Source organism: Helianthus annuus, chromosome 9 (genome assembly GCF_002127325.2).
Source record: "Helianthus annuus cultivar XRQ/B chromosome 9, HanXRQr2.0-SUNRISE, whole genome shotgun sequence".
NCBI classification, from domain to species: Eukaryota; Viridiplantae; Streptophyta; class Magnoliopsida; order Asterales; family Asteraceae; genus Helianthus; species Helianthus annuus.
The window spans coordinates 58,029,899-58,101,987 of NC_035441.2; the positions used below are offsets into that span (position 1 = coordinate 58,029,899).

Here is a 72,089-nt window from a genome sequence, read left to right on the forward strand (position 1 = left end):
TAGTTTCTCTGTTGATATATATATATATATAGGGTAAGGTTATATATATATATAGGGTAAGGTTATTGTAAAAAAGGTTAAAAGTGTGAGAAATGTGAGAAATATTATGGAGATGACATGTGTCCTAAATCTAAATTAATTCAAAAGGGTAAACAAGTAATTTTATCATTAATTCAGTTAATTAAAAACTTCCCATAACCGCCACCTTAATTATAGGAACTGTATTTTTTTAAAAGATCTATATAAACACCATTCAGCAAGTATATAACACCCTTAAGTAAGAATATAACACCATTCAGTCAGTATATAACACCATTCAGTAAGTATATAACACCATTCAGCAAGTATATAACACCATTCAGTAAGTATATAATGTGACAACCCTCACAATTACAGGTACTGTACAATTAATTAAATTTAATTATGTGCTTAATGATGTGCTTGATTACAACTGACAATTTAAACTGCTTTATGATTTTTATATCATACATACATATGCATCATATTTCATACTGTCACTCCATTTATTACACACAAACATTAGTGAAATACTTGATGCACAAAGCACAGTTAGCACACTGAACGAACGATTCAGAAACATGCTAACAATGCCAACAATAGATAGACAGTGTTTTTGAGGCCCAGTATGAGCCATGGATAAGGTACTACACTAGTATGGAGTGTAGGGAAGTGAGGACCATAAAACTGCGTCACTAGGTGATAGTTATAATGCCGGGAAGTGCCTAAAACACACTTTAAATGCAGAATTCTGCATTTATTTATAAAATTCAGCACTGAAACATACTAGTAAAGTGCAAAAATATGGCAGAATGGTCCCGTATACTTTCCTAAGTGCCGGGGATTAATTGTGTTACAAAAATATATATAAAAGACACTTTAAGGAATAATTAAACACTTTAACGGAACAGTATCTGACTGGATAACCGGACATTACCCGGAACACCAAATTTTTGCCAAACACATTATTTCATTATTTATTGGCTTGTCATGATCCCCGAACACCCTAACACCCACTAAATATCAAATAAATATCATATATAAGAGCATACTTGGAAATCTAACTAGTCTTTACCATTTAGTTGCAAAATGATACCCTTAACCCCCCCCTAACCGATTCGGTCACAAGGACCATCCCCACCATACTCTCATATCTTGTTCCAGATTATATTCATTTGTTTATTGGATTGGTTGCTTGTTGGAGTTATTAAAACATATGAAAGTATCTATTTAAGCATGGCCAAGATCACAACCATACCCCTCATTATCACACTCTCTCCTTCACTCTCTTCCCTCCCTCTCTCGGCGCACACCCAACCGCCAACATCAACACCATTCCACCACCCCATTCATCCATTTTTAAGCTTCCTACAAGTGTAGAAGAAGGATTATAGGAGCTTGCAACTTGTGGAGCTTCAAAGGACCTTGTTTCTTGCTTCTTCATCATCATTTCTCATCATCTTCTTCACTAGATTCTTCCCTAGCCTTGTGCTAGTAGTAAGCTCTTGTTTAACTCCTGTTCATCTTCTAGGATGGTTATGTTCAAAATGTGACAACCCTCACTAAACCAGGTATCCGTACGACTTAATTAATAATTAATTGTTGCTTAATTACTGTGCTTAATTGAAATTACTGATGAACTGCTACTTGATTTCTGATACTTGTACATACCTGCATCATACTTTAATTACCGTCACTACATTATTTACATGCTGAACCTTAGTGACAAACATGATGCACAAAAGCACAGTAGCACTATGAACGGATAACCTATTGAACATGCTGATAAGCCAGCATCAGGCAGATATTGCCTCTAAGGCCTGTATGAGCCAGAAATATTTCACTACACCCATAGTGAGTGTAGGGATACAAGGGTTGTAGAACTGCGTCTCTAGAAATAGGATACAATGACTGGATGTGCCTAAAACGTACACTAAGCATAAAACTCAGCACTTTAATAAGCAATTCAGCTTCTAGCTAGCTAATAAAGTGCCAAAACATGAGAAAAATATTACTAGACACTTTCCAAAGTGTCGGGAATAAGTTGTGTCACTAAAAATGGTATTAACGACACTCTAAAGCTTTGTTAAGCGCTTTAACGGATTACTATCCAACCGAACAACCGGACTATACCCGGAACAAGAGATTATTGCCATTAACATTATCTGTCTTTTTTCTGAGCCAGTTAAGATCCCTGAATACCCTAACACTCGCTATAAAACACAACACACAACTAACCGGGTTAAGCACTTAACTAACTTACTTAACCTAACTAATACCCAACTAATAGTTACAATCCAACCAAACTACCCCCCCCCTTAGAAACCGTCCCCATCTAAGGGGACATACCTTGTACCATTTTAATTATTTTATTTTCATTTGTCTAATATCTAGAAAGCACCTAAAACTTTGGACCATAATCTTGCAATTGTCTATAAGAACATTGGATGGTACACATGAACATTCACATTCCATAACATCACAAACACACTCTCCCTCTCCCCTCTACAACTCTCGGCCGAACCCCCTAACCATCCATCATCTTTTTCGAGTTTGATCATCCCATTCCAAGTCCACACAAGTGTCAAGGATCCCGTATAAGAAGTCTTGGTGCACTCGGAGCTTGAAGGACCTCATTCTCTTGCTTTTATCCACCCTATTTGTGTCTAGATTCTTCCCTAGCCTCGAGCTAGTGGTATGTTGCTTAAATCACCCTCTCGAACTATTTTGAAGTGGTTAATATGATGTGTAACGGTTGAAACTTGTAAACTTACACGATGATGCATTAAAGTTTACTAAAAACACTTAAAAAGATGGTTAAAAGCTTATATGTTGTGTAAATGATGTAGTAATTGAATTGTGTGGTTATTTGGACCCGATGTATGTTGTGGTAGCTCGGATCATCATTTAACCCAGTTTAGTCATGAACATAGATCATGACATAAGGTTGCTTTGAATGAAACAAGGGTTAAAGGGTGAAACTCTACCACACACGAATCATGAACTTGTGTAAAAGCGTTTTTACTTGTAAAATAGTGTTTAAAACTAGTAGATCTACAAGTGGTATTTTCAAAGGACCGAGTATCAAAGAAATCATGTTTTCTAAAAACGGATCTCACACTAACAAGTATGATTTTTAGAACACACAAGTGTGTAAGCACTTGTGTAGCACAAAAGTTTTGACAAAATAACAATTTTTGTAAAATTTACGAGAAGTTGTGAAGACGAAATTTCTTTAAAAGCAAGGTTTTTACGAAACCGGACTAATTTATATAAAGATCTGCTAAAAGTAATGAGATTTACTTCGTATTTTTGAGTAAATCACAAGTTCATGAAATCTTTGCGATTAACATGTTATGAACTAGTTTGATGTGTTGGACATTATTTTGAGTGAATAAGAAAATTGTTGAATTGATTTGTAAAAGAAAATGATACGCTTGAAAGCGTGGCCACCTCCAGTTACAGAGGAAACTCTGGCGAAATTTTTCCAAAAACCTAACACTTAGAATTATTTTCACTATAAGTGTTAGAAATACTTTTCGACATGTTTTCAAAATATAAGTTTCGCCACGACTTTATTTACAAATATCGGAGGTGGGGTTTTCACAAAATTAAACGTGATAAATATATATTTAGTAAATATATTTTTCACAACGTCACTTGTCTATTATTTTGTGAAGTGTATAAATATTATTTTTAGGGTAAAAATAATATTATCGAAATTAACGAATCCAAAATAATACGAACGCTTTCACGACAATCATATAAGTTACACCGGTAATTACTATTACAACTCGATCGTTAAAACGTAACTTACGCAATTTAAAGAAATACTTATAAACGCGTATTTTTGGACAAAGTATTATTTTGGGAGAAAATTCGTGAAGTAAAAATATAATATTTTTGAGAAAAATATTAATATTTTGGAGTTAGAAATAAATATATATTAAGTGAGACTTAATAATATATCACGAACGCACATGTATTAAATCTCCCATCCTTGGGAAGGAGAATAATTACTAAGTATGCACAGAATGTAAACACGAAATAGTTGTCTAACTATTTCCCAAAACCTAAACCTTAAAGCTAAGGCACGGCCATCCGTCTAATAGAGTTAGCACATGTAGGTGGTTGCACAGCTGCTTGACTTGGAGTATTACTTGGTAGAGACGCACCGCTGTGAGTTCATGTCCCCCTTTTCTCTTAACTGTTTTCAGTTTTCTAAACTGCGGGGGTGAAATACATGTTCCTATGATTACGAATATTTCTTACATGGTATGGTTAGCGTAAGGAGGGTTGTTACTTAGATCATGTGAATGGGTAGGCGGAAACTTGAGGTCATTAATCCTCAGGGTAGGACCGAGGGGCAGGAGCGGTAGATCTACTTGGGTGTAGCGAGCCCAACCCCAGGCCCAGCATAACGGACCTCGGGGTGACTTTGTACCCAGCGCATAAGTCTGCTAGGTTTGAGCCTCCCTACTTGCATTTCACACATATCAATGGCCTTGCAAACCATTGGTGATCTCTTTTTCCTTATTTGCTACATACCAGGATTTTTATACAAACAAAAGTTATTTGCTCACTTGCACATGAACTCGCTCAACATTATTGTTGATTTTTCAACTTACATGTATTTCAGGGAATTAAAGGATCTGGCACAGTATGGCACGTTTTCCCGCTGCACTAGTACGAGGTCATCCGGGTTTAGGGAATGTGACTCTTTCCTGGACAAGTCACAGTCCTTAAACTATGTTTATGTTATGTTGATGTTTATGTTTGTCGAACAATGATTATGTCGTTAGGGTGTGTTCCCGTTGATACAATGTTGTTGTTTTTGGATTTTAAAACTTATTTGAATGGATGATCTTGCATGGTTTTTATTCATATAGCTTTGTTATGGTTAAGCTATGGTATTAAGAAGTCACACCAAATTAACCACGCTTCCGCAAAGCCAGGGTGTAACAGCTTGGTATCAGAGCTCTGATCATAGCGAACTAGGATTCCTTCTCGAGTCTAGACTATGATCATTAGGGCTCTCACGAAAACATTTTTACTGCATACCACTTAAGTCCAGATCCAAAACCTTTTTATAAACAAATTTTGAGCACATTTTATTTATTTATTTATTTTTAGGCTCAGTCTTGGAGGCTGAGGCTCGGTCTTGGAGGCCGAGGCTCGATCTAAGAGATCGAGGTAGATGGCTAGTGAGACTAGGGAGAATAGGCTCAGTCTTGGAGGCTGAGGCTCGGTCTTGGAGGCCGAGGCTCGATCTAGGAGGTCGAGGTAGATGATAGAGCAGTCTTAGAGAATGGGAGGAATTTGGCTAGTGGGACTAGGAGTGTCAGTCTAGGAGACTGGGAGGCTAGTGGGACTAGGAGAATTATGTGATTTCTTACTTGGTGACTAATGTGTTTACCTGATTGTATGACTGATTCTTTGTGCATATTTGTGTTTATGTTACAGACATATGGACTCGCCTGGTATTGGCGACTCAGACACCACAGGACCTAGACCTATAGTATCTGATGACCTAGCATCTTCAGAGCACGAGGTGCACACGTCGGACGTTTCTAGCACGGACGAGGACGACTTCCAGCCCTTCGCGCTACCTGACGAGGCTGATGAGCTCGCCGATGGCCCTCTTGTTGAGTACCTACCGTTAGTGGAGATCCCTGCACCCATACCCTTAGCTGTTTACCCTGCCTACGATTTACTTATTGACGCCGAGGCTGATAGCGATATTGATCTGTTTGACGATGATCTCCTAGAGGACGATGAGGAGGGCGAGGCCCTCATAGCCGACGGAGGACTTTTACTACTGGCAGATGCTCCAGCTGCAGAGTCACCTGCACACTCACCTGCTCCAGACTCCTTCGAGTCTGTGGCCTCCGCACCTTCCCACACTCTGAGCGCACAGCACTTTTCACATGGTTCAGATCCTGGCCAGGCATCCTCTGTTGCCCCTATACCTAGCTTTGCTTTCGACCATGATGATGTGGAGGATTCCGATCCTATTTTTCCCCCAGGATTCGACCCGGATCAGGATATAGAGTTTATACCTATGGATCAGCCTATGGAGGATCCAGTCGACCCAGCTGACCCAGTGGATCCCATCGACCCTGAGTTTGACTTTGAGATGGCTTTTGATGATCCCGAGCCTGCCATCGCCCCTGAGCAGGCAGCCGCTCTAGACCCTGTGCTTGAGCATGACCCCGTTCATGTTGGCATGCGTATTGAGCCTGTGATTGCTGACCCACCTGCTGATGATCACCCTGTGGATGCTCCGTTGTTGGAGGGCGATCATGTCATTGCTGCCGATCATGTTGATCACCCACTTATTGCTGATGCACCTGTTCACCCTCTTGCTGCTCCCCCACCTGATCCCATTCCACTAGAGCCCGAGCATGCACTGTTCGCGACCCACATGGATCCACGAGATGAGCATGCACAGCACGGGTGGATTCCTGCTGATGATGAGGTTCCACCTATTCCCCCTCAGATCACTGATGCCCGTCACGTTGATACCTCCTTTTCATTCGCTCAGTTTACACCTCCAGCACGACCTGGAGAGGGTTCCTCGGCCCATCCCTTTGGGCATGTGCCGACATCTGTTCCCTTCATGCCATAGTTTCCACCTGTTTTACCCCCTGTTTCTCCATTTCGTGTGGCACCTTTTGATCCCACCAGTGAGCCGTTACTTTGGTCGTCACCACCTGTTATGCCACCGACCGACCCCTACCATCCCTTCCATGTGGGGCACACTATTGAGGACGTTTTGATGTCTTTCGTTTTTCAGCACGAGGCACACACACAGCGCATTCAGGAGCTGGAGAGAGCTCAGCCGCCGCCGTGTCAGTGCCAGGGTCAGACCCACTCTCCTTTGCAGCCTTCTCGACCTGTACCCCCAGATTATGCTGCACGCCTCTTTGCACTAGAGCAGCAGGTTGCTTCTTTCCTTCGTACTCAGAGAGCCATGGAGGAGGACTGGCTCCAGTTGCGTCGTTTGTTTTACACTCACTTTCCCCCTCCTCCACTGCCATCCATATAGAGCTCATCAGTGCCGTTTGGGTAGACGTTGGTGAGAAGACGACGATTGCTTTTGATTGCACAACATTTTTGAAGACTACTTTCTGATTATGACTTTTGTTGATTTTGTACGTGGGATGTAGTGACACTGATTTGATATAGTTTTTGGACAGGGGTGATGTAGCCCCTAGTCGATTGATGTTGTATGACACTGTGATGTACTGATACACTTACTATGTGGTCTCGATATATGGCAATCGCAGTATTCTCATCATATTTGATGCTTGATTGATTATTTATGTTTTTATGACATGGGATGTTGTGTGAATGATATTTGTGACAAGAGATGATATGTGAATGATATATTGATAACATGAGATGTTATGTACTATTACTATTATTATATACGCACGTTTTACTATGGCCTGACCGACGTAAACACATCTTTAGAAGATGCCGCCGAGACGTCAACAACCGCAGATGCCTACCAATCAGGCAGAACTCCAGCAAATCATTGCTGCTGCCATCGCACAATACGCCGCCTCTCAAGGAGGGACTAGTGGAAGCAACTCAGGCAACACTGGCAACAACAACAACCCACCTCATGGTAATACTAAGTCATTTAGACATACCATGACCTAATTGGATATCTATAGCCAAGATGCTAATGCCGTTCACATGTTATACTGTACGTGCAGGGTGCACCTATAAGCAGTTTCTAGACTGCAAGCCAGTCAACTTTGATGGCACAGGAGGTGCTGTCGCCTTTGTTCGTTGGGCTGAGAAAACTGAATCTATTCTTCGCATGAGCAAATGCGCACTAGATCAGCAAGTCACCTATATCTCTGGGCTATTCTTGGATGGAGCCCTATCTTGGTGGAATTTGCAAGTACGGACACTTGGTGAAGCTGCTGCCTGCGCGCTGACCTGGACCGAACTGAAGGAACTTATGCGCAAAAAGTGCTGTTCCCGCGCTGAAATCCAAAGATTGGAAACAGAGTTCTGGCATTTAAAGATGGAAGGTCCAAAGATCGCAGAATACGTTCAGAGGTTCCATGACTTATCGCATGTGGTACCCTACATGGTCGCTCCTGAGTTCAAGAGAATTGAACGTTTCATTTGGGGATTAGCTCCTCAAATCATAAGCATGGTGACCTCCTCCAAGCCTGCGACTATTACTGAGGCGATTGATTTGAGCGTGGCTCTCACAGAGGAGGCTATTCGCCTGAACAAGTTTGATGAAGCTGAGCCAAAGAAGAAAGAGACTCATGTGGAGTCATCAGGAGGTAATAAGCGGAAGTTTTCGAACTTCAAGCAAGGCACTAGCAGTGTGGTTAAGAAAGGGGAATCAAGCACGCCAGCTCAGGTTACAGCTGGTAGTGGGAAGAAAGGAAAAGGATACATGGGCACCCAGCCCAAGTGTAATACCTGCCAGCGCCACCATTCTGGCCGTTGTGGTTTGAAAGTTTGTGAAGCTTGTGGAAAGACTGGCCACTTGAAGGATTCTTGTTGGGCCATAGCTGGCCAGAGAGGCCAGGGAGGATTCGGAAACAGAAACACCAACCGAGGCAGAAATGGAAATCGCCCACAAGGGAACAATGGAGGTGATGGAAATCGAGTTAACAATGCTAATCAAGCGGGCGTTGTGAATCGTAATCAGAGAAATAATCAAGCTGGTGGAAATGGGCAAAGATCCGGATGCTTCAACTGTGGTGATCTTGGGCACTACAAGAGGAACTGCCCAGAGTTGAACCAAGCCCGTGGAAGGGTTTTCAACATTAAAGCAAGGGAGGCGCGCCAGGATCCCAATGTTGTTACTGGTATGTTCCCTGTAAACCAACACTATGCATCCGTTTTATTTGATACTGGCGCCGATTATAGCTTCGTATTCTTAGATTTTAAGAATATGCTTGGTTTAGTAGGTAGTAAATTAGATATTCCGTACTCGATCGAATTGGCTAATGGAAAGTTGGTAGAAGCCAATGAAGTTATCAGAGGTTGTGTGATCGAATTGGGAGAGCGTGAGTTTGCTCTGGATCTACTACCAGTCCAGTTGGGAAGCTTCGACGTGGTGGTAGGAATGGATTGGTTATCAGGCAACAAGGCTGAGATAGTTTGTCATGAAAAGGTCATTCGTATCCCAACCGAAGATGGTGAAACAATTGTGGTTCATGGAGAGAAGCGTGAGACGCCTTTGAGAATTATCAGCTGCTTGAAAGTGCGAAAGTGTTTGCTGAAGGGATGTGCTGCCTTTCTGGCACACATTGTAGATAAGAAAGCTGAAGAACCGAAGATCGAAGACATCCCTGTCGTGAGGGAATATCCAGAAGTCTTCCCAGAAGACTTGCCTGGATTGCCGCCTCTGAGGCAAGTCGAGTTTCACATCGATTTAGTTCCAGGCGCTGCGCTTGTGGCTAAGGCACCCTATAGACTTGCTCCGTCTGAGATGCAAGAGCTGTCGACACAACTTCAAGAGTTGTTAGACAAGGGATTTATCCGACCAAGCTTCTCGCCTTGGGGAGCTCCAGTTTTGTTTGTCAAGAAGAAGGATGGTAGTTTTCGTATGTGTATTGACTACCGGGAGCTGAACAAGCTGACGATCAAGAATAGATACCCTCTGCCAAGGATTAATGATCTATTCGACCAACTGCAAGGTTCAAGCTTTTACTCTAAGATCGATCTGGATACCATCAGTTAAGGATACAAGAGGAGAGTATCCCGAAGACAGCCTTCAGAACTCGATATGGACACTACGAGTTCCTCGTTATGCCGTTTGGGTTAACAAACGCACCTGCAGTCTTCATGGATTTGATGAATAGAGTTTGCAAGCCGTACTTGGATAAGTTCATGATAGTGTTCATCGATGATATCTTGATTTATTCAAAGACGAAGGCCGAGCACGAACAACATTTAAGGGCCATTCTGGAATTGCTGAAGAAGGAACAACTGTATGCCAAGTTCTCTAAGTGCGAGTTTTGGCTACGAGAAGTCCAGTTCCTTGGACACGTGGTGAATGGAGATGGAATTCATGTTGATCCCACCAAGATCGAAGCGATCAAGAATTGGGAAACGCCAAAGACGCCAACCGAGATTTGACAATTCTTAGGTTTGGCTGGTTATTACCGAAGATTCATTGAGGATTTTTCAAAAATCGCTCAACCATTGACGCTCCTCACGCAAAAAGATAAAAAGTTTGATTGGGGAATCAAACAGGAAGAAACGTTCCAGATATTGAAGGATAAGCTCTGCAACGCGCCAATCTTAGCACTACCTGAAGGTACAGATGATTTTGTGGTATACTGTGACGCCTCACGTCAAGGATTGGGTTGCGTGTTGATGCAACGCCAAAAGGTTATTGCTTACGCGTCACGCCAGCTGAAGGTACATGAAAAGAACTATACCACTCACGATTTGGAACTCGGCGCAGTGATTTTTGCTTTAAAGATCTGGAGACACTACCTTTATGGTACGAAGTGTACAATTTTCACAGATCACAAGAGTCTACAGCACATATTCAACCAGAAGGAGTTGAATATGAGGCAGAGACGATGGATCGAGTTGTTGAACGACTATGACTGCGAGATAAAGTATCATCCAGGGAAGGCAAATGTGGTCGCCGATGCCCTAAGTCGAAAAGAGAGGATCAAGCCCATAAGGGTTAGGGCTTTAGAAATGATAATTCAGACCGATCTTTCCTTGCGCATTCGTGCCGCGCAGGAAGAAGCTCTCAAGGAAGGGAACCTTGAAGAAGAATATCTCCGTGGGATGGAGAAGCTATTGGTACCAAACGAGGAAGGAACGTTATGTTTTGAGAAAAGGATTTGGGTTCCTTTGTTTGGAGGTTTAAGGAAGGTTATTTTCGATGAAGCTCACAAGTCGCGGTACTCTATCCACCCTGGAGCGGATAAGATGTACCAAGATCTTAAGGATTACTACTGGTGGCCTAGGATGAAAGGCGATGTTGCTGTTTATGTGAGCAAGTGTTTAACATGCGGTAAGGTTAAAGCCGAATACCAGAAGCCTTCAGGACTTCTGCAACAACCAGAGATTCCCAAGTGGAAGTGGGAACAAATCTCCATGGATTTATTACGAAGTTGCCAAGAACGCCAAAAGGCCATGACACTATTTGGGTAATAGTGGATCGATTAACGAAGTCAGCGCACTTCTTACCTATCAGAGAGAAGGATAATACGAGCAAGTTGGCCGAAATTTACATGATAGAAATTGTTACACGCCATGGAGTACCTCTCTCGATCATCTCTGATAGAGACGGAAGGTTTGTCTCAAGGATTTGGCAATCCTTCCAGGAAGCTTTTGGCTCGCAATTGAATATGAGCACCGCGTTTCACCCGCAGACCGACGGGCAAAGCGAACGGACGATACAGACTTTGGAAGACATGCTGAGAGCATGTGTTATGGATTTGGGCGGTAGCTGGGATAAGCATTTGCCTTTGGTTGAATTTTCATACAACAACAGCTACCACACCAGTATTGGTGCCGCACCATTTGAAGCCTTATATGGACGCAAGTGCAGATCACCGCTTTGTTGGTCTGACGTAGGTGATAGACAGTTGTTTGGTCCTGACGTGGTCCAGGAAACCACAGATAAGATTGCACAGATCCGAGATCGCATCAGTGCGGCTCGTGACCGTCAGAAAGCCTACGCGGATCGAAAAAGGAAACCTCTGGAGTTTGAGGTAGGAGATATGGTTTTGTTGAAGGTATCACCCTGGAAGGGTGTGGCACGCTTCGGGAAGCGTGGGAACTTGAATCCGCGGTATATTGGCCCGTTCAGAATTCTGGAAAGAATTGGGTCCGTAGCATACAAGTTGGATCTACCTGCCGAACTGAATGGTGTTCACGATACGTTCCACGTATCAAATTTGAGGAAGAGCCCAGCGCAAGATACCGTTGTCATTCCTACCGACGAAATTCATGTTGACGACACGCTCCACTTCGTTGAAGAACCTGTTGAGGTTACGGATTGGAAGGTGAACAAGACCCGCCTGAGCAGTGTCAAGCTCTTCAAGGTTCGTTGGAATGCCAGACATGGTCCTGAATACACCTGGGAATGTGAGGACCGGATGAAAGAGAAATACCCCCACTTATTTCCTAAGAACCCTGCATCTACAAGCAGAACTTAAAATTTCGGGACGAAATTTTTCTAACGGGGGGAGAATGTGACAACCCTCACTAAACCAGGTATCCGTACGACTTAATTAATAATTAATTGCTGCTTAATTACTGTGCTTAATTGAAATTACTGATGAACTGCTACTTGATTTCTGATACTTGTACATACCTGCATCATACTTTAATTACCGTCACTACATTATTTACATGCTGAACCTTAGTGACAAACATGATGCACAAAAGCACAGTAGCACTATGAACGGATAACCTATTGAACATGCTGATAAGCCAGCATCAGGCAGATATTGCCTCTAAGGCCTGTATGAGCCAGAAATATTTCACTACACCCATAGTGAGTGTAGGGATACAAGGGTTGTAGAACTGCGTCTCTAGAAATAGGATACAATGACTGGATGTGCCTAAAACGTACACTAAGCACAAAACTCAGCACTTTAATAAGCAATTCAGCTTCTAGCTAGCTAATAAAGTGCCAAAACATGAGAAAAATAGTACTAGACACTTTCCAAAGTGTCGGGAATAAGTTGTGTCAATTAAAATGGTATTAACGACACTCTAAAGCTTTGTTAAGCGCTTTAACGGATTACTATCCAACCGAACAACCGGACTATACCCGGAACATGAGAATATTGCCATTAACATTATCTGTCTTTTTTCTGAGCCAGTTAAGATCCTTGAATACCCTAACACTCGCTATAAAACACAACACACAACTAACCGGGTTAAGCACTTAACAAACTTACTTAACCTAACTAATACCCAACTAATAGTTACAATCCAACCAAACTACCCCCCCTTTTAGAAACCGTCCCCATCTAAGGGGACATACCTTGTACCATTTTAATTATTTTATTTTCATTTGTCTAATATCTAGAAAGCACCTAAACCTTTGGACCATAATCTTGCAATTGTCTATAAGAACATTGGATGGCACACATGAACATTCACATTCCATAACATCACAAACACACTCTCCCTCTCCCCTCTACAACTCTCGGCCGAACCCCCCTAACCATCCATCATCTTTTTCGAGTTTGATCATCCCATTCCAAGTCCACACAAGTGTCAAGGATCCCGTATAAGAAGTCTTGGTGCACTCGGAGCTTGAAGGACCTCCTTCTCTTGCTTTTATCCACCCTATTTGCGTCTAGATTCTTCCCTAGCCTCGAGCTAGTGGTATGTTGCTTAAATCACCCTCTCGAACTATTTTGAAGTGGTTAATATGATGTGTAACGGTTGAAACTTGTAAACTTACATGATGATGCGTTAAAGTTTACTAAAAACACTTAAAAAGATGGTTAAAAGCTTATATGTTGTGTAAATGATCTAGTAATTGAATTGTGTGGTTATTTGGACCCGATGTATGTTGTGGTAGCTCGGATCATCATTTAACTCAGTTTAGTCATGAACATAGATCATGACATAAGGTTGTTTTGAATGAAACAAGGGTTAAAGGGTGAAACTCTACCACACACGAATCATGAACTTGTGTAAAAGCGTTTTTACTTGTAAAATAGTGTTTAAAACTAGTAGATCTACGGATCTACAAGTGGTATTTTCAAAGGACCGAGTATCAAAGAAATCATGTTTTCTAAAAACGGATCTCACACTAACAAGTATGATTTTTAGAACACACAAGTGTGTAAGCACTTGTGTAGCACAAAAGTTTCGACAAAATAACAATTTTTGTAAAATTTACGAGAAGTTGTGAAGACGAAATTTCTTTAAAAGCAAGGTTTTTACGAAACCGGACTAATTTATATAAAGATCTGCTAAAAGTAATGAGATTTACTTCGTATTTTTGAGTAAATCACAAGTTCATGAAATCTTTGCGATTAACATGTTATGAACTAGTTTGATGTGTTGGACATTATTTTGAGTGAATAAGAAAATTGTTGAATTGATTTGTAAAAGAAAATGATATGCTTGAAAGCGTGGCCACCTCCAGTTACAGAGGAAACTCTGGCGAAATTTTTCCAAAACCTAACACTTAGAATTATTTTCACTATAAGTGTTAGAAATACTTTTCGACATGTTTTCAAAATATAAGTTTCGCCACGACTTTATTTACAAATATCGGAGGTGGGGTTTTCACAAAATTAAACATGATAAATATATATTTTGTAAATATATTTTTCACAACATCACTTGTCTATTATTTTGTGAAGTGTATAAATATTATTTTTAGGGTAAAAATAATATTATCGAAAGTAACGAATCCAAAATAATACGAACGCTTTCACGACAATCATATAAGTTACACCGGTAATTACTATTACCACTCGATCGTTAAAACGTAACTTACGCAATTTAAACAAATACTTTAAACGCGTATTTTTGGACAAAGTATTATTTTGGGAGAAAATTTGTAAAGTAAAAATATAATATTTTTGAGAAAAATATTTATATTTTGGAGTTAGAAATAAATATATATTAAGTGAGACTTAATAATATATCACGAACGCACATGTATTAAATCCCCCATCCTTGGGAAGGAGAATAATTACCAAGTATGCACAGAATGTAAACACGAAATAGTTGTCTAACTATTTCCCAAAACCTAAACCTTAAAGCTAAGGCACAGCCATCCGTCTAATAGAGTTAGCACATGTAGGTCGTTGCACAGCTGCTTGACTTGGAGTATTACTTGGTAGAGACGCACCGCTGTGAGTTCATGTCCCCCTTTTCTCTTAACTGTTTTCAGTTTTCTAAACTGCGGGGGTGAAATACATGTTACTATGATTACGAATATTTCTTACATGTATGGTTAGCGTAAGGAGGGTTGTTACTTAGATCATGTGAATGGGTAGGCGGAAACTTGAGGTCATTAATCCTCAGGGTAGGACCGAGGGGCAGGAGCGGTAGATCTACTTGGGTGTAGCGAGCCCAACCCCAGGCCCAGCATAACGGACCTCGGGGTGACTTTGTACCCAGCGCATAAGTCTGCTAGGTTTGAGCCTTCCTACTTGCATTTCACACATATCAATGGCCTTGCAAACCATTGGTGATCTCTTTTTCCTTATTTGCTACATACCAGGATTTTTATACAAACAAAAGTTATTTGCTCACTTACACATGAACTCGCTCAACATTATTGTTGATTTTTCAACTTACATGTATTTCAGGGAATTAAAGGATCTGGCACGGTATGGCACGTTTTCCCGCTGCACTAGTACGAGGTCATCCGGGTTTAGGGAATGTGACTCTTTCCTGGACAAGTCACAGTCCTTAAACTGTGTTTATGTTATGTTGATGTTTATGTTTGTCGAACAATGATTATGTCGTTAGGGTGTGTTCCCGTTGATACAATGTTGTAGTTTTTGGATTTTAAAACTTATTTGAATAGATGATCTTGCATGGTTTTTATTCATATAACTTTGTTATGGTTAAGCTATGGTATTAAGAAGTCACACCAAATTAACCACGCTTCCGCAAAGCCAGGGTGTGACACAAAACACCAAAGAACAAGAACACTAAGAAGATGAACATAAAACTTTACATGAAACATGAACATAAAAGTTTACTTGAAGACGAAATGTTGATAGTATGATGTTGTAGTGAACATGTTGTTAGTATAATGATGATTCTTGATTGTGTGATGTTAATCACCATATGATCTTGTTAAATAAGGTTTAGGAACATGATTTAACAAGAATAGAAAGTGGTTATGTGATACATAAAATAACCACCTTCTAGTTTGATCATGAACTTGAATAAAAATGATTTTCTTAAAATATAAGTGAACAAGTTGATGGATGATCATGTTGAACCAAACTTTACAAAAGATTTTTGTAAACAAGCCAAGTTCAAGAAACGATCTCTAAAAGATTATGATTTTTACATACACTTACATATTTTTGGAAGTGAAATAAGTGTGAAAGTCTTTTATTTACAAGAAGAGTTCAAGAGTTTTATTTTTGTAAAAATGGTTTACAAGTTGTAAACACTAAATTATTTTAAAAGAATGATTTTTAAAGAAATAAATATGCTTTGGAAGGTAACTAAGCCCACTAAAAGCTTTACCAAGTTACTACGCGTTTTCGAAATGTATCAAGTTCATGATTAGGGTGTAACCCATATATTTTTGCTATTGGTAATGTAAAGATTGATTGTTGATGATTGTTGATTGATTTTGAAAAGAAAACGATATTCTTAATAGCATGGACACCTCCGTTTTTAGGGGAAACTCTGGCGAAATTTTCTAAAAATTTCAAGACTTAGAAAATATTTTTCCAAGCAAATATTACAAGTATATTTTATAACTTGTGTTTCGAATATAAACTTCGCCATAATTTTTGTAACAAAATACAAGTGTCGGAGGTTGACCTTCTTAAATAAAAAGGGATAAATATATATTTAGAACATATATTTTATGCTAAAACGCTTGTGTGATTATTTGGTTATTTTGTGAACTAGTTATATTATTTAGGGCAAAATAATGTAGCTTATCAAAATGCCATCACGTTTTATAATTCCGGAAATACTTTTACGAATATATTTTGGGAAAATATTATTTGGACACAAAGAATGAAAATATATTATTTTTGGGAAAAGTATATATATTTTGGGAATACATGTGTTAGATATATTTTTTTAGTAGAATTTAAAAATATATTATTTTCGGAACCACCAAAATACATGTATAAATACCCCCATCCTTGGGAAGGAAATACACATATAAAATGCTTGAGAAGTATGAACACAAAATAGTTGTCTAACTATTATTCCGAAATCCTAAAAATAAAACCTAAGTTAAAATAATTATTATTATTTTAACAAGAAGTTATGACTTGAAACAATAACAAAGTAACGTAACTCAAACCCAAAATACAAAAGCAAGGCACGGCCCGTTCGTCTAATAGACATTAGTACATTGTAGGGGGTCGTATTTGCTGACGAGACCGGAGATTTGAGTACGATACAGGAGACGCACTTCAGTGAGTTCATGTCCCCCTTTTCTTTTTAACTGTTTTCAGTTTTACAACTTCGGAGGTAAAATACATGTTACAATTATACAGACATTTTTAAACACAGTATGGTTAGCTTAAGGAGGGTTTACTACTTAGATCATGTGAGTGGTGGGTACAACACTTAAGGCCATTAATCCTCGTCGTAGGACCGAGGGACATGAGTGATAGATCTATTTGGGTGTAGCGAGCCCACACCCGTGAGGCCGGGGCGGCCCATAGTGGTGACCGTGTCTTCCAGCCAGAAGCCCGGTACAAATTTGCTAGGTTTGAGTACTTCATGCACCATTTCACACATACCAGTGGCTTTGCAACCCATTGGTGATCTCTTTTTCCTTATTGCTACATACCAGGGATTTTAATACATACACTATTTACAAAGGTTTATACATCTCACATACATATGAACTCGCTCAACTTTTTGTTGATTTTTCAAACTACATGTATTTCAGGAAATTAGTGGATCTGGCGGAGTATGCGTTGTGTCAAGGCTGCGTAGTGAATAAAGATGTCATCCGTGTTGTTGAGTTTAGGAGGTAGATCCCTTTCCTGGACGGGATACACAATTCTAAACTTGGGTTTTTATTTACATACTTTTGGTGAGTCTTTGTGAACTCTGTTAATCTTGTCATGTTTGTAACTTACTTTATGTGTCGACATTTTCAAACAATGATGTTGTGGTATTCTTTTAAACTTAATGAATGGATGAACATCTTGTGTTTTATCATATAGCATTGTTATGATTGTTTCTATGGTATTAAGAAGTCACACCATAATAAATCCACGCTTCCACAAAGGCCAGGGTGTGACAGCTTGGTATCAGAGCCTCGATCATAGCGAACTAGGATTCTTTCTCGAGTCTAGACTATGATCATTAGGGCTCTCACGAAAACATTTTTACATTGTATACACAAAACGTCCAGATCCAGGACACAAACATTTTTACAAAGGGCACAATTACACATTTCAAAATTTATGTATCAGTCTTAGAGACTGAGGGAGTTCAGCCTTAGAGGCTAGGGAGGTTCAGTCTTAGAGACCGAGGGGTTCAATCTTAGAGATTGGGGATATTTAGTCTTAGAGACTGGGAGGTTTGGTCTTAGAGACCAGGGAGTTGGTCTTAGAGACCAGGGGATTAGTCTTAGAGACTGGGAGTGGTCTTAGAGACCAGGAAGTTAGTCTAAGAGGCTAGGGAGTTCAGTCTGAGAGACTGTGAGGGATAGTCTGGGGAAGACTAAGGATGATTACTTGCTTGCATTATTAAGACCTACATGTTTACTTGATTATATGTTGATGTATGTGCATATGTGTGGTTGTGTTACAGACACTATGGCTTCTTCTTCTGATACTGGAGTATCAGATACATTGGACCCCATGGCGATTATATCGGATGATGAGATACCATCCGAGGGAGAGGTTTACACATCAGATACCACGAGCACGGATGATGATGATTTTCAGCCATTCGCTCTGCCCGACTTCGGGGATGAGGTTCAACCCGCTGATGGCATTCTAGCTGGGGATCTACCTCTTGCTGAGATCCCTGCTCCTGCTCCACTTGCCGCATTTCCCGTAGCGTATTTGCCACTCGATGTTGTGTCTGATGACGACATCGATCTTTTCGTTGAGGGTCCCCCTGAGGACGACCATGAGGGTGGGGCCCCGATTGCTGATGATGTCGCCATTCCTATTGCTGAGGCTCCTGTGGAGGAGGCTCCTTCTGATTCACCTGGTCCAGAATCGTCTGAGTCTGTGGCATCCGCTTCCTTACACGACCAGGGCGTGCAGCACTACTCTCCTGGGGCTGACCCAGACATAGCGATGTCAGCTGTACCTGGTTCACCCCACGAGTTTGAGTTTGATCATGACTTCGAGGACGAGTTTGATCCAGTTTTTCCTCCTGATTTTGATCCCGATCACGAGATCGGGTTTATTCCTGTTGACCAGCCCTTGGAGGCACCAGTGGCTCCTATTGATCAGTTTCTTGATATACCTGCCGACTTTGATATGGACTTTGTCGACCCTGAGCCTGTCGTGGCACCAGAGCCTGTTATTGCTCCTGATCCTGTACCGGTGCACGACCCTGTTCTTGTGGATGCACTAGCCCTTGCACCACCTATTGTTGATATTCCTATTGTTGCGCCACCATTGGCGGATGTTCCTATTGCTGATGCACCCGCTCTTGCACCACCTGTTGTCGACCATGCACTATTTGCCACGGATGTCGACCCTCGATACGCCGACACCCACAACGGGTGGATCGACGATGATGATTATCCCCCGTTCGTGCTACCAGTCACTCCTCCTGTAGCACCTGTTTCCGCACCTATTGATGTTCCGTTTTTCCACCCACACATCATTGATGTCCATCGCACCGATCTTCCTGTCACATTCCTCCAGGATATTCCTCCACCTCGTCCTGGGGAGGGTTCATCGAGGCAGCAGCCTGCTCCACCTGTATCATCATCTGTTCCGTTCATGTCCCAGTTCCCTCACACTACACCATCTTTTGTACCTTCGGGCGAGCCGTTTCTATGGTGTACGCCCAATGTTATGCCGTTATCAGACCCGTATCACCTTTTCCATGTCGGATATTCCACAGAGGACATACTTGAATCCCTGCAGCTACAGCAGGATGCTCTGAGTCGTCGAGTCGGGGAGTTAGAGAGGACTCCACGTCCTCCCCCGTGTCACTGTCAGACTCCTTTTGCCGCACCACACGCTCCGCTTCCGCTACCCCCTGATTTGGATGTTCGTTTCCTTACACCTGAGCAGCAGATTGCCTATTTGCTGCGCGTTATTCATGCCCTTGAGGAGGATTGGGTGCACATGCGCTGTTTGCTTTTCTCTTATCTTCCTCCTCCTCCTCCTCCTCCTCCTCCGCCATCAACGTAGCTACATTTTGGTTTGGTGCAGGTAGGATGTTTTGGTGAGAAAGTCGCAATTGGGCCAACATACGAAGACTTTTGGAAGACCACACTTTTGTATATGATTTGTGTCGACTGACTTGTATTTTTGGGGGTGATGTAACCCTATGATCTTATTTTGGATGTATGATGTACTGTAAAACATGTAAAACTATATTGTGGTCGTGATTAATGAAAGCTCAATGGCAACGTTCTCACTACATGCTTTGTTGAATTATTTGCTTTATATTATAACATGGGATGTTATGTGTTATGAGGTCGATGGATATTATTATATATGCATAATTACTATACTTACTATGACCTGACCAATATGATCATCTTTTAGAAGATGCCTCCACGATGAAACGCACACCTGCCTACTACTGAGGCAGAACTCCAGGGACTAATTGCCGCAGCTATAGCACAGTATGCGGCCTCCCAAGCAGAAACAAGCAGGAATACTTCAAACAACAACAACAACAACAACAACAACAACAACCCACCTGATGGTAATGTTAAGTCCCTTGAGTCACATTACGTTACATTTGGATACTTCTTACACATCCACTAATGCTGACTGTTAACAATATTGCCTGTACATGCTGCACCTACAAACAATTCCTTGACTGTAAGCCCCTAAAATTCGATGGCACTGGGGGTGCTGTTGCCTTCGTCAAGTGGGCAGAAAAGACAGATTCTATTCTAAGGATGAGCAAGTGTGCTCCCAGAGACAAGTTACATACATTTCAGAGCTTTTTCGTGATGGTGCCCTATCATGGTGGAATCTGCAAGTGCAAACATTGGGATAGGCGGCGGCATATGCGTTAACATGGAATGAGCTGAATGAGCTCATGAGGAAGAAGTATTGTTCGCGGGCTGAGATACAAAAGCTAGAAATGGAATTCTGGAACCTAAAGACGGAAGGCCCAAAAATCGCTGAGTATGTTTAGAAGTTCCATGATCTTTCCCATGTGGTGCCGTACATGGTCACGCCCGAATTTAAACGCCTTGAGCACTTCATCTAGGGGTTGGCACCACAGATCATGAGCATGGTAACCACGTCCAAGCCTTCAACAATTACTGAAGCCATTGATCTCAGCGTGGCACTTACCGAAGAAGCCATTCGGTTGAACAAGTTTTCAGTTTCTAAACCAAAGAAAAAGGAGACACATGTCGAATCATCAGAGGAGAACAAGAGGAAATTCTCCAACTTTAAGAAAAGTACCGACAGTGCCAACAAGAAGAGGGATACAAAACCGCCAGCTGAGGTAAAGACTGGCAGTGAACAAAAAGGGAAAGGATATATGGGCGCTCTGCCCAAATGTGATACATGCCAGTACCACCATCTCGGCCAGTGCAGATTGAGGAGATGTGAGGCTTGTGGGAAGGAGGGTCATTCGAAGAATACGTGTTGGGTTGGTACTGGTGCTGGCCGTGGTGGCCAAAGGGGTTTTGGTAACAATAACCGTGGGGGTAATGGAAATGGAAACCGCCCACAAGGAGGGAACGGCGGAAATGGCAATCGGGGAAATTTTGGTAACCAAGCTGGAGGTGGGAATCGCAACCAAGGCAATGCGCAAGGTGGAAATGGAAATGGGAATGGTCAAGGACCAGGTTATTTCAACTGTGGAGACATGGGGCACTTTAAAAGGGAATGCCCAAAACTGAATCAAGCGCAAGGCAGAGTCTTCAACATTGGAGCAAGGGAAGCACGCCAGGACCCGTATGTTGTCACTGGTACGTTCCCTATAAATCAACGTTTTGCATCTGTTCTGTTTGACACTGGTGCCGACTATAGTTTTGTATCGCTGGAATTTAAGAATATGCTTAGGTTAACTGCTAGTAAGTTAGACATTCCATACTCAATTGAACTGGCTAATGGAAAGCTAGTTGAAACAAATGAAGTCATCAGAGGATGCGTAATCGAGCTGGGAGAACATGAGTTTACGCTGGATCTACTGCCAGTCGAGTTGGGAAGCTTCGACGTGGTAGTAGGGATGGATTGGTTATCAAGCAACAAAGCCGAGATTATATGTCATGAGAAGACCGTTCGCATCCCAATGGCGAATGGAGAAACCATTGTGGTGCACGGAGAGAAGCGCGATACGCCTTTGAGGATCATTAGCTGCCTGAAAGCTAGAAAGTGTCTACGGAAGGGATGTGTTGCTTTCTTGGCACACATCGTGAATAAAGAAGCCACTGAGCCGAAACTAGAGGACATTCCAGTCATAAAGGAATATCCTGAAGTCTTTCCAGAAGACTTGCCAGGATTGCCGCCACAAAGGCAAGTCGAATTTCGCATTGACTTAGTTCCAGGCGTCACGCCTGGTGCTAAGGCACCCTATCGACTTGCGCCTTCGGAGATGCAAGAATTGTCAACGCAGCTTCAGGAGTTGTTAGATAAGGGATTTATCAGGCCAAGCTTCTCGCCTTGGGGAGCTCCAGTTTTGTTTGTCAAAGAGAAGGATGGTAGTTTTCGAAAGTGTATAGACTACCAGGAGCTGAACAAGTTGACCATCAAGAATAGATATCCTTTGCCGAGAATTGATGACTTATTCGATCAATTACAAGGTTCAAGTTTCTACTCAAAGATCGATCTGCGATCTGGTTATCACCAGTTAAGGATACAAGAGGAAAGTATTCCCAAGACTGCTTTTAGGACTCGTTACGGACATTACGAGTTCCTGGTTATGACGCATGGTCTGACAAACGCGCCAACTGTATTCATGGATTTGATGAACCGAGTTTGTAAGCCGTACCTCGATAAGTTTGTGATTGTGTTCATTGATGACATTTTGATTTACTCAAAGATGAAGGAAGAGCATGAGCAGCATTTAAGAGCCATTTTAGAGCTACTTAAAAAGGAGACGTTGTACGCAAAGTTCTCAAAATGCGAGTTCTGGTTGCGCGAAGTCCAGTTTCTTGGTCATGTGGTTAATGGAGATGGAATTCATGTGGATCCCACAAAGATTGAGGCGATCAGTTGGGAAACTCCAAAGACGCCAACCGAGATTCAACAGTTCTTAGGTCTGGCCGGTTATTATCGAAGGTTCATTGAGGGTTTCTCGAAAATCGCTCAACCTTTGACCTCCCTTACCCAAAAGGACAAGAAGTTTGATTGGGGAGATAAACAGGAAGAATCATTTCAATTTTTGAAAAACAAGCTTTGCGACGCGCCTATCTTATCTCTACCCGAAGGCACGGACGACTTTGTGGTATATTGTGACGCCTCGCGCCAGGGTTTAGGCTGTGTATTGATGCAGTGTCAGATGGTTATAGCATATGCTTCTCGCCAGCTAAAGGTCCACGAGAAAAATTACACCACGCATGATTTAGAATTGGGCGCAGTGGTGTTTGCTTTGAAAATTTGGCGACATTATTTATATGGCACGCGATGCACAATTTACACGGATCAAAAGAGTCTACGGCATATTTTCAATCAAAAAGAGCTTAACATGAGGCAAAGACGCTGGGTTGAACTATTGAACGACTACGACTGTGAAATCAAATATCACCCAGGGAAGGCGAATGCGGTCGCCGATGCCCTGAGTCGGAAGGAAAGAATCAAGCCCATAAGGGTTAGGGCTTTGGAAATGATTGTTCAAACGGACCTCTCATTGCGCATTCATGCCGCGCAGAGAGAAGCTCTCAAGGAAAGAAATATTGAGAATGAATACCTCCGTGGGATGGAGAAGTAGTTGGTACCAAACGTGGAAGGAACGTTGTGCTTCATGAAACGAATTTGGGTTCCTTTGTTTGGTGGTTCGAGAAAGGTTATTTTTGATGAAGCTCACAAGTCACGGTACTAGATTCATCCAGGAGCGGATAAGATGTACCAAGATCTTAAGGATTTCTATTGGTGGCCAAGAATGAAAGGCGATGTTGCGGTATACGTTGGTAAATGCTTAACATGCGCCAAAGTAAAAGCCGAGTACCAGAAGCCTTCAAGTCTCTTACAACAACCTGAAATACCCCAGTGGAAATGGGAACAGATTTCCATGAACTTCATAACGAAATTGCCAAGGACGCCCAAGGGCCACGATACGATTTGGGTGATAGTAGACCGTCTAACAAAATTCGCACACTTTTTGGCAATCAAGGAAAAAGACAACACGAGTAAACTTGCGGAAATATACATGCGAGAGATTGTTGAACGTCAAGGAGTGCCTCTCTCGATTATCTCTGATAGATATGGAAGATTCGTGTGAAGGATTTGGCAATCCTTTCAAGAAGCATTTGGTTCTCAGTTGAATCTGAGTACTGCTTTTCACCCGCAAACAGATGGACAAAGCGAACGAACAATTCAAACATTGGAAGACATGCTGCGAGCTTGCGTAATGGATTTAGGTGGAAGTTGGGACACTCACCTACCCTTTGTTGAATTTTCATACAATAACAGTTACCATGCAAGTATTCAAGCCACACCGTTTGAAGCTCTCTATGGACACAAATGTCGATCACCGGTTTGTCGGGCCGACGCGGGTGATAGACAACTAGTTGATCCGGAATTAGTCCAGGAAACGACAGACAAGATTGCACAGATCCGAGAGCGCATCAAAGCGGCTCGTGATCGACAAAAGAGTTATACGGACCTAAGAAGGAAACCTCTGGAATTTGGGGTGGGAGACATGGTTTTATTGAAGGTTTCACCCTGGAAGGGTGTGGCACGCTTCAGAAAGCGTGGAAAGTTGAATCCGCATTACATCGGTCCATTCAAAATTCTGAAAAGGGTTGGGTTGGTAGCATACAAGTTGGATTTACCTGCTGAATTGAATGGCGTTCATGATACATTCCATGTATCAAGTTTGAAAAAGAGTCCAACTCAAGAAACAGTTGTCATTCCTACCGACGAAATTCATGTTGACGACACACTCCACTTTATCGAAGAACCTGTTGAGGTTACCGATTGGAAAGTTAACAAGACACGCCGGAGTAGTGTCAAACTCGTCAAAGTTCGATGGAATGCACGACATGGGCCAGAATTCACGTGGGAACGTGAGGATTGTATTAAAGAAAAGTACCCACATTTATTCCCCAAGACCCCTGCAACTAGAAGCAGAACCAAAAATTTCAGAACGAAATTTTCTTAACGGGGGGAGAATGTGACAACCCTCACAATTACAGGTACTGTACAATTAATTAAATTTAATTATGTGCTTAATGACTGTGCTTGATTACAACTGACAATTTAAACTGCTTTATTATTTTTATATCATACAAACATATGCATCATATTTCATACTGTCACTCCATTTATTACACACAAACATTAGTGACATACTTGATGCACAAAGCACAGTTAGCACACTGAACGGATGATTCAGAAACATGCTGACAATGCCAGCAATAGGCAGACAGTGTTTTTGAGGCCCAGTATGAGCCAGGGATAAGGTACTACACTAGTATGGAGTGTAGGGAAGTGAGGATCATAAAACTGCGTCACTAGGTGATAGTTATAGTGCCGGGAAGTGCCTAAAACACACTTTAAATGCAGAATTCTGCATTTGTTTATAAAATTCAGCACTGAAACATACTAGTAAAGTGCAAAAATATGGCAGAATGGTCCCGTATACATTCCTAAGTGCCGGGGATTAATTGTGTTACAAAAATATATATAAAAGACACATTAAGGAATAATTAAACACTTTAACGGAACAGTATCTGACTGGATAACCGGACATTACCCGGAACACCAAATTTTTGCCAAACACATTGTTTCATTATTTCTTGGCTTGTCATGATCCCCGAACACCCTAACACCCACTAAATATCAAATAAATATCATATGTAAGAGCATACTTGGAAATCTAACTAGTCTTTACCATTTAGTTGCAAAATGATACCCTTAACCCCCCCCCCCCCCTAACCGATTCGGTCACAAGGACCATCCCCACCATACTCTCGTATCTTGTTCAAGATTATATTCATTTGTTTATTGGATTGGTTGCTTGTTGGAGTTACTAAAACATATGAAAGTATCTATTTAAGCATGGCCAAGATCACAACCATACCCCTCATTATCACACTCTCTCCTTCACTTTCTTCTCTCCCTCTCTCGGCTCACACCCAACCGCCACCATCACCACCATTCCACCACCCCATTCATCCATTTTTGAGCTTCCTTCAAGTGTAGAAGAAGGATTAAAGGAGCTTGCAACTTGTGGAGCATCAAAGGACCTTGTTTCTTGCTTCTTCATCATCATTTCTCATCATCTTCTTCACTAGATTCTTCCCTAGTCTTGTGCTAGTAGTAAGCTCTTGTTTAACTCTTGTTCATCTTGTTTCATAGTTAAAAGTTGTAGTAGGATGGTTATGTTCAAAACACCAAAGAACAAGAACACTAAGAAGATGAACATAAAACTTTACATGAAACATGAACATAAAAGTTTACTTGAAGATGAAATGTTGATAGTATGATGTTGTAGTGAACATGTTGTTAGTATTATGATGATTCTTGATTGTGTGATGTTAATCACCATATGATCTTGTTAAATAAGGTTTAGGAACATGAGTTAACAAGAATAGAAAGTGGTTATGTGCTACCTAAATAACCACCTTCTAGTTTGATCATGAACTTGAATAAAAATGATTTTCTTAAAATATAAGTGAACAAGTTGATGGATGATCATGTTGATCCAAACTTTACAAAATAGTTTTGTAAACAAACCAAGTTCAAGAAACGATCTCTAAAAGATTATGATTTTTACATACACATACATATTTTTGGAAGTGAAATAAGTGTGAAAATCTTTTATTTACAAGAAGAGTTCAAAAGTTTTATTTTTGTAAAAATGGTTTACAAGCTGTAAACACTAAATTATTTTATAAGAATGATTTTTAAAGAAATAAATACGCTTTGGAAGGTAACTAAGCCCACTAAAAGCTTTACCAAGTTACTACGCGTTTTCGGAATGTATCAAGTTCATGATTAGGGTGTAACCCATATATATTTGCTCTTGGTAATGTAAAGATTGATTGTTGATGATTGTTGATTGTTTTTGAAAAGAAAACGATATGCTTAATAGCATGGACACCTCCGTTTTTAGGGGAAACTCTGGCGAAATTTTCTAAAAATTCCAAGACTTAGAAAATATTTTTCCAAGCAAATATTACAAGTATATTTTATAACTTGTGTTTCGAATATAAACTTCGCCATAATTTTTGTAACAAAATACAAGTGTCGGAGGTTGACCTTCTTAAATAAAAAGGGATAAATATATATTTAGAACATATATTTTATGCTAAAACGCTTGTGTGATTATTTGGTTATTTTGTGAACTAGTTATATTATTTAGGGCAAAATGGTGTAACTTATCAAAATGCCATCATGTTTTATTATTCCGGAAATACTTTTACGAATATATTTTGGGAAAATATTATTTGGACACAAAGAATGAAAATATATTATTTTTGGGAAAAGTATATATATTTTGGGAATACATTAATTTGACAAATGTGTTAGATATAATTTTTTTAGTGGAATTTAAAAATATATTATTTTTGGAACCACCAAAATACATATATAAATACCCCCATCCTTGGGAAGGAAATACACATTTAAAATACTTGAGAAGTATGAACACGAAATAGTTGTCTAACTATTATTCCGAAATCCTAAAAATAAAACCTAAGTTAAAATAGTTATTATTATTTTAACAAGAAGTTATGACTTGAAACAATAACAAAGTAACGTAACTCAAACCCAAAATACAAAAGCAAGGCAAGACCAGTTCGTCTAATAGACATTAGTACATTGTAGGGGGTCGTATTTGCTGACGAGACCAGAGATTTGAGTACGATACAGGAGACACACTTTAGTGAGTTCATGTCTCCCTTTTCTTTTTAACTGTTTTCAGTTTTACAACTTCGGGGGTGAAATACATGTTACAATTATATAGACATTTTTATACACAGTATGGTTAGCTTAAGGAGGGTTTACTACTTAGATCATGTGAGTGGTGGGTACAACACTTAAGGCCATTAATCCTCGTCGTAGGACCGAGGGACATGAGTGATAGATCTATTTGGGTGTAGCGAGCCCACACCCGTGAGGCTGGGGCGGCCCATAGTGGTGACTATGTCTTCCAGCCGGAAGCCCGGTACAAATTTGCTAGGTTTGAGTACTTCCTGCACCATTTCACACATACCAGTGGCTTTGCAACCCATTGGTGATCTTTTTTTTCTTATTGCTACATACCAGCGATTTTCATACATACACTGTTTACAAAGGTTTATACATCTCACATACACATGAACTCGCTCAACTTTTTGTTGATTTTTCAAACTACATGTATTTCAGGAAATTAGTGGATCTGGCGGAGTATGCGTTGTGTCAAGGCTGCGTAGTGAATAAAGATGTCATCCGTGTTGTTGAGTTTAGGAGGTGAATCCCTTTCCTGGAAGGGATACACAATTCTAAACTTGGGTTTTTATTTACATACTTTTGACGAGTCTTTGCGAACTCTGTTAATCTTGTCATGTTTGTAACTTACTTTATGTGTCGATATTTTCAAACAATGATGTTGTGGTATTTTTTAAACTTAATGAATGGATGAACATCTTGTGTTTTATCATATAGCATATTTATGATTGTTGCTATGGTATTAAGAAGTCACACCAAAATAAACCCACGCTTCCGCAAAAGCCAGGGTGTGACATATAACACCATTCAGCGAGTGTATATAACACCATTCAAGAAGTATATAACACCATTCAGTAAGTATATAACACCATTCAACACATATATAACACCATTCAATAAAGTATATAACACCATAAATAAAGAATATATGTAACACCTCGAAAATACAAATTCTTATATTACGAATAAGTTGTAAATAAATAAGTAAAATAAACTAACTAGGAATGACACTAACCTAGTTAGATGGTGATTTATGAGTAGGTTAAAGAGTTAAAACAAAATAAAAACGAAAGTTGAGGGACTGAAGGTGTTAAAATTGAAACTAGATTCAATTAATTAAACAAAACACACACCAAACACAGACAAAAGTGTGTCTAGTCGATTGAAACACAGGGGGGCGACTTGGAGCTCCTCTTCAACCCTAAACTCTCCTAAATCTCACAAATTGAAGGTCTAGATCAGTCCCAAAACGAAGTTCGAGCCTGGATTAGTGATCCCCATTATAAGGAGATCATAAGGTATGTGAAATTTGATAAAAATTCTCTACTTGAAATTCTCATGAACTTAGGGAATCCGAAATCTGATGATGCATGTGTGTTATATAGATGAAATAGGAACATTGTAGTGTCAAGGAGTAAACCCTAGACAAGTACATGTTGAAATCATGCTTAATTTTAGTAAAATTCATGAACACCATTGTAGGTGATTAGTGGGTTATGTAGAACTTAATAAACACTAGTAAATTGGGGGTTTTTCTAGTGTAATTTGACATTTGTAAAGTGATTTCAGAATTATAGAGGCTAACATTGATATAAGATAGTTTGATTGATGTAAATTAGGGCTATATGACAAGTTATGAACTTGCTATTACATCATGTAGAAATTCTGCCCTTAAAGTGTTTGTGGAAATGCCTCAAAGAAGGCTTAAAATGGAAATTTGAAGTTAAACGCATAATTTCGATGTTTCAGTAAAATATGCGATATATGATTTGAAAAGAGTTCTAAACGTGCCATGATTGAACTCTATAGGAAAGGATACCGGAGCGTCGAGCGGACAAGCCGGTGGCGATTTGCGTTTGAAGGGCGTGCTTTGAAGGTATGTAATTTGATTCGTTACATTGAGTAATTTGATAACTAGAATATGTATAGTTGTGTTGTAGAATAAAGGTTGTGTTAATTGAAGTGACAATGTTCGTTACTTGAATTAATAAGTTAAGAATCAGTTAGAAGTCATTTGGTAGTCATTATAATGGAGGATTCCATAGATGAACCAAACGGGTCGAATATTGGTGTAATTAGTAGTGTTTGGGTTTTAATAGTTAACATAGGCGGTAACAATCACAAGAGCATGAAGCCATAAGATTGGTAATGAAATGCCGGTGATAATAAGCCCCGGAAGTTGGGAAAAAGGAGCCTTATGTTTGCTATTAAAAAGGAAGCAAAATGAGTGTAAATAGAATGGGTCGAATAATTGCATAGTGATTTTTTTAGTCGTTCGGTCCGTAAACCAAATTTTCGGTATGATAATCATAATAGACGCGTCGATAATTAAATTACAGTCATGTAGAAAAAAGAATCACCTAAACCGGACATACGGATCAAAAGTTATGACCTTTTGAAGTTTTAACTTGGAATTTTTGGAGCTAGCAGGAAATGCAGGTCAAAAACCTGCACCTGCTGGAAAATGCTACCCCCGCGCCACGCGACAGGATCACTTAGATACGGCGCGATGTCGCGCCACGTGATGAGCCATCGCGACACGTGACAGGACAAATTTGAATTTTTATTTTATTTTTCATGATTCAATGCTGGAACTTGTTTTTACCCTCTATATAAATGTCAAAACTAACATTTTAAGTGGTTTTGACCTTAGGTGACAAAGGGGACTTTCCGGATGGCGATCAAGCATGTTTTAAAGAACCGAACACAAATTTGCAAGCTTTCGCGTTAATTTAACCTTTGTTTAGACAATGTTTTTGATGTAAACAAATTACTAATTATGTCACGGATATCTAAACTAGTTGGTAGATAACTAGTATGTGGTCACTTTGAAACTTTGTCTTGTGTTTATTTTGAAGTAGTGCACTTTTTATATAAAATCCTGCATTTTTTTATTAAATTTAAATAGAAGTTTAGACGGTTATTACAAGTTGGTAATCAGAGCTCAAGGTTGTTAACAAAGTGTTCGGTTCAAGCTTGATCGATCGTCTGGTAAGAATTAATTAATCATTTTAGTAGATCTTATCTTATGTAAGAAACGAGAGATGAATTAATGTGAATGGGAAGAGCGTGTTAACACATTCAAACCCGGAAAGTGCACTAAATGTTAACGGTTAAAGCAAGTTGCGAACTTAGCTAAATCGAAACTCATAAAGCTAAGTTATAAATGAAATGTTTAACAATTGATCTAAACATTTCAGTTTCAAGATGATAGAAAGAAACAATGATGATCTGGTGCCGACAAGCACCAAACAAATGAAAGAATTAATTGCCGAAGAAGTGGGGAAGGCAATTGAGGGTAGTCTATCCGGTTTCATAGACAAAATTCAAAACACAGTGTTATCATTAGTCGAAGAACGAATGAAGAGGTTGTAAGATAATGTCAACCTCATAAGAGAGAAATCTGGAGAACGTAAGGGATGTTCATATAAGGAGTTCATGGCGTGTAAATCGCCAATTTACAAAAGGGAGGTCGACCCGATAATATGTCAAAGATGGTTAAGCGACGTCGAAGAAGTGTTTGAAAGGACCCATTGTGACGTAAGTGACTTTGTTGCTTACGGAACGGGTCAGTTGAGGGGTCAAGCCAAAGATTGGTGGGACAATAAAAAGAAAGAAATAGGAGCCGAAGCGACAAGGGTCATGACTTGGGACGAGTTTAAGGTGCCGTTCCTTAAACACCATAGTCCCAAGGCAGTTATCAACAGGATCAAGGAAGAGTTCATCTAGTTAAGACAAAGAGGTGAAACAATCGATAAGATCACGGGCATCTTTATAGATAAGCTGAGATTATGTGACGAGTTAGTCACCACTGAAGAGCAGAAGATATATTATTATTACAACATGTTGAGCGCTGAATACCGGGAGTTCATGACACCCTCAATGTATGAAACCCTCACGGAAATTATCAACACCGCCCGGGAGCAGGAGATCGAGTTGAAGAAACAAATCGAGAGGGGCGAGCGAAGGGCACAGGATGTAAATCCAAGCCCTACAAAGAAGGCTCGAACGGCTGAATCGGCAAAGAGAACGGATGTAAAGGGTGGGTCGCCAAGCTGCAAGGTTTGTGGAAAGGGGCACAAAGGCGAGTGTCGTTTCAAAGACAAACCGTGCCCCATATGCGGGAAAATGGGGCACACGACATCTCTATGTCTGGGTAAAGTCTTAGTTTGTTACAAATGCTATCAGCCCGGCCACAAAAAGTCTGAATGCCCAGACTTAGTTGGAAAAAGAGATACTAAAGAATCTCCAACTGAAGCTCCAAAGGCAAAGGCCAGGTCCTTCCAACTTACATCGGTTGAAGCAAAAGCAGAACCCGATGTGGTCTCAGGTATATTCGCGATAAAATCGATTCCTACACGTGTATTATTTGATACGGGTGCGAATAAATCCTTTATTTCTCATGGATTTATTCCACATCCTTTATTTGTATTAACAAAATTATCTGTGCCCTTAGAAGTTGAAATAGGGGACAACAAAAGCTTCATAGTATGTGATATCTGTCAAGGTTGCAAATTGAGTATCGATGATACTTAATAGATCTAATCCCGATGTCGATGGGAGAATTTCAAGTGGTTGTTGGGATGGATTGGTTATTCCGACACCACGCGAAAGTTGTGTGTAACCGTAAAGAGATTAAACTAACATCTCCGAGCGGAAAACACGTTACAATCTATGGCGAGAAGGGAGGCCATCCTGTAATATGTTTGATGATGAAGGCCCACAAACTCATGAAGTGTGGATGTAGAGCGTTTATGATATACGCGAACGAGCCCGAGAAAGAGTCACAGAGGATTGGAGATGTACCAGTGTACGTGACTTCGAAGACGTGTTTCCGGAAGACCTACCGGGGATACCGCCCGAACGGGAGGTAGAGTTCGGAATCGAATTGGTTCCGGGCGCGAAACCCGTAGCTAGAGCGTCGTACCGACTCGCGCTATCGGAATTACAAGAGTTGATGTCGCAAATTCAAGACTTGCTCGACAAAGGATTTATAAGGCCGAGCGTGTCCCCTTGGGGCGCGTTGGTGTTATTTGTGAAAAAGAAGGACGGAAGCATGCGAATGTGTATCGATTACCGGGAGTTGAACAAACTCACAATAAAGAATCGATACCCGCTTCCGAGAATAGACGATCTATTCGACCAATTACAAGGTGCGAATTGGTTTTCAAAAATTGACCTCAGATCAGGGTATCACCAACTAAAGGTCAAGGAAGAGGATGTACCGAAGACGGCTTTCCGCACACGATAAGGACATTACGAGTTCCTCGTGATGTCATTCGGGCTGACAAATGCACCCGCGGCTTTCATGGACCTCATGAACCGGGTTTGCAAGCCGATGTTGGATAAGTCGGTAATCGTATTCATCGATGACATTCTGGTATACTCGAAAAGTGAAGCAGATCATGCGCATCACTTGCAAGAAGTGTTAGAGACGCTCAGACGAGAAAGGTTGTATGCAAAATTCTCTAAGTGCGCCTTTTGGTTACGAGAGGTGCAATTTCTCGGCCACATCATAAGTGCCGATGGAATATTGGTAGATCCGTCAAAGATTGAAGCCGTGTCAAAATGGAATCCCCCGAAGAACCCTCCGGAAATTTGAAGTTTCTTAGGGCTTGCGGGATATTACAGGAGATTCATTCAAGATTTCTCCAAGATTGCGTCGCCGCTAACAAAGTTAACCCGAAAAGAGGAGAAATTCATTTAGGGTGCCGAACAAGAAAGAGCGTTCCAAACGCTAAAAGAGAAGTTAACTCAAGCTCCAGTATTAACATTGCCTGACGGGGTCGAAGACTTGGTAGTCAATTCGGATGCCTCACTTTCGGGGCTCGGATGTGTTTTGATGCAACGAGGCAATGTGATAGCTTATGCCTCAAGACAATTAAAGGTGCATGAAAAGAAATATCCCATGCACGATCTCGAACTAGCGGCGGTGGTGTTTGCGTTAAAAATATGGAGGCACTATCTATATGGGATAAAGTGCACCATATTTACCGACCACAAGAGTTTGAAATACTTCTTCGATCAGAAAGAGTTAAACATGCGACAAAGGCGGTGGTTAGAAACGGTAAAGGACTATGACTGCGAAATACATTACCACCCCGGAAGGGCAAATGTTGTGGTGGATGCATTGAGCAGGAAATCGGACTATGTCCCAATACGAGTAAGATCGATGCAGCTTGTTGTAACCTCGGGTCTACTTGAGCGAATCCGAGAAGCACAAGTCGAGGCAGTGAAAGAAGAAAACCTAAAAAAGGAAAGGATAGTCGGTTAGCTGAAGGATTTGGCGGATGGTAGCCATAGTTTAAAAACTCGATTTGGAAGAATATGGATCCCAAATTCCTGTGGGGTCAAGACGCTTCTACTTGATGAAGCTCATAAATCCTGTTATTCTATTCATCCGGGTGCAACAAAGATGCACAATGATTTGAAGCAAAACTATTGGTGGCCCGAAATGAAGAGGGATGTAGTAAAATACGTGGAGAAGTGCTTAACTTGTTTACAAGTCAAGGCGGAACACCAGAAACCATATGGAAAAATCCAACCACTGGAGATCCCTGTTTGGAAATGGGAACATATCACCATGGACCTGTTGACCAAACTACCTAAAACAATTCAGGGATTCGATGCTATATGGGTGGTTGTGGACAGATTGACGAAGAGTGCTCATTTCATTCCTATACGCGAGACATATACTTCGGAAAAGACGTCTGAAGTATATACAAATGAGATAGGGGCACGCCACGGAGTACCAGTATCCATTGTGTCAGACAGAGATACCCGGTTTACTTCAAACTTCTGGCGAGATTTTCAAGAGCAGATGGGATCGAAACTTTTCATCAGCACCGCCTACCATCCTCAGACGGATGGACAGAGTGAAAGAACAATACAGACGTTGGAGGATATGTTACGGGCATGTATCATCGACTTCGGGGGAAGTTGGGATGTTTATCTACCTTTGGCTGAATTTTCGTATAACAATAGTTATCATACGAGCATCGGTATGGCACCGTACGAGATGCTATATGGTAGGAAGTGTAGAACCCCGGTGTGTTGGGGTGAAGTGGGTCCGCATGAATTGGCCCATAAGGACGTAGTTCAGGCCACTAATGAGAAAATTGACGTGGTTCGGGCACACTTGAAAGCGGTCCAAGATAGGCAAAAGTCTTATGCTGATAAAAGACGAAGGCCAATCGAATTTCAAGTGGGCGACATGGTTATGTTAAAGGTTTCCCCATGGAAGGGCGTTATCAGATTCAGGAAAAGAGGGAAACTAAGCCCGAGGTTTATCGGCCATTTAAAATCATTGAACGGATTGGCAAGGTAGCCTATCGCCTCGAGTTACCAGAAGAATTGACTGGAATACATGGCACGTTTCATGTATCACAACTGCGAAAATGTCTAGCGGAGGAAACAACTTATATCCATTACAATGATATCGAGGTGGATAACAACCTGAATTATGCGGTAAGGCCATTAGAGATTCAAGATCAAAAAGTTAAGCACTTGCGAAATAAGAGAATTGATCAAGTTAAGATCAAGTGGGAGCATAGGAAAGCTTCGGACACTACATGGGAGTCCGAAGAGGAGATGCAACGTCTCTACCCTACACTATTCGGTACGTACTTTGGTTTCGAGGACGAACCCCCTTTTAAGGGGGGTGGACTTGTAACACCTCGAAAATACAAATTCTTATATTACAAATAAGTTGTAAACAAATAAGTAAAATAAACTAAATAGGAATGACACTAACCTAGTTAGATGGTGATTTATGAGTAGGTTAAAGAGTTAAAACAAAATAAAAATGAAAGTTAAGGGACTGAAGGTGTTAAAATTGAAACTAGATTCAATTAATTAAACAAAACACACACCAAACACACACAAAAGTGTGTCTGGTCGATTGAAACACAGGGGGGCGACTTGGAGCTCCGCTTCAAACCCTAAACTCTCCTAAATCTCACAAATTGAAGGTCAAGATCAGTCCCAAAATGAAATTCGAGCCTGGATTAGTGATCCCCATTGTAAGGAGATCATAAGGTATGTGAAATTTGATAAAAATTCTCTACTTGAAATTCTCATGAACTTAGGGAATTCGAAATCTGATGATGCATGTGTGTTATATAGATGAAATAGGAACATTGTAGTGTCTAGGAGTAAACCCTAGACAAGTACATGTTGAAATCATGCTTAATTTTAGTAAAATCCATGAACACTATTGTAGGTGATTAGTGGGTTATGTAGAACTTAATAAACACTAGGATATTGGGGGTTGTTCTAGTGTAATTTGACATTTGTAAAGTGATTTTAGAATTATAGAGGCTAACATTGATATAAGATATTTTGATTGATGTAAATTAGGGCTATATGACAAGTTATGAACTTGCTATTACATCATGTAGAAATTCTGCCCTTAAAGTGTTTGTGGAAATGCCTCAAAGAAGGCTTAAAATGGAAATTTGAAGTTAAAACGCATAATTTCGATGTTTCGGTAAAATATGCGACATATAATTTGAAAAGAGTTCTAAATGTGCCATGATTGAACTCTATAGGAAAGGATATCGGAGCGTCGAGCGGACAAGCTGGTGGCGATTTGTGTTTGAAGGGCGTGCTTTGAAGGTGTGTAACTTGATTCGTTACATTGAGTAATTTGATAACTAGAATATGTATAGTTGCGTTGTAGAATAAAGGTTGTGTTGATTGAAGCTACAATGTTCGTTACTTGAGTTAATACGTTAAGAATCAGTTAGAAGTCGTTTGGTAGTCATTATAATGGAGAATTCCATAGATGAGCCAAATGGGTCGAATATTGGTGTAATTAGTAGTGTTTGTGTTTTAATAGTTAACATAGGCAGTAACAATCACAAGAGCATGAAGCCATAAGATTGGTAATGAAATGCCGGTGATAATAAGCCCCGGAAGTTGGGAAAAAGGCGCCATATGTTTGCTATTAAAAGGAAGCAAAGTGAGTGTAAATAGAATGGGTCGAATAATTGCATAGTGATTTTTTTAGTCGTTCGGTCCATAAACCAAATTTTCGGTATGATAATCATGATAGACGCGTCGGTAATTAAATTACAGTCGTGCAGGAAAAAGAATCACCTAAAACGGACCTACGGATCAAAAGTTATGACCTTTTGAAGTTTTAACTTCGAATATTTGGAGCTAGCAGGAAATGCAGGTAAAAAACCTGCACCTGCTGGAAAATGCTACCCCCCGCGCCACGCGACAGGATCACTTAGATACGGCGCGATGTCGCACCACGCGATGAGCCATCGCGACACGCGATGGGACAAATTTGAATTTTTATTTTATTTTTCATGATTCGATGCTGGAACTTGTTTTTACACTCTATATAAATGTTAAAACTAACATTTTAAGTGGTTTTGACCTTAGGTGACAAAGGGGACTTTCCGGATGGCGATCAAGCATGTTTTGAAGAACCGAACACAAATTTGCAAGCTTCCGCGTTAATTTAACCTTTGTTTAGACAATGTATTTGATGTAAACAAATTACTAATTATGTCACGGATATCTAAACTAGTTGATAGATAACTAGTATGTGGTCACTTTGAAACTTTGTCTTGTGTTTATTTTGAAGTAGTGTACATTTTATATAAAATCCTGCATTTTTTTATTAAATTCAAAGAGAAATTTAGACGGTTATTACAATATAACACCATTCAGCGCATATATAACACCATTCAATAAAGTATATAACACCATTCAGCGCATATATAACACCATTCAATAAAGTATATAACACCATTCAGCAGACATATAACACCATTCAATAATCATTACATCTTTGTATCATCTTCTCCACTTCCGGCACCACCACTGCCGGTCCGCCGCCGCTGTAGTGTAGAGGTGGCCAACCACCCGACACCACCTTGCTGGATGTGTTTTAGTCGCTCATACGAAACCACCAGAAACCACCTTGCCGGAACCCCTGCACCTTCGGACACCCAAACCACCGCCGGAACGACACATCCACCTTCACCGCAATCATAGGAAAAACGAGAATGGGGCGCTGTTCAAATTCTGGAAGAAGGAGGGACGCTGATCGAATTCTTGAAGAAGGAGGAGGATGATTCGAATTGTCACACCCCGGCCACGTAGAACATACAAAACGTGGCGGAAATGTCGGGGAGTGTTGTAACAGAATTAATTGTTTCAAATCCATGGCAATTGAAGTTCCGTTTTATTGATCAAACATGAAAGTTTACATTGTTCAAACAAGAACCAAATAGTACGTAACATAAATTAACTAGTTCTTGTCTCGTTTTAAGTCACTAAGGCACAGGTCCGCCTAATTATATCTTGATAAGTCCTATGCATCATCTCCTGAAAACACATGTGAAAATAGGTACGTCAGCATAAAAATGCCTGTCAGATACATTGGTTTTGTGAAAACGGAATTCATGACTTATGTTTGAGAAAATGTTTAGTCATGAACCTTGTAATTTGCTTTATCTTGTAAATCATTTGAAAAAAAATGATAAAATCGGATGATATGTATAAATAAGAAGACACTGTATGGTTAAACGGATAACCATGTAAAATGTGTTTGTATAAGATAAGTCGTTTGTAAAACAATGTCTCGTAAAAAGTGTATTATTTGTATAAAATGTCATATGTCTCAAATTGAAATGATTCAAATAACGCTACGATATGTAATACCATACAAACACTTATATATAGGAAGTACCAGCGGCGTATCCACCATGCTTGTATCGTATTACACACGCCTCGTTACTTAATCATTTACCCAAACCATCCACCATGTAAGATTGTTCTTGTATAACTCAATTGTTTATTGTGTAAACCATGTCAAATGTCTATGTTCAATGTAAATCACCAAATGTGTATGTCAATGTCAACGTGTTTATGTTCAATGTAAATCATGTAATGTGTATACCAAAATGTATCATGTATGGTAAGCGAAATGTATCAACTTAAACCATATGTAAAATGCACAAAACAAGTCGTTGAAGTAAAACGTGGTTTAAATCAACGTTATGTTCTGTGGAAAAATGCATGCTCTATTGATATTAACATTTATGCGGTATTGTGAAATATGCATACATCCAAGCCTTGAGACTGTGGCGATAAACCCTTAAACAAATTAAAGGTTTATTTAAGTTATGTATATCGAATTCGGTCATTCCTTCCAATCCTATCAAACCCAGGATTTCAGAAACGGGAGTTGTCAATTCCTATGGTACCACTACCTACTAACGAACGGCGTAGCTAATGTTAATGAATGTATTGTCCCATGTTAAACAAACCAAATGTCATAACAAAATGAAGGCATGTGATGTAAACAATTGTACTAAGTATGCTAAGTAAACATACGAAGCAGAAATGTTCATGTAAATCAATGTGTCCATATGCTGAGTAAACATATGCAACAGAAATGTTCATGTAAATCAATGTGTCCATATGCTGAGTAAACATATGCAACAGAAATGTTCATGTAAATCAATGTGTCCATATGCTGAGTAAACATATGCGACAGAAATGTTCATGTAAATCAGTGTGTCCATATGCTGAGTAAACACATGCAACAGAAATGTTCATGTAAATCAATGTAGTATATATGTACTATCGAACATAGCAAGTATATGATGTGAAAACGGGAAAGCATGAAAGTAACAAGTAGGCACATGTGTTTCACCCCAAAACAGTTTGGAAAACAGTAAAAGAGGGGTTCAATGTACTCACCTGAGATTGCTTTGGAGTTCTTGTATAATAACCAGATAATGCTAAAGATCACGGGATATCAAACGGCACCTAACAGGTAGCTATGTTAATATACCGGACCAAATCGGAAGGATCGGATAGTATGCGGGTTCGTAAACCAAACGAGTATGGAGACTCGTGTAATATGGTTTAATAAAGCCTGCATACTAAAATGAAACCTAACCTAAGTGCTTACGGCCCATCACGACCCGTTTAGGTAGCTTATGCTACCCTAACGCGTCGTTCGCGTAGAACGCGTTCGGAACGCCTAACATTGCGACCACAAGGTATAACCTCGGAAGGTTATAGCTATGGTCACCTAATGTGTTTGGTCGGATCCTAATGATCGACCAAATGGGTCGGGTTCGAAAGTATAAGCGATGGTTTAGATCGCTTACCTTACGACCCTATATATGCACTAAATTAAAAGTGACGAGTTAAGCATGTTAGAACATGCTTAACTAACTTTAGAAAACAGGTTTGGCATCAAAGCAAAAGGCTTTGATGCTCACGAGTAGTTTGGTTACAAAACACGCAAGAATGCGCATTTTGGCCGAAACTACGACTCGTCACTGAGCCTAGATAACGTGGTAATCAGTAGGTATAGTCACTACGGACCATAACCATCGTGATCACGCTCACGTTATGAAGTTCCAACGAACTTCGCATCGACCATAAACTGGTCAATGCAGAAAGTCAAACATAGTTCGAATTTCAGACTCGAAAAGCGAATAAAAGAATGAAAGAACACTTACGGAGGGTCCCCGAATGCTAATCTAGATCAAAATAGCTCAGGTATGAAACAATGGTTCCAACTTAGAGCCTTAAGATCAGATTGTGTGGGTTTTGAGCAAAATGGGGGGGGGGGGATGGGTATTTATAGGAAAAGTGGAACCGTTAGGATCGTTTATCGAATACCTTGCCACGATCTTGTGCGTACACATGTCAAAATGTTGTGGTCACTGATTAATGGCCCTTGGCCTTTGATTGGGTGAAAAGGCAATTGGACCTTTCGCCATTTTAAGAGCCAATCAGCATTAAATGTGGGGTCTGCTGTACTGGGGACTCCTTACGGACCGTATGGGCTTTGGCTTACGGTCCGTAAGCCCCTAGTTTGGCAGATTTACAGTTTTGGTCCCTACAGCTCCAAAACTTGGTATTTGATGCGTTTTTGGCACGTTTAAGCCCCGTTAACCTAATTTCAAAGCTCTAAAATGAAGTTAAAGTATAGGGAACTTAAAACGTGCTCAAAAATATGTCGGATGTCGGTTCGTTTGGCCGTACGGTCGTGATGTTCGGTTAATTACGACGGAATGCGCATAAGCGCGAAAGACGATCCAAATTGTGCGACGAATGGATTTTTCTCATGCCAAACACTAAGGCATAATATAAGGATGCTTACATAAATTTTTGGATGTCCGGATGTATTCAGAACGTAAGTTATGCGCGAAAGTGCAAACTAGTGCACTTTTTGACACTTTTAGCCCCTGAATGATCCAAAAGTTTGTTTTAGCATACCGAACCCCTCAAAGCCTATTCCTAAGCTATGTGAAGGATATTTATGGTATGTCTAACTTATGGACATGTTCCGGAATGTTCGCTACAGTTCAAATTGGCATACTTTCGCAGTTTGTCAAGTTTAGTCCCTGTAAGCGAATTAACTTGTTTTTGCCATACCAAAGCCTTCAAAACTTATTTCTAAGTTATGTAAAGGTTATTTAAGGTATGTTGAGTATATGTTGCTGTTCCGGAGTATTTGTCGCATTAAACTGAGTACGTTTACGCACCAGTTTGCGTATAACTCCCCAGAAAGCGATGTAGAGCTTGAAATCGAACAAGAGTTGATATGTGCAAACGATACACATATTTATACAAGTCCAAAGTATGAAATACAATATTTCATTGGTTTGGAATTTGTTTGATGGTTGAAGTGACACAGGTGTCACAGTCTCCCCTACTTTAGGAAATTTCGTCCCGAAATTTAGTTTTAGAGGAAACTTGTGAAGACAGCTGTGACGGTTTCGCTTTCAGACAATCCATCGAACCCTTAGGTAAAACTCTGGGCCGTGTTAGGGTCCATAGCGAAAATTTCAACCCATAAAGTGAAGTCCTTGTAGTAACAAAACATGGAGTTGCGAACTACGGGCAGGAGAACGTTTCCCGTGAAGAGTTATCATAGGAAACTTGTGTGTGCTTGAAATCAGAATTGGGGAGTGTAAGGATAAATGACATTGGTCAAAATCCAAGACTTCTCTCGTATCATTACTCTTGTCACTGCAGGACTTTAACACATGACAAAACTTCCTGTGGTTTCTGTGCACTGAATTCCATAATTATGTAGGCCTCCATAATTACGTACTTCCTTGCACAGTCCGCACAGTTCATTTCATAATGCGTATGGGAAAAATATCAAACGAATAATCTCTTCAACTAAACTACCCAAGAGAAATATTTAACTACATCAACGTAGGATGTCTTTAACTAGATTGTCGAACCAATCTATTTAACTTAGATCGACGTAGGATCTCTTTAACTAGACCACCCGAGGGCCTCTTTAACTATATCAACGCATGACATCTTTAACTAGATTGTCGAACCAATCTCTTTAACTTAGATCGACGTAGGATCTCTTTAACTAGACCACCTGAGGGCCTCTTTAACTATATCAACGCATGACATATTCAACTAGATTGTCGAACCAATCTCTTTAACTTAGATCGACGTAGGATCTCTTTAACTAGACCACCCGAGGGCCTCTTTAACTATATCAGCGCATATTATCCTTAAACTTTGGAATAGTACTTTATAATCCTAGGGACTTAACTACAACGTAGAAGTGCATTAAGGATTTAAGATAGTACCTTTTTGGATATCATACTACGAATCCCTCATATGAAGGTATGAAAGATTCTACGAGGATTTGGATAGCGAATATCTAGAGTATACAAAAACACAAAATGCATAAATGGAAAGACAAGATGCATAAACAAATAGTCACATAACCACAAAATTGTTTATCTAGATCTTTAATTTGTTAATTTGTTTTGTTGATTACGTACGTGCATTTAAAGCACACTAGGAATCCATTTCATGGATTTCATTCGGTACTTTAAACATTAGCAAGAATCTAACTATGAAGATAGAAAGATCTCCTATAAATTTGATTTCGTTTTCAAGAAAACGAAATTTTCGAATTGAGGTACAATAATTTTTGAATATACGGAAATACCCTTAGGTACCCTATTAAGAATTTATAGTGGTACTTTGGGTATTCGTGGGAAACACAAGAGATAATAAGATGGAAGAAATTACGGGGCAGTCTGTTCTTCAAGGAATACGGTTCCTTTATTGTTGGTATTGTAGATGATACGTTGTTTATACATGACATCACATTTGTACATTGCAATGTAGAATAAAAGATTTATTTATAAACAACAACAACTGTTTCATGGACCTTGACTACAAAAGAAAATAATACATAAGGTTTGATTATCTCTAAACAACATTGTCTTCCAGTTGATCCGATGCTCATCCTTGCGCTGGATTCGCATTAGCAATCTTTGGGCAATTTCTCCGGAAATGGCCCATTTCGTTACAGTTGAAGCAAGGACCTAGTGGAAGACGAGCTTGAGCAGGATTTACTTGAGGTTGGTTTGGACCACCTTGGTTTGGGGTAAATCGACAAGCATTTGCTAGGTGACCGAGTCGCCCACACGATGCACATAAACGACACTGTAAGTGAGCTAAGTGGTGCGCATTATATCTGTCGCATATCGGTGCAGTACCGACATAAGGTTTCTTTGCAGGAGGTTGAGTTGGTTGGTTGCGGGTGTTTTGGTTGGGTTGAGCAGCAATCGCAAAATTCTGCGAAGCCTTACGCTTCTTAGACTTCTCAGGGGATCCAGTCTGTTCATCCATGGTCTTTGATTCCTCGATTGGCTTCTTGTCACCCTTTCAAAAAAGTTTATGCTTTCTGATCTGCGATTCAGTCAAGGTTGCAGATAGCTCAATGGCCTGACGGAGTGTGGTAGGGTTGCTACCAGTGACAATGTCTTGTACCGAGTCAGGCAGGCCGTCGATGTACCTTTCGATAGCCTTGTCGAGTGGGGTGACCATAGTCGGGCAAAGTAGACTCAACTCCTCAAACCTATCAGTATATGCCCTGTGTTCGCCACTATCTTGTTTCAAATCATCAAACTCCTTCTCCAACGATCGTTGTTCATGACGAGGACAAAACTCCCTCATCATAAGAGCTCTCAGTTCAGCCCATGTTTGTGCTAGAGCAACGTCTGCACCATGGTCTCTCATTACCCCTTTCCACCATGTAAGAGCCCTCTTCTGAAACACACTCGAAGAAAACTCGACCTTGCGATTATCCGGACACTGCACGTGGCGAAAGGTATTCTCGATGCTCTCGAACCATTGAAGAAGCCCAGTTGCTCCCTCAGAACCACTAAACTTGAGTGGTTTAGCTGAGTTAAAGTTCTTGAAATTGCATGTACCATTGTTGTTGTTGTTGGCTTGGTTCCATTGAGCAAAGAGATTTGGGAATTGAGCAGCCATCTGCTGCGTAATAATTTCTGCTAGCTCGGCAGTTGCTATCTGGTGTTCGCGTCGAGGAGGCATTCTAAAAGAGGAAAACATGAAAGGAAACAAATAAAATGGTATTGGGTAAGAATAAGATGTTACAATCACCGACCGTAATCACGGTTGATGGTCATTTGTTTGAATCATGAATCAAACAAACAACACCAAGGCTGAATCAAAGTAGATAGATCCTCATAGTGTATCGCGAAGACATGCTCGCCAATAAGTGGACACTCACCCCAAGAGTTCCTAGGTAAGAGTGACTGGTCCGATTATGTGGATTTGTACGAACACTCTAACCTTAGACAGAAAACCCAGGGTATAGGCATTCACTCTTCCAGTTCGCACGTGTTCACACTATTTAGGACCCAAAACCTTGACGAGAGTTTTGAAAATTCAAAGGGGTTCAAAACCTAGTAATCAATCATCCTAGAACAGATGATTGGTTTTCAAAGCGGTTTTGAAATTTATGTTCTTGTTGTGGTCGTCGCCTAAGGATAGGTGACGGTATTGTTTTATCACTAAACGCAAGTGAACTCGCGTTAGGGTCCTAGGAAGGTTATAGACTAGGTCAAAGCATTACTAATAACCTAATTCCCTATAACCATTGGCTCTGATACCATCTTTTCTGTCACACCCCGACCACGTAGAACATACAAAACGTGGCGGAAATGTCGGGGAGTGTTGTAACAGAATTAATTGTTTCAAATCCATGGCAATTGAAGTTCCGTTTTATTGATCAAACATGAAAGTTTACATTGTTCAAACAAGAACCAAATAGTACGTAACATAAATTAACTAGTTCTTGTTTCGTTTTAAGTCACTAAGGCACAGGTCCGCCTAAGTATATCTTGATAAGTCCTATGCATCATCTCCTGAAAACACATGTGAAAATAGGTACGTCAGCATAAAAATGCCTGTGAGATACATGGGTTTTGTGAAAACGGAATTCATGACTTATGTTTGAGAAAATGTTTAGTCATGAACCTTGTAATTTGCTTTATCTTGTAAATCATTTGAAAAAAAATGATAAAATCAGATGATATGTATAAATAAGAAGACACTGTATGGTTAAACGGATAACCATGTAAAATGTGTTTGTATAAGATAAGTCGTTTGTAAAACAATGTCTCGTAAAAAGTGTATTATTTGTATAAAATGTCATATGTCTCAAATTGAAATGATTCAAATAATGCTACGATATGTAATACCATACAAACACTTATATATAGGAAGTACCAGCGGCGTATCCACCATGCTTGTATCATATTACACACGCCTCGTTACTTAATCATTTACCCAAACCATCCACCATGTAAGATTGTTCTTGTATAACTCAATTGTTTATTGTGTAAACCATGTCAAATGTCTATGTTCAATGTAAATCACCAAATGTGTATGTCAATGTCAACGTGTTTATGTTCAATGTAAATAATGTAATGTGTATACCAAAATGTATCATGTATGGTAAGCGAAATGTATCAACTTAAACCATATGTAAAATGCACAAAACAAGTCGTTGAAGTAAAACGTGGTTTAAATCAACGTTATGTTCTGTGGAAAAATGCATGCTCTGTTGATATTAACATTTATGCGGTATTGTGAAATATGCATACATCCAAGCCTTGAGACTCTGGCGATAAACCCTTAAACAAATTAAAGGTTTATCTAAGTTATGTATATCGAATTCGGTCATTCCTTCCAATCCTATCAAACCCAGGATTTCAGAAACGGGAGTTGTCAATTCCTATGGTACCACTACCTACTAACGAACAGCGTAGCTAATGTTAATGAATGTATTGTCCCATGTTAAACAAACCAAATGTCATAACAAAATGAAGGCATTTGATGTAAACAATTGTACTAAGTATGCTAAGTAAACATACGAAGCAGAAATGTTCATGTAAATCAATGTGTCCATATGCTGAGTAAACATATGCAACAGAAATGTTCATGTAAATCAATGTGTCCATATGCTGAGTAAACATATGCAACAGAAATGTTCATGTAAATCAATGTGTCCATATGCTGAGTAAACATATGCGACAGAAATGTTCATGTAAATCAGTGTGTCCATATGCTGAGTAAACACATGCAACAGAAATGTTCATGTAAATCAATGTACTATATATGTACTATCGAACATAGCAAGTATATGATGTGAAAACGGGAAAGCATGAAAGTAACAAGTAGGCACATGTGTTTCACCCCAAAACAGTTTGGAAAACAGTAAAAGAGGGGTTCAATGTACTCACCTGAGATTGCTTTGGAGTTCTTGTATAATAACCAGATAATGCTAAAGATCATGGGATATCAAACGGCACCTAACAGGTTGCTATGTTAATATACCGGACCAAATCGGAAGGATCGGATAGTATGCGGGTTCGTAAACCAAACGAGTATGGAGACTCGTGTAATATGGTTTAATAAAGCCTACATACTAAAATGAAACCTAACCTAAGTGCTTACGGCCCATCACGACCCGTTTAGGTAGCTTATGCTACCCTAACGCGTCGTTCGCGTAGAACGCGTTCGGAACGCCTAACATTGCGACCACAAGGTATAACCTCGGAAGGTTATAGCTATGGTCACCTAATATGTTTGGTCGGATCCTAATGATCGACCAAATGGGTCGGGTTCGAAAGTATAAGCGATGGTTTAGATCGCTTACCTTACGACCCTATATATGCACTAAATTAAAAGTGACGAGTTAAGCATGTTAGAACATGCTTAACTAACTTTAGAAAACAGGTTTGGCATCAAAGCAAAAGGCTTTGATGCTCACGAGTAGTTTGGTTACAAAACACGCAAGAATGCGCATTTTGGCCGAAACTACGACTCGTCACTGAGCCTAGATAACGTGGTAATCAGTAGGTATAGTCACTACGGACCATAACCATCGTGATCACGCTCACGTTATGAAGTTCCAACGAACTTCGCATCGACCATAAACTGGTCAATGCAGAAAGTCAAACATAGTTTGACTTTCGGACTCGAAAAGCGAATAAAAGAATGAAAGAACACTTACGGAGGGTCCCCGAATGCTAATCTAGATCAAAATAGCTCAGGTATGAAACAATGGTTCCAACTTAGAGCCTTAAGATCAGATTGTGTGGGTTTTGAGCAAAATGGGGGGGGGGGTGGGTATTTATAGGAAAAGTGGAACCGTTAGGATCGTTTATCAAATACCGTGCCACGATCTTGTGCGTACACATGTCAAAATGTTGTGGTCACTGATTAATGGCCCTTGGCCTTTGATTGGGTGAAAAGGCAATTGGACCTTTCGCCATTTGAAGAGCCAATCAGCATTAAATGTGGGTTCTGCTATACTGGGGACTCCTTACGGACCGTATGGGCTTTGGCTTACGGTCCGTAAGCCCCTAGTTTGGCAGATTTACAGTTTTGGTCCCTGCAGCTCCAAAACTTGGTATTTGATGCGTTTTTTGGCACGTTTAAGCCCCGTTAACCTCATTTCAAAGCTCTAAAATGAGGTTAAAGTATAGGGAACTTAAAATGTGCTCAAAAATATGTCGGATGTCGGTTCGTTTGGCCGTACGGTCGCGATGTTCGGTTAATTACGACGGAATGCGCATAAGCGCGAAAGACGATCCAAATTGTGTGACGAATGGATTTTTCTCATGCCAAACACTAAGGAATAATATAAGGATGCTTACATAAATTTTTGGATGTCCGGATGTATTCAGAACGTAAGTTATGCGCTAAAGTGCAAACTAGTGCACTTTTTGACACTTTTAGCCCCTGAATGATCCAAAAGTTTGTTTTAGCATACCGAACCCCTCAAAGCCTATTCCTAAGCTATGTGAAGGATATTTATGGTATGTCTAACTTATGGACATGTTCCGTAATGTTCGTTACAGTTCAAATTGGCATACTTTCGCAGTTTGTCAAGTTTAGTCCCTGTAAGCGAATTAACTTGTTTTTGCCATATCAAAGCCTTCAAAACTTATTTCTAAGTTATGTAATGGTTTTTAAGATATGTTGAGTATATGTTGCTGTTCCGGAGTATTTGTCGCATTAAACTGAGTACGTTTACGCACCAGTTTGCGTATAACTCCCCAGAAAGCGATGTAGAGCTTGAAATCGAACAAGAGTTGATATGTGCAAACGATACACATATTTATACAAGTCCAAAGTATGAAATACAATATTTCATTGGTTTGGTGTTTGTTTGATGGTTGAAGTGACACAGGTGTCACACGAATGAAGAAGTAAGAGATTTCGAAAATTTAGGGAATTGATTTACAGTTTCCTATTTTCATGTTGATGTAAAAGACAGAATTGCTCATACAAATTTCAAATCAGTCCAAACTAATAAAAACATTTTAAAATTTGGGACCTTTTGATCTAAACCATTAGATCAAAAGATCTAATGGGTGATATTCTTTCTCACCCTTCTCACACTTTTGCTCTTTTTTACAGGAACCTATATATATGGTTCATGCAAGAACCAAATTTATTGCGAGAACCGCAAGAACCAATGTGAACAGAGGGCAATACTGTAAATACGTAACAAAATTAAAATTAAGCGTCTCCTCCTAACACCTGACATTGAGCGCCTCCTCCTAAACACCCACATCTGACACTCATGGACTTCAAAATTCATCATCTCTTCAAAATTCGTCATCTCAGTTCACATCCATCACTCCAGATTCTCCAAAATTCGTCATCTGTTATCTCGATTTTATCATTCATCCTTTATTCGCAGTATATTCGGAATTAGGGCACAAATAAAAGAATCATCGATCATATATTCGTTATATATGCGAAATTAGGGCAATAAGAATAGAATCATTGAAGATTGTGGCATAATTAGGGAGAATTTGAAGAACGAACGTCCAATGAACTCGCCATAACCTAGTTATTGTCGGAATATCCAGTGTCATTACACCATTCCGTGAATTTGTAAGTTTATACACTTTGTTTTGCACATTTATATGTTAACATGACGCTTATTCGTCGGTTCAGATCTTTTATATGTGAATATGAGGATTAAATCTTCGTTTCATATATGCATTAGTGAAAACCGTGTGATGTATATACTTTTTGAGGGATTAGGGGCGACTATTGTGATATCACGATCTGTAACGTGATATTTATGTGTTTTTTGTATGTAGTTTTTTTATTGATTAATGTTAAATATGATTGGTGGTAATACGAAATTCAATTTGTTAAGGGTTAGGATTTTTTTTATTGAAGCAAACCTGTAGATACGGTCAGTCATGTTAATGCACATGTGCATAGTTATGCACATATGCATATTTTGCCATATTAGTTTAACAAGGTCAGTCATATTAATGAAAATGCGTATAATTATGCACATGTGCATAATTTGCTAGAATAGGTTAATAAGGTCATTCATGTTGATGTACATGTGCATAGTTTGCCATAAAATGCTAACAAGGCCAGTCATGTTAATGCACATGTGCATAGTTATGCACAATCCCCGTTTTCCAAATCTATTTATAATGGAACAAGAAAAACGATGCCTGGTGGTGGATTGGCACAATCAAGATAATAGAAACTTTATGGGGGTTTGGAACTGGTCGAGAAGCCCAAGCTCGGCCGAAGAATTACTGGAATAGCACGAGTTGATCGGGCTACTCGATAATGTCACTTTGTCCGATGGCAAAGATGGTTGGGAATGGTTGGGAGGTAATGACTCTGATTTTCGGTCAAGGCTGTCAAGAACTTCCTGTCTAGCAGCTCCGATTTAAGCAGCAGGCACGTTGTGAAATGTTCGAAATGGGTTCCAAAAATGTAATATTTTTTGTTTGGAGGGCGGTTTTAGATCGTATTCCCACGCTGACTGCACTCCGGGATCGGAACTGTTGGGGCGGAGACGTGAAATGTTGTCTGTGTGAAGATGGCGATGAAACAACTGAACACCTTCTTTGTTCATGCAGGGTAGCATAACCATATACACCAATTTGTCTGGTATCACATCAGTCATTGGTGCAAGGTGAGTCGTTTTTTTCTGTTTTCGGCTAAAGATATCGTAATTGCCTCCGAGTTTTGCAATCTGGATATATAAGTGAAAGAAGCTTTACATGGCATTATGTTCGTGACAAATTGGTGTATATGGTTAGCCAGTAATAATAAAAGGTTATCGGGGACTCAAGTTAACCCCGGAGAGATTATCCGTAATATTAAGTCTGTCGGTTTTATGGTATAAAAATCGGTCCAAAAATAGGGCTATGAGTTGGGAAATATGGTGTAGTTACGATATAAGGTAGCTGCTAGTTCTCGGTCTTTAGTTTCTTATGTTGAGTTGTTTTTCGTTTTGCTGTAGTTGTTGGTTCAACCGCCTCTGTTTTGGAGGTTGGCTTATGTGAATAACATTTACATTTCAAAAAAAAAAAAAAAAAAAAAAAAACAGTTATGCACATGTGCATAGTTTTTCATAATAGTTTTGTTACTAATTAATGTTAAATATGATTGGTAATAATACGAAATTTGATTTAAGTTTTTTTTTTATTGAAACAAACTTCTTGATAAGGTTAGTCACGTTAATGCACATGTGCATAGTTATGCACATATGCGTATTTTGTCAGATTAAGTTAATATGGACGTACTATGGCATACGGACACGTGCATTATTACCTTAAAACATAAACATTGTAAATATTGTGTGTAATATGTTTACTGCAGATGTGCATACATGAAATAATTGATGTAATTTATGTAATGTATGCAGGAAAAAAAATTCGAATCTGCTCATGGATTGACAACAACGATGCATTTGATTAATACGTTGACGAATGAAAAATATTAGGGAAGATGATAGATGAAGAGGCGTTGAAACAGGAGGAGTGTTGGAAGATGGTTATTAAATGGAAATAAGTTCATAAGGTGTGAGCTTGAGAACTAATGCGAATGTTATGTAGGTAGTTTGTGGATATGCAATTCATAAAGACGGTTTTTTTTGTCTTGATGTCTTTTGATGGTAATATGTAGGTAGTTTTTATGATAATGGTTGATATAAGAAGTTTGACGTATACGATGTCTTATATGGTGGTTGATGGGTTAAAAATATATTTGATTGTTCAGGTATATTGGTATGTTTGTTAATATTTGATGTATTATGTTGTTTGGTATAGGAAATATTGGTATTGCACATGTGCAAAGTTTGACATAACATATAATATTAGGTATGTGGTACCCTATTATGTATGGGGTACCACATTGCATATCATGATGTATTTGTAAAGGAAAACGAATTATATGTAGTTAAGATATTCATGTATGCACAATGTTTACACATGTGCATTGGTCGAAACAATAACAATGTCTAGTGAAACATTAAACATATATGCACATGTGCATTATCCGAAACAATAACCGTGTGGAGTGAAACAGTAAACATGTACGCACATGTGCATTTTTTCAAAACAGTAACCATGTTGGTAATATATGTTAGGTGGTCAATAATAAAAATACATACGCTTATGTCTAATAAGTAATTGATATCAAAGTATCATGATCGCAATCATAACCTATGAATACATATACAGACATTGCAAAATAATTGTAAACAAAAAGGAATAATGCTTAGAAACTGTTTTTCATTATATATAGGATAATCAAGAATCGTTGAATGTTTTATGACGCCTGGATGAATGTCTACGAGGTTGCTCAGGTTCATATATATATGTAGGGTCTTTAGCATCATCGTCAACATCTTCATCAGTATCATTGGAATCAACGTCCTCCCAACTGTTAAACGTACTGTTTATAATAGGGATGTATTCAGCATCAACATCGGGTATCCAATATGGTGTGTCATTTGGTGTAGAAGTCGTAATTGTTACTGTATAAAGGGAATGAAAAAACATATAATATTGTGATTAAAATGGTATATGGTGTGTATACGTGCGATGACGAGTATAGGTGTTGTCAACATAATGCACATGTGCATGATCTGTGATGAGTATGGGTTTTATCAACATAGTGCACATGTGCATGATCGTTGTATTGATCAAGCAGATAAACAAAAAAATAAACAATTTATATTAATAATGATACAGGAACATAGAGTAACCAAACAAATGTTAAATAAACAATGATATTTAGATTAATATAGCATGTAAAAACTATAAAAACAAATTGTAATTTTTTACCTTTAGTCTCGTAGGGTAGGGTTCATGCGAGAAGCACCTTTATTGCGAGAACAGCGAGAACCAATGTGAATAGGGGGCAATACTGTAAATATATAAAAAAATGAAATTAAGCATCTGCTCCTAAACAGCTGACATTGAGCGCCTCCTCCTAAACACCCACATCTAACACTCATGGACTTCAAAATTCATCATCTATTCAAAATCCGTCATCTCAGTTCACATCCATCACTCTAGATTCTCCAAAATTCGTCATCTGTCATCTCGATTTTACCATTCATCCTCTATTCGCAGTATATTCGAAATTAGGGCACAAATAAAAGAATCATCGATCATATATTTGTTATATATGCGAAATTAGGGCAATAAGAATAGAATCATTCAAGATTGTGGCATAGTTAGGGAGAATTTGAAGAACAAACATCCAATGAACTCGCCATAACCTAGTTATTGTCGGAATATCCAGCGTCATTACACCATTCCATGAATTTGTAAGTTTATACACTTTGTTTTGCACATTTATATGTTAACATGACGCTTAATCGTCGATTTAGATCTTTTATATGTGAATATTGTGACACCTGTATCACTTCAATCATCAAACAAATGCCAAACCCATGAAATATTGTATTTCATACTTAGGGTTTGTAAAAATATGTGCATCATTTGCACATATCAATTCTTGTCCGATTTCAAGCTCTAAATCGCTTTCTGGAAGGTTATACGCGCACTGATGCGTAAATATAACCACTTTAACACAACCAACACTCCATAATAGTGAAATAGGCTTAACATACCTTAAATAACCTCCATATAACTTATAAGTTTTGGATGGTTTGGTGTGTTGAAATCAAGTTTGTTCGATCGCAGGGACTAATTGTGTCAAACTGCGAAACTATACCGATTCGTATAGTAACGAACCTTCCGGAACTTGATCATAAGTTAAATATGCCCTAAATATCCTTTACATAGCTTAGAAATAGGCTTTGAGGTGTTTGGTGCGCAAAAATAAACTTTTGGTCATTCAGGGACTAAAAGCATCAAAAAGTGCATAAGTTTGCACTTTCGCGCATATCTTACGTTCTGAATATATCCGGACATCCAAAAATTTATGTAAGCATTAAAATATTTTATTTTAGTGTTTGGCACAAGAAAATTCCATTCGTCGCTTGATTTGGATCATTTTTGCATTCGTTACGACTTCCGTCGTAATTAACCGAACAACGCAACCGTACGACCAAACGAACCGACATCCGACATATTTTTGAACATGTTTTGAGTTCCCTATACTTTAACTTCATTTTAGAGCCTTGAAATGAGGTTAACGGGGCTTAAACGTGTCAAAAATGAGCCGAAACGCATGTTTCTGAAGTTCAGGGACCAAAATTGACATTCTGCCATAGTTATCTCAGGAAGGGACCAAAATGAAAAATCTAAATTCCAGCTTTTTCCAGCTGTTCCCCTCATTTGCACATGGTTTTAATGAAACTATGGGCTCCCATGGTTTCACAAAACCATGGGCACATGTGTACGGATGAGATCGAAGCTCGTTTTACGATGAACGATCCTAACGGTTCTAGATTTCCTATAAATACCCACCATGTTTTCATTCATTCCTCACATTTGAATCTGATTCAAGCTCTCTAAGTGGAAGTATATGCTTCCTACCTGAGAGAGAATCGGGTTCAAATCTTGCGGGGACCTTCTGTAAGTATTCTTTCGCGTTTTTCATTCGTTTTTATCGTTAAAGTCAAACCGCATTTGACTTTCTGCATTGACCAGTTTATGGTCAATGCGAAGTTCGTTTGAACTTCATAACGTGAGCGTAATCACGATGGTTATAGTCCCTAGTGACTATATCTACTGATTACCACGTTATCTAGGCTTAGTGACGAGTCGTAGTTTCGGCCAAAAATGCGTTTTCTCGCATATTTTGTAACCAAACTACTCTAGGGTATTAAAACTGTTTGTTTTAATACCAAACCTGTTTTCTAACTTAACTAAACATGTTCTAGCATGTTTAGCTCGTCACTTTTTAGATTAGTGCTTATGTAGGGTTGTAAGGTAAGCGATCTAAACAATCGCTTATACTTTCGAACCCGACCCGTTTGGTCGATCATTAGGATCCGACCAAACATGTTTCGTAACCATAGTTGTATAGGGAATAACCTTCCGAGGTTATACCTTATGGTCACTTCGTTTAAGTAGTTGTATGATAGGTAGTTTATATGCCTTAGGTAAATTACCAAAATACCCTTTTTATGCATAATTTATATTTAAGCATTTGTAACCCAAAATTTTGTTATTTAACTAATTATGCAACATAATTAAACATGTTTAGGCATAAAATACTTGTCATAAGACTAGTTAGGCGGTCCGAACGCGTTTTACGCAAACGACGCGTTAAAGTAGCGTAAGCTACCTAAACGGGTCGTGATGGGTTGTAAACTTTTAGGATAGGTTTCATTTTAGTATGTAGGCCTTGTTAAACCATATCATATGAGTTCCCACACTCATTTGGTTTACGAGACCTCATACTATCCGATCTCCCGATTTAGGTCCAGTTTATTTATGTAGTTATCAATATTAGGTGCCGTTTGATTCCGTGCTCCTCTAGCTTTGCTTGGTGGTTATCCTAGGACTTCTAAGCAATCTCAAGCGAGTACATAGTCCCCTCTTTTACTGTTTTCAACTGTTTTGGGGTGAAGCATGTGTACCTATCTGTTATTTTCATGATTTCAAAGTATAATTGATTATACATGTTAGTACTTATCTTTTGACAAACTAAATGACTATCTATGGTTTAAACACTGATTTTTCAAAGATTATGAAATTAGTTGTTGGAATACTACTTATTTTTGTTCACCAGACCGGTTGGTAGTATGATATAGCGCTATAGGATTTGACACCCCATTCCTGTTGTCATGGAATGTCTGAAACCAATTTGTTGCTCCATCCAAATAGGGATTGCCTTTGTGGTATTTCTATAGTCTCAAAGGTGTATTTTGATACACTAGGTCTGAATGAATTCTTAAATCACATTATTTTTGTATATTAAGTTATACTCCCAAAAGTATAGTTTGATATGCTCTCATATGGGATATTGTACAAAAACCAACATATATTTTGTTAATCATTAAAACATAGTTTGATATGTTATCTTCATAATCCAAAGCATAGTTTTAATATGTTATTTTCAAACCAAAACATAGTTTAATATGTTATTTATAAATCCAAAGTATACTTTTGATATACTACTGAAAACTTATTTATGTTACCAACTAAAGTATGATTAATATACTATTTACTTAATGACTGGTTTTCGGTTAGTGTTTAGATAACGGGACGGGTGTAATTTGATGACAACATGGTAGATACGCCGGTGGTACTTCTTATATATAAGTGTTTTCATCGCATTACATACCGTGGTGTTATTTAGTACACTTGGGTTAATGGTTTTGGAACTAAAATATATTTTAATATATAACTTATTCAACTTTCTTAAAACCGAAGTATATTTTTATATATACTATAAATCTTTTTATCAAAATGTTGTTTATCAAACAATATCTTTTATACAAACTCATTTTACTTAATTATTTAATTACCTATGTATTATTATTTTGTATCATCTAATTTCTTATAAATTTTGGTATGATTTATAAAAGAAAACCTTTTTCAAGGATCATGACTACTTTTATTAAAACCTTTTCTTTAAACTTATAAGTCATGAATCCTACTTCAATAAAACCTATGTATCTCACATGCATTTTTATGCTGACGTACCTATTTTTACACATGTTTCAGGTACTGCTCTGTGATGATTGATGATATATGCTACACTTAGGATGGACTCGTGCCTTAGCGACTTTAAAACTTGAAAGATAATAGTTGTACTTATTTGATTGTATTAAAACAATGAGTTCATTTATTCAATAAAACAACATTTCAATTTTCCATGTGTTATGAAACAGTGATTCTGTTACAACACTCCCCGACGTTTCCGCCACGTTTTGTTGTTTTACGTGGTCGGGGTATGACAGAAAAGTTGGTATCAGAGCCAATGGTTATAGGGAATTAGGTTATTAGTGATGCTTTGACCTAGACTATAACCTTCCTAGGACCCTAACACAAGTTATCTTGTGTTTAGTTTTAAAACAATACCGTCACTTATTCTTAGGTGACAACCACAATAAGAACACAAATTTCTATCCCGCTTTGAAAACTAATCATCGGTTCTAGGATGATTTATTATATGGTTTTGTACCCTTTAAGTTTTCAAAATCCCGTCAAAGTTTGGTCTAAATAATGTGAACACGTGCAAACTGGAAGGGTGGGTGCCTGTACCCTAGGTCTTCTGTCTAAGGCTAGAGTGTTCGTACAAATCCGCAGTATCGGACCAGTCACTCTTACCTGGGAACTCTTGGGGTGAGTGTCCACTTATAGGCGAGCATGTCTTCGCGATACATTATATTGACCCATTTACTTTGATTAGTCACCGTCTCATTTGTTTGCCTTATTTAACAAACAAATGATCGCAATTTTATGCATTATTATTCTGTTTTCATTTCCCTTGTTTCCTCCCATGTCTCCCATTTTCTTCATGGTGCCTCTTCATCGCAACAACAATGTCCAAACTAGGTGCTGCAATTGTCCATCAATTAGGCGTCGTACTACCAGAAGGCCGTTGATTTAGCTATCACCGTGACTCGTCTCAGGGATGAAGCCATACAAGGGAACCACTCCTTAGAACAATCAATGCCACCGTCATCATCCGAATCAAATATCTTGTTTCAAATGTACCCACAGTGGACGGTGGGGACATTTGGTTAACATGTGCCGCTTTGCAATCCAAAGCAAAGCTGTTACAAATCCTGCTGCTACTCAACCTTCAAAATCTGCTTCATATGTCGCCTGGCATATCTAGCACCTCAACCTCATGAACTTTCTACCTTGTATATCGACTTAAGCACGCCTAGTGCAAGGTGTCGAAACACCTCTCGTTACACAAAAAATCCAAAATCCATATAGGATCTTTCTATCCTCATAATTAGATCCTTATGGATGATTATCAATCAAATCGGAGACCAAAATTGAATTATTCGTATGCCCTAATACGTATATTACGATTCAATAAGGATAAATCCGGATTCCTATTAAGATCTTTCTATCTCCATAGTTAGATTCTTATGTTTAAAGTGCCAAACGAAATCCACGAATTGGATTCCTGGTGTGCTTTAAATATCCGTGCCCAAATATAACAAACTAATAATCAAGTTAATCAATTATGTGCTTATGTGCTTATGTGTTTTCTTATATGTTTTGTGTGATCCATCCAAATCCTCATCAAATCTTCCATATCTTATATGAGGGATTCATAGTAGGATATCCAAAAGTACTATCTTAAATCCTTAATGGACTTCTACGTTGTAGTAAAGTCCCTTGGGTTTTAAAGTACTATTCTATAATTGGACCCCTTGAGTTGTCTAGTTAAACAGATTGATTTGAAAATCTGGTTAGGAATATCGTGTGATGATATAATTGAAAAGATCCCTTAAGCGGTCTATTAAAGGAGATCGTACGACGGTCTAGTTCAGGAGATCATGTGTTCATCTAGTTAAAAAGATCGTTCATTGATCTAGTTAAAAAGATCCTTTGGTGGTCTAGTCAAATCGCTTCATGTTTATTCAATTGGTTTTTCCCATACGCATTATGAAATGAATTGTGCAGACTGTGCAAGAAATTACGTAATTATGGAGGCCTACATAATTATGGAATTTAGTGCACAGAAACCACAGGAAGTTTTGTCATGTGTTAAGCCCTATAGTAACAAGAGTAAAGATACGGGAAAAGTCTTGTACTTTGACAGATGTCATTTTATCTTACACCCCCCAATTTTGATTTCAAGCACACACAAGTTTCTATGATAATTCTTCATAAGAAACGTTCTCCTGTCCATAGTTTGAAACTCCATGTTTTGTTACTACAAAGACTTCACTTTGAGGGTTGACAATTTCGCTAAGAATCCTAACATGGCCCAGAGTTTTACTTAGGTTCAATGGATTTATTTGAAAGCGAAACCGTCACAGCTGTCTTCACAAGTTTCCTCTAAATAAATTTCGGGACGAAATTTCCTAAAGTAGGGGAGACTGTGACACCTGTATCACTTCAATCATCAAACAAATTCCAAACCCATGAAATATTGTATTTCATACTTAGGGTTTGTAAAAATATGTGCATCATTTGCACATATCAATTCTTGTCCGATTTCAAGCTCTAAATCGCTTTCTGGAAGGTTATACGCGCACTGATGCGTAAATATAACCAGTTTAACGCAACCAACACTCTGTAATAGTGAAATAGGCTTAACATACCTTAAATAACCTCCATATAACTTAGAAATAAGTTTTGGATGGTTTGTTGTGTTGAAATCAAGTTTGTTCGATCGCAGGGACTAATTGTGTCAAACTGCGAAACTATACCGATTCGTATAGTAACGAACCTTCCGGAACTTGATCATAAGTTTAATATGCCCTAAATATCCTTTACATAGCTTAGAAATAGGTTTTGAGGTGTTTGGTGCGTAAAAATAAACTTTTGGTCATTCAGGGACTAAAAGCGTCAAAAACTGCATAAGTTCGCATTTTCACGCATATCTTACGTTCTGAATATATCTGGACATCCAAAAATTTATGTAAGCATTAAAATATTTTATTTTAGTGTTTGGCACAAGAAAATTCCATTCGTCGCTTGATTTGGATCGTTTTTGCGTTCGTTACGACTTCCGTCGTAATTAACCGAACTACGCAACCGTACGACCAAACGAACCGACATCCGACATATTTTTGAACATGTTTTGAGTTCCCTGTACTTTAACTTCATTTTAGAGCCTTGAAATGAGGTTAACGGGGCTTAAACGTGTCAAAAATGAGCCGAAACGCATGTTTCTGAAGTTCAGGGACCAAAATTGACATTCTTCCATAGTTATCTTAGGAAGGGACCAAAATGAAAAATCTAAATTCCAGCTTTTTCCAGCTGTTCCCCTCATTTGCACATGGTTTTAATGAAACTATGGGCTCCCATGGTTTCACAAAACCATGGGCACATGTGTACGGATGAGATCGAAGCTCGTTTTACGATGAACGATCCTAACGGTTCTAGATTTCCTATAAATACGTACCATGTTTTCATTCATTCCTCACATTTGAATCTGATTCAAGCTCTCTAAGTGGAAGTATATGCTTCCTACCTGAGAGAGAATCGGGTTCAAATCTTGCGGGGACCTTCTGTAAGTATTCTTTCGCGTTTTTCATTCGTTTTTATCGTTAAAGTCAAACTGCGTTTGAATTTCTGTGTCACGGCCCCCGACCCGGTTTGACCCGTTCCAGGGGCCGCGGGACAGGAATCCCGTGGTATTTTAATTTAGGCGACAGCGGAAGTCTTTTTAAAACAGGATCTTTCAATAATTTAAACTGCCTGTTTCATAACTTAGGGATAAATTCCCGAAATTTACAATAATGTGATTTCTCAGGGAAATCTTTATTTTCAAAACGTGTTCATTTAGTTATTTACATTGAGCCACTTTTCTAAGCTGGGAGTGCTCCACGACACTTTTCTTTGCTCATACCATATCACCTGAAACATGTTTGAAAAAGGTTTTGTCAGCGGGGAAATACTGAGTGAATCATTCAGTTTACTGAAAACGACACATTTGTTATAATCTACAGTATTAAGGGGAATTACAATGTTTCTGATATCAAACCAACTACCCACAATATTTGTCACTCGACCATCCATTGGCTAGCCCATTTGTCCAATGGTGTCTGTGACTGTGGTCAGATCACCCCTTGGCCACCCGTTTGTCCAAGTGTGACGGGAAATAAGTAATGTATACAAAAACCCACATACCGGCTGTAATTTGGTGATTACATAGACTTAATCCCTGTAATTATAACTTTGAAAATAACTTGGAGTTTTGTAAAACAGTTGATAAAAAGAGAATGACTCACAAACTGTGAGAAAAGAGAATGACTCACATTGCAGATTTACGAGCAGAGTATAAGCTTTACTGATTAGCCTTTTAACCTAATTTAAATAACAATGCACACACAAACGGGATTAGTAACTAATTCAGCAGTTACGTCAATTCACGAGATTAAACCCTCATAACTATTATCAAGTGCGATACTTAACAATTCAATGGATTCACAACGAATGACAGAGCATAGTCCGAATTCGAACAGCACTCAAACATTCAAGTTGAAATCACAATGAATAACAAAGTACAAGCTCAATTTGAGCAGCACTCGGACAATCGTTGGATAGTTATAATCGATCGGACGTTGAATCGTAATAGCGATCGAGTTATTACCCTGATTGCGGCAGCACCTCGTGATCGTGTGTGTGTTTATTGTGATATAATGGCATGAACTCGACGTACACAGAGACAATTTACGTCGTTTCAACTTCAACAGGTAAGTGCCAATGTCGGCTATTTATAGCAAGTTTTGGGGCTCCCTTACGGACCGTAAGCCTAACCCTTTACGGTCCGTAAGCTAAGCAGTCTAATTCATAGGCTGCCTAGCTCGGGACTAGTCTTGGTGAATCAAAACATTTGACCAATCAGAAGTTTGCAACGTTTTACTTTAGATAATTATCAACTAGGGTTTGCCCCCCTCGAGTTTTAGGGGCCCTGATCCTGATTCTGATTGTTCTGAAAATTTTAGGGCTAGTGCAGAATTACTTGGGTGTCTCAATTAGGGTTCTCTTATTGACTAATTATTGATTTTAGTGGCAGTTGTTACATCCTCCCCACCTTAAGAAAAATCTCGTCCTCGAGATTTACTAAAATAGATGAGGGTACTTTCGCTTCATTTCTGATTCCAGTTCCCAAGTGTATTCTGGTCCTCTCTTGGATTCCCATTTGAATTTTACTAGTACTAGTCGTTTGTGTTTGAGAAACTTAATCTTCCGATCTTCTATTTGTAGGGGTTTCTCTACGAATTTCAGCTTTTCATTTACCTCTATATCTTGAAGAGGTACTACCAGGGATTCGTCTGATAAACATTTCTTGAGATTGGATACATGAAACACATCATGTACTCCAGCTAATTCTTCTGGTAGTTGTAAACGATAAGCTACTGGTCCTATTCGTTGGATTACTGGGAATGGTCCAACATATCTGGGACTCAGTTTTCCTTTCTTACCGAATCGTACTACTCCTTTCCAAGGAGATACTTTTAATAGTACTTTGTCTCCGACTTGGAATTCTAACGGCTTGCGGTGATTGTCTGCATAGCTCTTCTGACGAGCTCTAGCAGTCTTCAGTCTTTCCTTGATTTGCGATATCTTGTCAGTAGTTTCTTGCACAATCTCTGGACCCGATAATTGACTTTCTCCTATTTCTGCCCAACATACGGGAGTTCTGCACTTGCGTCCATACAGTGCTTCGAATGGAGCAGCTTCGATGCTTGAATGATAACTATTGTTATAGGAGAATTCAATTAATGGTAAATGGCTATCCCAATTACCACCAAAGTCAATTACACATGCTCGGAGCATGTCTTCCAGGGTTTGTATCGTCCTTTCACTTTGTCCGTCCGTTTGAGGATGATATGCAGTACTCAAATTAAGTCGAGTTCCCATTGCTTCTTGGAAACTTGTCCAGAAACGGGAAGTAAAACGACTATCTCTATCCAATACAATGGAGAGTGGGACTCCATGTAAGGATACTACTTCATCTACATACAACTTGGCTAACCTTTCCATGCTAAAGGTTTCCTTCATTGGTAGAAAATGAGCTGATTTGGTTAATCGATCCACAATTACCCAAATAGCATCATTACCTTTTCTGGTTTTGGGTAACTTTGTAACAAAATCCATTGTTATGAGTTCCCATTTCCATACAGGCATTTCTAACTGTTGTAGTAGTCCTGAAGGTTTCTAATGTTCGGCTTTAACTTGTGAACAGGTTAGACACTTAGATACGTATTCGGCTATATCCTTTTTCATTCCTATCCACCAAAAATTATTTCTTAAATCCTGGTACATCTTATTATTTCCTGGATGTACAGTATACCTAGATTTATGAGATTCTTCTAAAATCTTATTTCTTAATTCTCCTTGCTTAGGTACCCAAATTCGTTTCTTGTGGAATCTCCAAATTCCATCTTTTCCTTGTTCTAATTCCTTTAGGTAACCTTTCATTCCTTCAGCATCGTCCTTGAGTGCCGTTCCTTGAACTTCCTTTATTTGTTCCATTAAATCTAATTGTAGATTTAACCTAAGAGCACGGACTCGCTTTTGCTTTTCATGATATTTACGACTTAAGGCGTCTGCGACTACGTTTGCCTTTCCTTCGTGATACTGAATATCACAGTCGTAATCACTTAGGATTTCCATCCACCTTCTTTGCCTCATATTTAACTCTTTTTGCCCAAATATATACCTTAAACTCTTATGGTCCGTATAGATAGTAAACTTACTTCCATACTGATAATGTCTCCAAATTTTAAGAGCAAAAATTATAGCTCCTAGTTCTAGGTCATGAGTCGTATAATTTTCTTCGTGCTTTTTCAATTGCCTGGAGGCATACGCAATTACCTTTTTGCGTTGCATCAACACACATCCATATCCTAATTTTGAAGCATCACAGTATACTTCAAAATCATGGGTTCCTTCGGGTAAAGCTAAAATTGGAGCATTTGTCAATTTGTGCTTTAGAATCCTAAAAGCTTCCTCTTGTCTAGATCCCCATTCAAACTTAACGGCTTTACAGATTAGCTTAGTTAAAGGTACAACTATCCTAGAGAAATCTTTAATAAATCGTCTATAATATCCAGCTAATCCTAGAAAACTTCTAACTTCCATAGCCGTTCGTGGAGCTTTCCAATTCGTGATTGCTTCTATTTTAGCAGGATCTACGTGAATTCCTTCGTGATTCACCATATGACCTAAAAATTGCACTTCTTGTAGCCAGAATTCGCACTTCGAGAATTTGGCATAAAGCTTTTCCTTTCTTAACAATGTTAAGAGTGCATGCAAGTGCTCACAATGTTCCTCCTGACTTTTGGAATAAATGAGTATATCGTCACTGAACACGATTACAAATTTATCCAAGTATGGTTTACAGATTCTATTCATCATGTCCATAAATGCAGCTGGAGCATTTGTTAATCCAAAGGGCATGACTGTAAACTCATAATGACCATACCTAGTTCTGAAAGCGGTTTTAGGTATGTCCTCCTCTTGTACTTTCAATTGGTGATATCCAGATCTTAAATCTATCTTAGAAAAATACCTAGCTCCTTGCAATTGATCAAAAAGATCATCAATCCTAGGTAATGGGTATCGGTTCTTAATTGTAACTTTATTCAATTCCCTATAATCGATACACATTCTCATCGATCCATCTTTCTTTTTCACAAACAACATTGGTGCACCCCAAGGGGATGAACTAGGTTATATAAATCCTTTGCTTAGTAATTCATCTAATTGCTTTTTCAATTCTAGCATTTCAGTAGGTGCTAATCGATAAGGTGTCTTAGCTATTGGTGTAGTACCTGGAATTAAATGAATTCTAAACTCTACTTCCCTATCAGGTGGTAAACCAGGTAATTCTTCTGGAAAAACATCTGGGTATTCTGAAACTATAGGGATGTCCTGGAGTTCCTTACTTTTAGTGTTAATGATTACAGAAATTATATACACCATTTCTTGTTTCCTTGAATAACTAGCCAATTTCATTACTGAAATGAATTTCAGTGGCTTTCGAGGTCTATCTCCTGTAATTAGAATTACTTCTCCTGTGGGGGTACGGATTTCTACAGAATTCTTATCACACAGGATTCGAGCATGGTTGGCTATTAACCAATCCATTCCTAATACCACATCGAATCCGGCTAAATTCATAGGTAACAGGTTTGCAGAAAACTTATGACCTAACAATTCTATCTTTACTTCTTGCAAAACCTTGTCTATGTTGACAGAATTTTCATCTGCCGTTTCAACAGTAAAGATCTGCCTAAGGGTATTTAGAGGTAAGTTAAGAGCTTGACAGAAGGCAGTATTAATGAAACTTTGGTTTGCACCAGAATCAAATAATACTTTTGCATAGACTTTATGCACTAAGAACGTACCCGCTATCATGTCTGGAATGAGTTCGGCTTCTTGATTAGTCAGCTGGAATGCTCGTGCATTTTTCTTAGTAGTTCCTTCAGTCGTTTTAGCTCTACTGTCTGCTGGTTTAGCTAACTTAGGACATTCAGATTGGAAGTGTCCCGTTTCTCTACAGTTATAACAGATTCTTGTTTTCCTTCTGCAGTCTTCTTCCCGATGTCCTTTCGCCTTGCAGAAGTTGCAAAATATATTGCACTGTCCATAGTGTTTCTTTTTGCAACTTCTGTAGAAAGGAGGTGACGAGGATTGCCCTGTTCCTCTCTTTTTGAACTTATTGTTACTATTACCCACGCGAAATCCTTGGGTAATCTTCTGAGCCAATTCCTTCTTGCGATCTTCTTCTCTGGTGCGGACTAGTTCATCGGTTAAGGTATTAGCTAATTCCACAGCATCGTCAATCGTGCGTGGTCTCGCAGCTTTAACGATATAACGGGAAATAAGTACCGGTTCTGGCGAAGCCAGGGAAGGTACCACTCTCGCATATTCGAAGAATGTCGAAGTATATCCTCGACAGTCTACACCTAACATACGATGACTCAGGAACTTGTTTGCCATTTGTTCCTTCTCGTATTCGGGACAGAATTTTCTTTCGACAAGACTCTTAAATTCTTCCCAATTCATTGCATAGGCCACCCTTCTTCCTTTTGCTTGTAGCACCGTGTTCCACCATTCTAGCGCCCCTTCTTTGAACAAGTTTGATGCATACATCACTTGACCTTCTTCAGCACATTTACTTATTGCAATTACTACCTCGGTTTTCTCTAACCAACGCAGTGTTGCAGTTGCCCCTTCATTACCTGCAAATTCTGCGGGTTTACAGGCAAGAAATTCTTTGTAAGTGCAACCAGGCGTTGCAGCTTTCATTCTCTTAGGGAGTGGGGCCTGTTGCGGATCATGATCGTCATGATTGCCGCCTCCATTTATGCTGTTACTGCAGTTATCTTCCGGAATACGTTTACTAGGAATTAATTGTGGTTCGGCAGGTTTCTGAACAGCAGCCACGATTTCTGGAATAGCATTGGCTATTCCTTGAGCAATAAAGTGTTCAATATCTTGTCTAGTTATATATTGATCTTCCTGATTTTGCTCAGACTGATTTACTTCATTAACTGGTTCACTATTAGCGTTTTCCATCTGCTAATTAGTATTAATAGAAATTATTAGTGCCTAATTATTGATAACAAAATCACAGATAAACACATAGATCAGTATAACATGCAAGCATAGCGAAAATTGTCGATGCCTCGACTTCTGTTTTTATTTTATATATTATACCTGCTTCAATACACACTTTTTATCTTACAGTGTTTTATTGCCCATTTTACAGAATCAGTTTTACTATTTTAGTTATAATACAAACAAACTTCTCCAAACCCCTCCTATCTTTTGGTTCACTGGCAGTTTCAGTAATGATGCTCCCTCTCGTCGTACTTCCAAGAAATCTGCTCCCCCATTTCCCGGATCCTATTCCCGGTGCCTATCAGTTCTTCACCAAACTGACGTAGTTCAGCTAAATTTTCATAGCTCATTGGCGGATTAGGGATAGGTTCTGGATCAAAATGTGGGAGAAAACTATAGGGACTATTAACTATATTTTGGAATTGCTAGTCATTGGTCCACCATTCTTCCATTTGGCCTAATGGTCGGGTGTGAACTAATGGGTCTGGAATAGCTGGTCCTAGGTTTATTGGGAATTGGGCTGTAGCAGGATAAGAGAAAAGATTATGGTTGATAGGCTCTAAAACATCACAATTAGCCAGTAGGCGGTCTATTTCGTCCTGGAATGTGATTTCCTCAGACTGTTTAGAGTTTTCTCCGATCTCTATTCCCTTTTGCTTTAGGTCTATCCCTATTTCTGCTGGCTTGGAACTTTCTCCGATTTCTAGTTCTTTCCCCTTGCTCACACTCACAGGATTTTCTATTTTAGGGATTCTCCTAGGTTTCCTTCTGCGCACCTTTCGCCACCCTACATATCTTCTCTTCTTTTTAGGTTTTGCTTTTACCAGCGGTGGAGCTTGGAATTCTAGCGGGTCCTCTATGTCAGCAATGTAACCAGTGAAGTTGTGGGAGACTTCAATTGGCACAGGATAGAGGTTGAGGTTCTGAAATGCTTCTGACATCTCATTCATGCTGTACGGCATATATGCAAAATACACAAAAATGTTAAGTTAAAACTTTGGAACAAAGCTTAACAAATAAACATTTTTATTGCACACCAGTTTGTACAACATAACAGCAAACAGAACACACTCAGATCTATTTATTTATTTACTAGGAAGTAAATATTTCTAGATTTAAAGCTTAAAGATTTGCATTTTCTGCTACAGTAGCGAGCAGATACAGATTTGCCCATTTTTCATCTAAGTTATTTTCCCTTGGTGGATTACTGTTAATTTCCTGAATTTCCGGGTTAAACCTCACTCTCTTGGTTTGGGGTTTCTTTTTCTCTTGACCTTTTCTAAGGATTGAATTCCTTTTCTCCGGTGTAAGTGGGTTTTCATAATTTGCCTTACGGACAAAGATTCTGTAACACCCTAAATTTTACCCTTGATTTTTTTTTTATAGTATAACTACATGACTTTCATTAACGAAGTTCACAAATAACAAAGACCTTAGTCAACTAATGACTAAGTTAAAGCATTTTAAAAGAAATTGTTTGACTTGTGTTTACAACCCATACACAAAGACTACAAAAGATCTAAACATTGCGGAAGCTTCAAAAAGGAGTGTTCGGTTCTTCACTAAATCGCTTGATCGCCACCTGTAAGATCCGCCAAAATACCTATGATCAAAACCGTTAAAATCATTAATTTTGACGTTGTTATATAATATAATCCCAAGGTTTAATGCCACATTAGAAATAACAAAAATATAAAAGTGATTCTGGATCCACCGTAAATTACGGTATCACCGTAATTTACGGTGAGACCTGGAAATGTCTGGTCACCGTAAACCAGGAGACATTCACCATAAAATGTCTTACCCTTACCGTAAATTACGGTATTACCGTAATTTACGGTGGGTCCTGGAAATCCATGTCTTGTTTTGGTTTTGTTCATCTCACTCAAAGAAATCTTATGATTCACTTTTCTAAGACTCATTACATCCAATTCTAGTAATTCTAACATGAGATAAATGTCAACCAATAACATACAACAATCCATCATATCCCGGAATATAAATCATGATTTACTTGATTATTTGACCCGCTTGGCTCGTCTAAGGAATCCTCCTATGTGACGACTACCAACGGGTACCAACCGAATTTAGTCGATCAATCGATACGACGACTTCATTGTTTTATTCAAAACACTCTTATTCAAAATTCAATTACATATTTGAATCATCCAATATAATAAATGTAACGGAAACAAGTTACATACCTTAGCGCACGCCCTTCAACCGAGAATCACCACCGGCTTGTCCGCTCGACGTCCCGGTATCTTGTCCTATAGAGTTCAATTCAAGACATGTTTAGAACCCTCTTTAGACCTCACTTCGCATAATATACCGAAACATCTTAATTAGGCGTTAAAGCTTCAAATTTCTATTTATAAGCCTTCTTTAAGGCATTTCTACAAACAACTTGAGGGCAGAATTTCTACTTAATCGTCACTTAGTTCATGGCTTGTTATTTACATCTAAATTCACTTCAATTAAGCAAATTTCACACACTTAACATTTAAATAGCTGGATTTCATCATACAATTCAGCTTTTCACTAGATTAAAAACCATAATCCTAGTGTTTGTCTAACTTTACAATATCATAGATCACCTACAATGGTGTTTGTAATTTCTTCAAGTATCATGCAATGATTTTCACTAATAATCATCTAGGGTTCAACCCTCAACATCATATTACTTCAAGACTTGTTCAAGCATAACATATCTAGGCTCAATTTCAGTTTTTCATCAATACCCTAGAATTCATGGTGAATCAAAACATCAACTTTTTACATACCTTTTGATCCTTATGCCGAGGTGATCACTAATTTGTGTTTAGAATTCGATTTGGACTTAATTTGGGCTTCCAATTTGAGCTGTTTGTGACAAACTAGGGTTTGAAGCAAATCCCCTGGTCGCCCCTCTCTCTTGATCGACCAGACACCAAGTTTTGGGGTGTTTGGTTTTGCTTTGGTTACTATTAGTAACTTAAGTTTCAGTTTTGACAATTCAGGCCCCTCCACTTTGTTCTACTTATTGTTTAGTAGGCTTTAACCCCTTCATAAGCTATTTCTAGTCTATTAACTAACTAGGTTAAAAGTTTCTAGTTAGTAAATTTCCCGTTTATTTATATTTTATTATTTTAATATAAAGTTTTATATTTTCGGGGTGTTACAAGTCCACCCCCTTAAAAGGGTTTCGTCCCCGAAACCGAATTACGTACCAATTAATGTAGGGTAGAGTCGTCGCATTTCTTCCTCGGACTCCCGCGTAGTGTCCGAGCCTTTTCTATGCTCCCATCTGACTTTGACTTGATCGATTTGTCTATTTCGTAAGTATTTGACCTTTCGATCTAAAATCTCCACCGGTCTTACCGCATAGTTCAAACTATTATCCACTTCGATGTCATCGTAATGGATATAGGTTGTTTCATCTGCTAGGCACTTTCTCAATTGTGACACGTGAAACGTGCTATGGATCCCACTTAGTTCTGCCGGTAGCTCGACTCGGTAAGCTACTTTGCCGACCTTTTCAATAATTTTAAATGGTCCAATAAACCTCGGGCTTAGTTTCCCCCTTTTTCTGAATCTAATAACACCTTTCCATGGGGAGACTTTTAGCATGACCATGTCACCAACTTGGAATTCGATCGGCCTTTTCCTTTTATCGGCATACGCCTTTTGCCTGTCTTGAGCCGCCTTCAAGTGTGCCCGAACTTTATCGATCTTTTCATTCGTGGCTCGTACTATATCTTGGTGGGCGAGTTCTCATGGACCCACTTCACCCCAACACACCGGAGTTCGACACTTCCTACCGTAAAGCATTTCGTATGGTGCCATCTTAATACTAGATTGGTAACTGTTGTTATACGAGAACTCAACTAACGGTAGGTGAACATCCCAACTACCTCCAAAGTCGATTATACATGCCCGTAGCATGTCCCCCAATGTTTGTATCGTTCTTTCACTTTGTCCATCCGTTTGAGGATGTTACGCAGTGCTAATGAACAATTTGGTCCCCATTTGCTCTTGGAAATCTCTCCAGAAATTCGAAGTAAACCGGGTATCCCTGTCAGACACGATAGACACCGGCACCCCATGACGTGCTATTATTTCACTCGTGTAAACCTCCGACATCTTTTCTGACGTATAAGTCTCACGTATTGGAATGAAGTGAGCACTTTTCGTCAATCTATCTACCACTACCCATATGGCATCGAAACCACGACTCGTTCTAGGCAACTTGGTTAGTAGGTCCATTGTGATATGTTCCCATTTCCAAACCGGAATTTCTAACGGTTGGAGTTTGCCGTATGGTTTCTGATGCTCCGCCTTGACTTGTAAACATGTCAAGCATTTTTCCACGTACTTCGCCACATCTCTCTTCATTCCGGGCCACCAATAGTTTTGTTTCAAATCATTGTACATCCTGGTCGCACCCGGATGAATTGAATAACGGGATTTATGAGCTTCATTAAGTAGAAGTGCCTTCACTCCACAGGTATGTGGGACCCATATCCTTCCGGATCGAGTCTTTAATCCGTGATTCCCATCCGTCAAATCTTTCAACTGACCAATTATTCTTTCTTTCTTCCAATTCTCTTCTTTTACTGCTTCTAATTGCGCCCCTCGAATACGTTCAAGTATACCCGAGGTTACTACGAGTTGCATCGATCTTACTCGTATCGGGACATAATCCGTTTTTCTGCTCAAAGCATCTGCCACCGCATTAGCCTTCCCTGGGTGATAACGTATTTCGCAATCGTAGTCTTTCACCGTTTCCAGCCATCTCCTTTGTCGCATATTTAACTCCTTCTGATCGAAGAAGTATTTCTAACTCTTGTGGTCGGTGAATATGGTGCACTTTACCCCATACAAGTAGTGCCTCCATATTTTTAATGCAAACACTACCGCCGCCAACTCGAGATCGTGTGTGGGATATTTCTTCTTGTGTATCTTCAATTGCCTCGAGGCATAGGCTATTACCTTGCCCCGTTGCATCAACACGCAACAGAGTCCTGATAGTGAAGCATCCGAATAAACCTCCATGTCTTCGACTCCGTCCGGCAATGTTAGTACCGGAGCTTGAGTTAACTTTTCTTTTAGCGTTTGAAACGCTTTCTCTTGGTCAACACCCCAAATGAACCTCTCTTTCTTTCGTGTTAGCTTTGTTAGTGGTGACGCAATCTTGGAGAAATCTTGAATGAATCTCCTGTAATATCCCGCAAGCCCCAAGAAACTTCTAATATCTGAAGGGTTCTTCGGGGGATTCCATTTTGACACGGCCTCTATCTTTGACGGATCCACCAGTACTCCGTTGGCACTTATAACATGGCCAAGAAATTGTACCTCTCGTAACCAAAAGGCACATTTAGAGAATTTTGCGTATAGCTTCTCTCGTCTAAGGGTTTCTAACACTTCTTGTAAGTGATGTGCGTGTTCAGCTTCACTTTTCGAATATACCAATATATCATCGATAAACACGATGACCGACTTATCCAGCATTGGCTTGCAAACCCGGTTCATGAGCTCCATGAAAGCCACGGGTGCGTTTGTTAGCCCGAATGACATCACGAGGAATTCGTCATGTCCGTATCTTGTGCGGAAAGCCGTTTTCGGCACATCTTCTTCTTTGACCTTTAGTTGGTGATACCCCGATCTAAGGTCAATTTTGGAAAACCAGTTCGCACCTTGTAGTTGGTCGAATAAATCATCTATCCTCGGGAGCGGGTATCGATTCTTTACCGTGAGTTTGTTTAATTCCCGGTAATCGATACACATGCGCATGCTCCCGTCTTTCTTTCTCACGAACAATACCGGTGCGCCCCAAGGAGACACACTCGGCCTTATGAATCCCTTGTTAAGCAGGTCTTGTATTTGGGACATCAACTCTTGTAATTCCGACGGTGCAAGTCGGTACGGGGCTTTTGCTACGGGTTTCGCGCCCGGAATCAATTCGATCCAGAACTCTACTTCCCGTTCAGGCGGTATCCCTGGTAAATCTTCCGGAGAAACATCTTCATAATCTCGTACTACCGGTACATCTCCAATCTTTTGTGATTCTTTGTCCGGTTCATTAGCGTATATCATGAATGCCTTACATCCTCACTTCATTAGTTTGTGAGCTTTCAACATTGAGCATACTATGGGATTGCCTCCTTTTTCGCCATAAATGGTGACGTGTTTCCCGCTCGGAGATGTCAGTTTTATCTCTTTACAGAAGCACACGACCTTTGCATGGTGCCGAGATAGCCAATCCATCCCAACGACTACTTGAAATTCTCCCATCGACATCGGGATTAGATTTATCAAATATTCTTCATCGTCAATGCTCAGTTTGCAATTTTCACAT

At 39.3% G+C, this 72,089-nt stretch overlaps 3 protein-coding genes across 3 annotated transcripts; all 3 read left to right on the forward strand.

Annotated features, from left to right (window-relative positions):
- The first annotated feature begins 21,120 nt into the window (after positions 1–21,120).
- Positions 21,121–31,307, forward strand: LOC110875854 (N66 matrix protein-like). The gene is made up of 2 exons (XM_022124048.1): positions 21,121–21,710; positions 31,133–31,307. The coding sequence occupies exons 1-2, from the start codon at positions 21,121–21,123 to the stop codon at positions 31,305–31,307; spliced, it is 765 nt and encodes a 254-aa protein (XP_021979740.1).
- Positions 31,308–31,814: 507 nt separating this feature from the next.
- LOC110875855 lies at positions 31,815–32,468 on the forward strand. The gene has a single exon (XM_022124049.1). It carries the CDS (start codon positions 31,815–31,817, stop codon positions 32,466–32,468), a length of 654 nt encoding a protein of 217 aa, XP_021979741.1.
- Positions 32,469–35,168: 2,700 nt separating this feature from the next.
- On the forward strand, positions 35,169–51,412 carry LOC110875856. Its single transcript, XM_022124051.1, has 4 exons — positions 35,169–35,550; positions 50,572–50,600; positions 51,237–51,329; positions 51,380–51,412. The coding sequence occupies exons 1-4, from the start codon at positions 35,169–35,171 to the stop codon at positions 51,410–51,412; spliced, it is 537 nt and encodes a 178-aa protein (XP_021979743.1).
- The last annotated feature ends 20,677 nt before the right edge of the window (positions 51,413–72,089 follow it).

Excerpts from the sequence above, each read along its gene's own strand:
- LOC110875854 (XM_022124048.1), top strand. The coding sequence starts at position 21,121 with ATGGTAACCACGTCCAAGCCTTCAACAATTACTGAAGCCATTGATCTC. Across the intron at positions 21,711-31,132 it reads TTCAACTGTGGAGACATGGG|TTTCAAGATGATAGAAAGAA; the intron begins GCACTTTAAAAG and ends TAAACATTTCAG.
- LOC110875855 (XM_022124049.1), top strand. The coding sequence starts at position 31,815 with ATGTATGAAACCCTCACGGAAATTATCAACACCGCCCGGGAGCAGGAG.
- LOC110875856 (XM_022124051.1), top strand. The coding sequence starts at position 35,169 with ATGGAAGGGCGTTATCAGATTCAGGAAAAGAGGGAAACTAAGCCCGAG. Across the intron at positions 50,601-51,236 it reads CAACCGCCTCTGTTTTGGAG|GTAGTTTTTATGATAATGGT; the intron begins GTTGGCTTATGT and ends GGTAATATGTAG. Across the intron at positions 51,330-51,379 it reads AAATATATTTGATTGTTCAG|GAAATATTGGTATTGCACAT; the intron begins GTATATTGGTAT and ends TGTTTGGTATAG.